General features: G+C 36.7%; 1 protein-coding gene across 2 annotated transcripts; it reads right to left on the bottom strand.

The window, feature by feature from the left end:
• Positions 1-24,492: 24,492 nt before the first annotated feature.
• On the bottom strand, positions 24,493-71,842 carry ARHGAP5 (Rho GTPase activating protein 5). 2 transcript variants are annotated; one of them, XM_058839236.1, is made up of 8 exons: positions 71,574-71,842; positions 64,589-64,695; positions 57,126-61,025; positions 47,482-47,629; positions 35,608-35,685; positions 34,499-34,630; positions 32,723-32,828; positions 24,493-28,410 (listed from the first exon to the last, which is right to left on the bottom strand). In XM_058839236.1, the coding sequence occupies exons 3-8, from the start codon at positions 60,846-60,848 to the stop codon at positions 28,080-28,082; spliced, it is 4,518 nt and encodes a 1,505-aa protein (XP_058695219.1). In that variant the 5' UTR covers positions 60,849-61,025; positions 64,589-64,695; positions 71,574-71,842; the 3' UTR covers positions 24,493-28,079. The 2 variants fall into 2 exon arrangements, with proteins under 2 accessions (XP_058695219.1, XP_058695229.1); XM_058839246.1 differs by lacking the exon at positions 32,723-32,828 and having other exon boundaries at positions 28,241-28,410.
• Positions 71,843-72,089: the final 247 nt, after the last annotated feature.

Genomic DNA, 72,089 nt, shown 5'->3' with positions numbered 1-72,089 from the left:
CTTCAAGCGCAGAATAAATTGAAATAACGCAGAAGCATTCAAAGACTTACCTTTCAGAAAATTGCTTCAGAACATGTAAAGCTGCCATTTTCATATGGAAATTTGTCTATTGCTATTTCAGGAAACAAGAAGATCCTACTACACAGTATGCCTATCCTCTCCATCACTAAACAACCTGTATAAAAGGATTCCTAACCTTATTAATAACTGCTAGTTATCACAGCAATTAGGAGTTTGAAGTGCTATAAATAGTTGCCAAATGTGTCCTAATTTCCTAGCACATGCAGTAGATAAGGTATGGTGCTCATTGATATCTGATGCTATAAATGTGCTAATTTCACTGGCAACTACAGAAACCATAAGCAAATAAATACATTACAGAAAAAATGTCCCAACACAAATGTTACAATCTCACCCTTCACGGGAAAAGCATCTGAAATCTGTTAATAACTTGAACTTTAGCTGTGTCTTAATAAGATGTAGACTTGATTCTTTTAGGAAGCAAGGCAGCAAATTCAAATGTTTCTAAAAATAGATATTGCAATCCATTGTAACCAAACTCTTTCTTGGCATTCAGTTCAAAAAATAGTACTAATGAAGCATGATAATCCTTAATGGTACAGGATGTGTACGCATCTAATTAATATTAGCAGGCAAAGATTAATCAACGGTAATAAAGAAAGTCGTTTAAGGTGGTCTAAGAGTGAGGAATCAAGCAACACTTGCTTAAAAACAAATCCTACCCTGATTGTCAATACTTGGGCATTAATAGGTATTAATTAATTAATTAATTGAGTGCATGTAGACAGGTTGTAGACTGGAAGTAGTTAATGGGGGGGAGGAAACTACTATATTATATATATATATATATATATATATATATATATATATACACAGTACTAGCCAATATTTTTTGAAAAACAAAAAATTTATTCACTGTTCAGTTATGTCAAAATTATAGAGTTTCTGACAAGGAAACTGCAATGATAAATAATATGGATTAACAGAACGCTCAAGGATTACTGAATCTAGGACTTTCTTCAATACAAAAATTTCTATCAGTCCTAGGGGGAAATGTGCACCTAAAAACACTTATTCTGAAGAGTCTTTGGCCCTTAGATTGGCACAGCTGATGGGAAGACCTGAGATTCTTAGGAAAGGATCTTTAATTATGAAGAGTAATCTACTCAGATAGATGGCATGTTCAGCGAAAGGACCATGTTTAACTGGACTAAATAAACAAGTGTTTTCAGTGCAAAAAAACATCCTTATATTAACAAAAAGATCCAGGGAAGTTAAAATAAATGGACATATTGTTGAGAATCACAAAATAGGTTACTTCCTGTAAAGCAGAAACATAGTGGTGAATGCAGCAGAGCCATTTTAATGTTCTCCAGGAGAGTAGGAAAAGATAAAGGTGTCTGATAGCATTCTTTATTAATGCCATGCTAAAGTAAGGAAAAGAGAGACTACAGGATGGATCCTGAGGTGAATAGACAGCACTGAAATACATTCATAGAAATAATCACCAGCCATTGCCTCACAGTTGACAAATATTATTTTAAAGCCCTGTGAAAACACTACTGAAGTCCTGTTTATTTCTGGTTGAGACAGTTGTTTTTATAAACTTTATAACCAAATAATCACTTTCTTTCAATAACAGCAAAGACAAGAAAAACTGACCTTGCATTGAAAAAAATTCATTTTATTCAGCACCTTGAATATAAATATAGAAATGCATACCTACATTTTTATATATAAATATATAATTCAATAATTACTAATGTTTGAAATTTTCTGTTTCTGTAGGGCCCACATGGGACATACTTAGTTGAACCTATTGGACAAGAAATTTTATGGACTTTAAAATAAAGTTGACACTTGGAATTTCTTTGCATCAGATGGGCATGTTTCCCATAAATTGTATGTGAGAGTCAAGGAAAGAAAAACCTTTAATGGTATTAACATACCAGACACAGCTACATAAACAGCAACAATTGCTAGGCTGAAAAAGAAAGAGAGGCCTGGGAAAAATGAAAGCCAAGCTGTCAGTCTCTCATGTCTTGTCTGTACAGCTCAGAGAGAAAAACTGATGGGATCCTGGCCAGTACTTAATCTGAAGGCAAACATCCATTTGCAGAGACCTTCAAATTGTGATGGTTTTTTGGAAAGTGCATCCCAGTGAGATTTTTCAAGGCCTGGATTTTCCTTCTGTATCCTGCTCTACTTTTGCTTCAGGTCCTGAATTCAGTTTGTTATACAGCCACCCTGTCTCACTGTATATGTGTTCTTAATAAGGCTTACACTTCTATCATACAAGGGTTTTTTTGTGAACCTTGGTCAGTTCATTAAACAACGTTCGTAATTCATTAAATGTTACTATCAACTACACTAGGAACCCTTTCCTTTGGCTGAGACAACTGTGTTTCTCTATAGCTTTTTCTCTTTAAAGAGAAAAAAGGAGACTTTTGCTCATCTTTTCCTGATCTTCTGTTTCAGCTGAGGCCTGTCTGGCACACATGGGCTATGGACAGTCTGCTTTAAAGGACCTTGGAGTTCTGATCAAAGAGGACATCAATTCATTGTCTGAAGAGAATAATCCTATGTTTAAATTTTGAGAACTCTGGTCATGAACATCCAATTCAGCACTGGGTCCAGGAAAGCAGACAAACAAACAAGGACTAGTTAAATCCTATTTACTGAAATAATCTCTCTCGGTATTTGGCAGTAAAAATGAAGGGTGTCCACCTGGCACCCAGTATGGATTTGCAATTACTGGAGTTGATTCTCAGATGATTTCCAGTGTATGATAAATGATGACTTCCCCAATTGCTACGGGGGAGAAGGACAATCTCTTCTCATGCTAGTGAAATTGCATTTTTTTATGAATTTCCAAGGATTTCACAAACATTCTCCAAGGCCACTGACAAACAGGTAAGGAGAGTGAGTCGTCTCTGTGATACCAGATGTTAAATGACTTTCACCATAAAAAACCCCTGTTATCCCTTTCCTTACGACACACCATTTCCTCTCTGACTTTTCATTATCCTAAATAAAGTGACCAGCTGGAATTAATGAGCACTTTAATAGACCATGTAAAACTACTACAAGTTTTTAAATATAAACCAAGGTTGTATTCTGTATTGAAAAGATATTCACCTATTGCATCTCTTTGAACAAATTTAATACAGAAGAAAAAAGACAAGAAAATAAAAACAGAGAAAATCATGCCTTGATATGAAGAGAAATTTAGGAAAAGGTTGTACTGTACCTCTGATAACCATGCAAAGAAGATAATGCAATCGTACCCAGACAGAAAAGAATACTCTTTTTTTACCCGAGGTGAGTAGTAGCATTCCCTTAACTTCTGCTTTTTTTTTTCAGCTGTTAGTACTCTGAAGTAATATTTGTACTCACAGCTGCTAGATAAGTAGTACTGATATTTCAGGTGTCTGCTGAGAGCTTGTGATATAACAAGTCATAAAGCACACTATGGGAACACAGGAAATATCAATTCCCATGTTTCAGAATAACCACTTCCAGGGCTCAAAAAGGTCAAGATGACATTTCCTGCATAGTACATAATTGCTCAGTTATTACATATTGCCCAATTAGTACAAAGATTTTCACCTAAAAAGCCCTTGTAAAACAAGAATAGACAAAGCAGTGATAAAATACTCAGTTGCAATAAAAAGGTCTTAGTTTTTCATTTTGAAAATTAGCACCATCAGACTTCTAAGAAATTTAGTTTTAGTTTTCTTTTTAAACTAAGTGAAAAGGAATTTTTTTTAAGTATTTTTACTATTACTGATTGATTTTGGTTAAGAATCTGAAACAGCCTTTTCTGTTAAAGGAAAAATTAATCCAAACATTTAAAATATTTTCAGAACAAAAAGGTTAAGAAGGCAGGCAAATATTGTTACTGACTCAGTTGACAAAAAGTTGACAAAAATGTCGTCTGGGAAAAATATTTCTACTAGAAAAGAAAACTGGAACAAAAGCGTTGGTCATAGACCTGAAAGAAGACAAATTTACAAAATGTTGCCAATTTTCAGCAAGGAAAAGATGAAATTAAATCCTCACAGCTGACCCAAAAAAAAAAAAAAAAAACAAACAAGCAAACCATGGTGTCAAAAAGATGTAAAAAAAAAAATAAAAAAAAAAAATAAAAAAAGATGTAATGATTATTATTACCATTATTATTAAGAAGAAGAAGACAAAGAAGAAATAAATGAGCACCTGCATATTCAAGAGAGCAAAACGGGATATTTCAGTTCATCTTCATCTTCTATTTCCTTGAAATATTATGTGTCTTTCATTTAAACACCATGGGCCTTTGTGATACCTCTGTGCGACACCAGCTGTCAAACAAGGTGAGGCTCAGAGGCTCCATCCATTAGCATTCCTTAACTTGGGGAGCTCAGCTGCAACATCCTGTGCTGAAATGCAAAACTCTATCTGCATTCTGATGTAATGAACAGACACAGTATGGAGGGTGCTTAGGATAAAAGTTTAGAGGAGGGTGTCTTAAAGCTGTGTTTTCCAGAGAACTGATTACAAAAGGCTGGCAAACCATAGAAGGTGTGAAAGCTTTCAAGAAAAAAGGTTCTTTTACAGATCGATCACAGCAGTTTGTTCTGGCAAACATTAAGGCTCATGTGCTTTGTCATGCACTTTTCAGTGCTAAACTCTTTCAGATATTTCAATAGCAACACCAGATGCAGTCAAATTCGATCACTACAAATCAGATTTGTGATCAGGAAAGTCAGTCACCCATATCAGCTACTCACTCTGCCACTACCATCTCTTTCGGTATCGTGGCAGCAGATGCTGTGTGCCACATTCTCCCATTATTCCCCCTGAGCAACTTTTCTGCAAAAAGTCTTGTTGACTTCACTGCATAGGGGAATTTTATTCTCACTGGCAGGGGATCTGATTGCAATCTTTATCATAGCTTTTCCCTAGCTTCTATCCTCTATCATTACCCATCAATCGATGATCTTTTTCTGAGAGCACTTACTATTGTTGGAAATATTAGTCAATACTTACATTTGGAAGAGATGCTTAGGAGCACCTGTGCTGTGCTGCAGAACAGATAACATCAGATAAAAAGTAAAAAAATGTGGTGAAAAAAAAAAAAAAGTTGTGAAAAATGAGCAGTTTCTCTAATAGTTGTTTCCTTTTGGAAAAAAAAAAAACTCTTCACGGCCTTGTTCCAGCTGTGCAACCTATGTTGCAAATAAAGAATCAAAGGATATTAGATTGTTTTTTTGAGCTAATTAAACTGTTTCTAGGAAAGAGAGAAATGTCAGAACGTTAGCCTATTGCATGTTTTTCTAAAATATGGTGCCAAGCGTGAGTGTGTGTATATATATATGTGTGTGTGTGTATATATATATATGTAAAAAAAAAAAAAAAGGAAGATTCACCATGTTCCTGTGTTTCTTTGAAACTCACTTGATTCATCTTCCAGTATTGAATATTTTTAATGTGAGATTCCAAGTTTCATGACTTTGTATTTCAATTGTAAAGGGATGAAAAGATGTGTTGACAAAAAAACAGGAGTGTACCACTAGAATTTGTCAGAATGAAAGTTTTATAGCTGAAGAAAAGGCAGGGGAAAAATGAGGTCCAGTTCCCTACTGAACTAAATGCTCTCACATCACCCTACACACTAGCATGAAGCAGATAACTTATTTGAAAACCTCTCTGCTCAGTCACATGAAAGTTTCTTTCTCCTCTTGCTGTTAAAGGCAAATGGAAGAAAAATTACGGTTAGATGGCAAGTGAGTTATGAAGGATTACAGGGAAATGAAGAAATAACTCACAAGCAAGACTCTTCTTTAAAACATTTGAGACATTAGAATCTTTTTTTTTTTTCCCCCCCTTAAATTTCAGTTGTCTGCTGAAGCATTTGCATACTGCAAATCAAAAACCAGCAGTAAGTGGACTCTGGCTCAAGATTCAACCTCTGACAAAGGAAATTGTAAGTAAAATGCAACAGTTTGATTTAAACAACCCGCTCAGGAACCTATGCCTGACTGCAGGCCATAATTTTGCAAACAAAAATATTTTTCATGGGCAGATATTACTGTTTATAGAACAGAAGATGGGGTGAAAACTGTATTTTCCTTCTTGGTTTTTGAGCTCACTCCTGTTACCACCCCCAGTCAAAAAAAACTGTATCCACTGAGTGCCAAGGGCTTTACCCAGTGGGATGAGTTCATGGGTGGCTAGTCTGCACCAAAGGGGTCTGGCTGAGTAAGCCTTCCAAGATTTGAGCCTTTGTGAGTGGCTTGCTCTTCTACATCCTCTCCAGCCACACAGCTGAAGGGAAGGGGAGAGAGAAAAGCAAAACTCCAGGAATAAGCCTGAGAGTAGCTGCAATTAAAATAGGCCTGGCCAAATGCCAGCCCCGAGTGCCTGTAGATACAATGGGTCCTAAACCTAAATTAGGCCAACTGCCAGGCTTGGGGATGCATGCACAACCATAATCTCCCAAGAGCAGACAGACAGCAAAGTTCAATTGAGTGTTCTCAGTTCACCAGTCAGTCAGAGAAATCCTCAGGCATGGCAACACTTGCCAAACGGTTTTCATGTACAACATGAATAAAAAAAAAAAAGAAATTAAAAATGTATTCAATTCCTATCACTTTGGAGAGAAAGCAGGAGAAAATTTGAGATCTGGGAAGAGAAATACTAAAATGCACATATGGGCAGAGCTACGAAAGAAGATTTTAAAGCTATTTTTTGACAAGGCCACATGCCTACACATGAATGACACTGATTTACCTTTCATTAACAAGCACAATTGCAAAAATGTTGGTGAAGAGGGAACAAATTAAATAAGAAAGCCACATGGCAATATAGTTTGGCTACAATTTATGTTTGTTGCATTCTCAGCTTGTACAAGACAGACTTCCAGTAATCCCCTCCTTGACACTAGCACCATGATCCAACTTATTCTCTTCATTAGGCTCAGTTATTGGCCATCTGTCTGTGCAAAAACTATAGTCTGAATATCATTTCTTCCTCATAATATGGAAACAATAATGAAACACATTACAGAAAAAGCAAGCTGGAATTAGGATACTTCCCAGTTCAAAAGAGAGAGAGCTGGAACCCATACTAAGGCTTCTGGACTCCAAGTCCTGCCACAGCCGCATACCAGGAGCCAACTGCAGGGACTGCCAGTGAGGAAAAAAGCATTAAATCACAGCCAGAACTACTTTGGGTCTGGAGTCTGATGAAAAGAGAGTTTTAGTTATTAATAATGCCACTGTAAAGAAAACAAACCCTGCAAACACACATATTCATAGCCCAAAGCAGTCCAGGGAAAGCAGCCCTGAGGGTGAGGTCAGTCCTCGCAGCCTTCTGCAGCACTGGGCTCTGCTCTCCTTCACAGTAGGCACAGCCAAGATGCTGTCTCAAGCTTTTGAGTATCAGGATTTAGCAATTTCCACCCATCCTCTCCTCCTTTCCACAGGAAAAAAAAAAAAAAAAAAAAGGCAGGGAAGTGTTGAGAGGCCATGGAGCGTGCTGTCGGGAAGCGCCCTGCGCAGGGTGTGTGGCTGATGGCAGGGACACGCAGAGGCAGGGCTGCAGGGACAGGCTGGGGCAGGGCACAGTCCTGCCAGGGACCTGCGAGGTAGCTCTGCAGCACAAGAAGGGAAAAGAAGCACAGCAGGTCAGTGAGGCAACAACATGGTTGGTCTTGGTGCCTAAAGAAGGCTGACCTAGAACAGAGACCAGACAGATAAAGAATAAAGTAGGTATTTATTGAAAGGCCTCAAAGGATACACCTTGGGCAGTACAAGAGCCTGGCCAGGGCTACACCAAGATGGACCCAAAATGGTCACAAAAAATGGACGGCTGGTCACAAGGTTTCACACTTTTAGAAGTTTTGGTCCATCTGCATATTGAGGTTAATTGTCCAATTACAGCTTCAGGTTATGAAGTTCCATCCTTCTTGTTTTCTCTCTTCAGTCCACCATTGTTTATGCTTTTGGGTCTGAAACCAAGGACTGTCCTTGGTACCAAGCTAGAAAAGCAATTGCTTTGTCTACCTCCTCTGTATGAAGAGAGCTCACTAACACTTACTATGAAGCTCAAAACTACACATTTAGGCAGCACAGAATATGAAAAATACAAAAGCTAAAACGTAAGACATCGGTCTGGGCCAAAAGGACAAACCAAGGAGCTGAGAACAGACACCCACCTGGGCCTGCTCGCTGCTCAGCCGTGGGCCAGCAGGGCTGGACACAGTGGTCAGGAGCAAGGATACAGGTGAGAGTGTAAGCCTTGCCACCAGGAGATACAGGATACTCCTTCTGTAGGTAAAAACTAGGGAACATTCTGGTAAACTTCATTCCCCTACAAATTCTGAAGACAGGGATATAATACTTGGGAAGATCCATAGCTCCCAGTAGTGAAACTGAAAAAGCTGGCCTAACTAGCCAAGATTTGCAGCAATGAGATTAGGTTTGCCCTAGTATTTACCTTTGTCAGTCTGAATCACTAATTGTATTTTTGCCTTTCTTTTGTACACAGTGTTTTGCAGAGATCCTCATAAATAAACCTGAGGATATTGAACTTCACCATCTAATAGATGTAAAATTAATTCTTATGCAATAGCCAAAAAATTGATTCTTATCTTACTGATCACTAACATTTCTAGGAAGTCAGAGATACCAAAAGGGAAAAAAAATATGCAATGATTTCTGTGTACCCTTTCTCCAAAATATATAACCACAAGGTATTCATTGTCTGTTGTGGTTTCTTTTTCCTTTTATGATTGACAGAAGTGAAGAAAGTCTCCCAAAGGAGTACATAAATAATTTAAATAGCACATACAGTGGCTGCCAGTACCCAGCCAAATTCTGCCTGGTTGTAATTCTGTTTGGCTCTCACATTCCATCTCCAAAGCAGATAAACCAAATGTGTAACAGAGATTTAAGAATGAATGAAAAACACCCTCTCTAGTAACAGTTATAATCTATCTTGATATACGTTTAAGATCTAGGATGCATTTTCAGAAATGTTACAAGGAAATTATGTGTTGAACTGCTCTGGGATCTTGGGATGGAGAACACTACATATATTCTAAATCTTTGTTAACTACCACAGCTTGCATACCATTACTTTGAACACAGCCAATCCAAAGGTAGTGTAAAAGGTGCTGTAGGAGTATTTTAAATCAGGGCATCAAGCCAGAGAATATTAAAGTATATAAGCTGCCTTCCTGCCTCTAGAGGTTTTAATACAACGAAGGCTTGAACTCCTGTTAGCCTTGTTACATGAATTATGATGTACTAACTGTTCATCTGAGCACAGCCAGTCCATTGTAAACCTAAGGAAAAGGGATACTACCCTCCAGTGAAAACTAAGCATTGTTTTCTCTGACTTTTTTTTCCTTGAAAAAAAAAAAAGGTTAAAATTTTCATTTCAACACTACAGAAATTTGTGTTTGCAAGACCACATGAAAATGGCTTCTTTAGTTTGTTTTTTTATATCATTAGGGAGTTAAGGTGTTCTTTTTCTTGTAAATATTCCAGAGAATTAAATGTGTGCATAAATTAATTTGGAAGCTGAAATAAATTTCATTACTTTAAGAAAAACATGATTTGCTACAGCAGCCCAAGGAAAATCCATGATCACTATTTTTGTATTTGAACTCCTTACCAGCTACAATTTGAAATAAACCTGTGCTGAGGGAAAGGAGAATAGATACAGTTTTTCCTATCAAAGTCAAAGCACAAAGCACAAGCATCATTAAACTTTTCATAATCTTTGTTAGAGGTAAAAATGGTCTCTCTGAGAGGAAAACCCAAAGAAAAAATGGAAACTTACCCTTGTTAAAATTCGTAATATGGGATTTTACCTTTTAAATCTGTTAGAGCTCCTTCCTAATCCACAGCTATAGAGGCATTTGAAGCAACAGCTCTCAAGAACTAAATGTTTTCTGGTTTATTCTATATACAGAATCATTTACTCAACAACCAAATTGCTTGTGATATAAAGAAATAATTGTATGACACTATCTTAGGTGTCAAGAAACCTCCTTTTCCCACATAAAAATACTGCAACTCATCCTGCACTGCTGTGGGTTTAGGAAGTCAGACAGATATAAGCATCATTACAGAACTTGAATTAACTGCACTGTACCCATTAACATGGCAGTCCACAGCCACGTGATCTATGGAAGGAGCTGCCTTTCAGAAAGTTCCGAAGAACAGACCTGCCTCTGAAGTAGCCACTGCCAATGGTGATGTTTCCCAAGGCTCCTTGGGGAGAGCAGTGTTCTTCCCACTCTGGTGCACCCACACCACTCTGTGAACTCCCCTGACATCAGCCTGCTGATCCTGCAGTAAGATCTTACCTGGTGCTCAATTGTGTTATTTGTGTCGTGTGTACTGCCTCAGTAGGTGTTCTCTCTGCTCTATCAATGCTCAAGCTCTTCGAATTTGTTCCTGTGTGTTTAAAATTCAAAAAAGGATCACAAGTGACATTCACTTTCTAAAAGTGTGGGGACACAAAACATGGGCCTAATACATGCATATGGCAAAAACTTATGTTTTTTAACAAAAAAAACCACTATGAAAAGTTAAATCTAGCATGGATAAAAATCACCAGGGATGTCAGTGTGAATTTTAACCCAGCAAACTCCTCAGAATTTGCTCCTTTTGAAAACCTTATAAAACAAATGTTAGATGAAACAGAAGTGATTTTACAGAATTCATAGAACCTGCTTTACAAGTAGAAAGAACGTGCACTACTTATCTGCATGTGTAAGTAATTAAAATTCAAAGCATTAACATGAATAGTAAGAAAAACAAGAACTTTAATGAGTCCCTGTGGAACATAGACCAAGCTAGTTTGTTTGGCTAAAATCTTTCATAAATATAACTGCAGTGGAATTGTGCACACAAGAACAACAAAGCAGAGTAACTGCCTGAAAAATAAAACCAAATAAAGGTGAATAAAGGAAAAAAGCATCAATAAATGCAACTTCAGGGTAGCAAACATAAATGAGAATTAGAGACAACTCTATCAGAATGTAGTGAGGAAGGCAGCTAAACAAGCGTTGCTGTCTCCCACCCACTGCCTTTATCTCCCACTTCATGCTTGTTTCATGTCACAAAATCAAGACAAAAGCAATAAAAGTGACTTGTGAAAAATAATACACGCATACCACAGCATCATACTGAAAGGTATGCAAAGACGAACCACTTTCACCAGATGACAACCGAGCAGTCAAAAGAAGTTTCTCTGCAGTCCACTTCTGATGCTGTGAATGGACCTGAGTTGGCTTGTTAGACAAGAGTGTGCATCAAAGCACACTGTCCTCCCCCAGAGGAGCATCTTTTAACAACCTCGTAAGTCTTTTGAGCGCCACTTTCCCAATATGCTCCAAGGACACAAAAGAAGTCAGTCACTCCAATCCCTGTTTTAACTGAAGGATTTGATTAACCATCCAGAACGTATTACCTTGGGGCACATGACAAGGTTACATCTCACTAACTCCATTGCATGGATTTTCAAACTGTTTGTGAAACAGCTCCCAGAGGGAGCTGTATTACAGTACAGCTTTAAAGCACACGGAAATGAGAGAGAGTTCTCTGCAAAATGTAACATAAGACATAGCTGCTGAATCATAACCAACTTGGACATGGACAGAACAGGGCAGAAAACCTGGAGAAGATAGAATGAACGTTGTCCCAGCACACGCCTTCCCTGCTTATTTTCAGAGGCCTGAGAATACCTTTTGTTAATCTGGCTGGATCCACAGCTGGCTCTCACAGCACCTAGCTTTCAGCACTTCAGAGTCTCGTACAACACATAGCTTTTAACTGGGACTTAGACTTCTCTTATGATGTGAGGAAAGGCATGATAAGTAAAAAGCGGATCTACAAAAAAACACAGTCCTGGAAGCAAAAAAAACGGACCAAACTGAGGAGTTGCATCTGCTTGGGAATCATGGTCTTGAGTCTGCTTCTGACATTCAGTGTCTCCAACAGCCATTGCTCATAAAACAAAACCAGGAGACCCAATGGTGGTTCTTTAGTTTCATCCTATCATTAAAAGTCATTTGAGATATGGAGGAGTTGTATCCAGATCCACCCTCCACTTGAGGAATTTTGAAATTTTTTCCTATGCAGGATGCTTTAATTGCTTTTTAAAAACTGGGCTTGAATGTCTCCACAATTAACATTTATGTATATACCATTCAGTAAAGAATGATCAGAAAGGAAAAAAAAAAAAAAGCAGTAAAAATGTTATTTTTACTTATTGCAAGTCAAAATATTAAAATAATTTCAACACCTAGTAAACATGTATGTGTAGACACATAGCCACAGCAGCAATGTCTGCACCAACAAAACAAAACCTAATAATATTAATTTCAGTTATCTGTAGTGAAATGCACCGAAGCAACACTGGAAATCTTCTAAATGGAAATAATGTGCTCAGACACATCACTTTATGATTCTCTTTTTAAACAGGTTTTTTTGCAATATTTACTTTTGTCAGCATCAGCTTGTCTACTAACACTTTTGAATTGCAGCAGGTTTCTGCAGTATAAGAGCCTGAAGAACAATTAAAAAATGGCTTCCTGATACAGGAGATTAGCCTCTAGCACAGACCACCTTTATTCTGGCTATAATACAATTCACATCTGGTTAAAAGAGATGTAATGCATAGAGAGGGTCTGTCTGTCATGCAGGCCTGATGCATTAAGTCTCTATTTTTCCTGTTTGCTGAGCTCCGAGGTTCAGCGGTGAATGTGAATGGAGATCTCACATACCTTTTCTTTTTTAGCTTAGAGGTCAAGCCTACTGCATGAACTACAGAAAAAAAAATAATCTTTTTTATTTTAAAACTAATCCACAAAAAGGATTATTATTCTTATGTATTCTGTCAAACAGGGATAGTTAGTTTTTACAGTAAGGTCATTACTAACACAGAGACATTTTAGTGATTTGCCTCAGTTGCATTCCTGATGAATAAAAGTAACAGTAGCAACAGCAAGATGACATTTGTTTTCACAAAGATAATTTTTTCAAGTTAGTAATGAGTATCTCACAGTGGTAGAGAAAGAGAAAAGCTGCTTTCTTAAGAGAACAGACTTGAAAAACTATACACACAATAAGGACATCTCAAAGTAACAGCCAACACAAAAACATGTATAAATGCCATGAGTTCTGTTTTACATCCTACTACACATGCTTACAACCACTAGACGTGCTTATTTTCAGACTATGAACAGGCTCAAACAAAAACTTTTTTTAATCAACAGGAAGGAGTAACTAATTTAGGAACATGAAAATACTTATTTATCTGTGCATATTTGTCAAATTCTTAGTAACAGTAAAGTTCTCATTAACTGAGTGAAAAGATTAAGGAACGTTTGGATATTGGCAGAAAAAAGACTTTTAGCCAGGAAAAATGCAAGCAAATCCATCTGTGAGAAAAGAAACTGAGACACAGTGATAAAATATGAGCACACGTTCAGTGGAGGCATGTGATCACAGGCAAACTGGGACAAAGCCGAGAAAGGAGCAGAGGTGCAGGAACTCTGCAGGGTCAGCTCTCCCGGGGCACGCTCGTGCTTTGCTCACAGGGCTGGCAGCATGCCAGCTCCCAGATGTTAACCTGGAGATCCCAGCCATGACATCAAACCTCTAAAGAAAAGCATCCAGTCCTCCTTTCTACACAACACAACTCGGGGCTGTGTGCCTCCTGGCCTTTAGCTACAAGGAACTTGTCTGCTGACTTAATGCACAGCTCTCTGCTGGGCCATGGAATCAGGCGTGTCCTGTCCCCTGGCAAACATTTTGGGACTGGAGGCCTGCAGCCAATACAAACCATCATCTCAACAGAGTGACAGCCAAGTGGCAGAGAGAGAAGGAATTCACGGGATGTTGCTCAACAGCTTCTGTGTGCATAAGGTCTGCAAGAGTTCTGCTTGATTTGCTGATCAGCTCTGCTGAGCAGAATCTCTTAGAAGGAGAGAAAGGAAGAAGCCATTCAGACTGAAAAGACAAGCATCACTCCTACATTTAATTCAGCCTGAGAAGACGTCAAACTGTCAATAAATGCTTTCAATCATGAATATCAAGTTGTGCAAATTGAGTTGTGTATGATTAAGAGAAGAAACCTGAAAACTGTCCACAATATTTTAATAAAATAGGAAAGTAAGTAGTTTTTTTTCAATTGTTCAAGCAGGTCTGATTTTTGAAAGTGATAAATACATTTTAAAATAAGCAACTTTCATAGAACAATTAGGTATTAATTTCTAAATAAATTAAAACTTAACACATTATTACTGAAAGCTTGTATAGTGAAATATTTCACAAATCCTATTGTGTTCCTGAAAGCATTATGGGATTTCATGGAGAACAGAAACATTTTGGGATTTGTTTTTTATCTGCCCAGTTCTGTGCTTTCTTTTGCCTGCTTCATTGTTAAAAGAAACATTCACTGAGCTCTGAAGTTCAGCTGAAGGCAGCTTACTTGTGGTCACAGCAGCAGGTCCATGGCTGGAATCCCCTGGCCACATCTCACCTTATCCTGCCTTCACGGGGACCACACCAACTCATGCCAACCATAAAATTTCACTGCTCAGGCCCAAGCAGTGGGCTGCTGCTTAGAATAAAATAACCACTTGTGGGCTAAATGAGTAATACTAAACTGAGCTAGCAAGCCATCAGATCCCCCAGACCACTGAAATGATGAGGGGAGCTTATCTAAACCACATTCACAGTAAAGCCTTTGCTAGCCAAAAGAATTCACGTGTCCCTGTTAAAGATATGCTTTTTCTATGCCTATTCAAAGCTGCACAATGAAAAATACACTTGAGTTCATTGGGGATCTTCTCCTTGCACTCCAAACTCAAAGACACATGATCTTCCATAACATGAGCACTACTCAGTGAGGCCTCTCGGTTCCCAGACACACATTTAAAAAGTTCCAGTTGTGTGACATAATTGGGGCATGGCAGTCCAGAAAGACCAGCAGGAAGTGCAGCTTGGATGGTCAAGCTCCCAGGGGGTTTGCTGGGTCCTGGTTCCTTGGGCTCTCCTCACCATATTGTCTTTTGTCTGGGCAGCACGTGGGCAGCACTGCTTTTGGGAGGCATTTCTTTTGTTCCCTGTGGTGATTGCCCTTCTGTAGGTAAAGCACTCTCTCTCTCTGAGATGCTTTTTGCTCTTGGTAGTGCTGTGGTTATTGTGATTTTAGTAAATTGTTATTCCTGTTCCTTCATTACCGGAAGGAGCACAGGGAGAAAGGGAGCCACTTTAGTGGGGTTGGATTTTCCAGCTGGGTTTTAAACCATCACAATGTACTAATGGTTTCTGAGTGGCTTTGCAATCAATTGGTCCTATGGTTATCCCACTCTTTTGTTAATAAAACCTTCACAGTCAAACCACAAATTATTGCAGAACAATATATAGTGCATTATCAGATCCTGTGTGCATAGTTGAATATAAATATATCATGAAAAACATTATAGAAATAATAGGATATTTTTCTTAAAGCAATCCTTTCATTTTATTACCTTTTACAGGTGTACAGTAAGTTGTTTGCCTTGCCATTTAAGAAACTGCTGCTTCAAGACTTTGGAATGCAGTGTCAACACTGAAGGGAGTGATATCGATATCACATTCCAAAACCAGGAGAAACTTGATTAATGGCCTCTATTTTAATGAGGAATCACACTGCAGTGCTATGGATTTACTTTCCTATGAATGCAAAGAAAATGAAAAGAATGAGAGGGATGTGTGTTTAAAAGGCCAGATCACGGACCTTCAGACAGTGGTATTTATTGCACAAATTAAAGTTTGTGGATTTGGGGGTGGGGGGACTGTTGCTTTTATCTAGCCCTGGAACTGATGAAGGGAGCCATAAACCTAATAGTCAATAACCTTATGGAAACAGGACATTGAGAATTAGCATGTACTAAATGAGATATTTATTACAGGATTCAGTGCCAAATATATTTGCATTGTTTGTAAAACATCACATATAATTTTGCAGGCAAAGCTAAGAACACTGTAAGAAATTTTTTCAATTTTAGAACCAGGAGTTATAAAATGTTGGTTAGGCACTCCGATAAATGGGAAGCATTTAAACATCTTGGATATATGTCATTCAGGTGAGAAGACATCTAACTTATATCACTCAACTGTATATCTCTCCTGAATGTTAGAAGCATCCAATAAAGAACAAACATTAATTCTTAAATCCTCACTGAACAAGGCAATTTTTATATTTCTCAGCAAGGCATCCATGATAATGGCATTTGCATTAAGTATACACGCTTTAAGAAGAGGCACATCTATTCTCATCACTCAATTCAGTAACCATTTTAAAAGGCTGCCTTCACTCTCACCCAGGCTTACCCTGTCTTTTGTGTTTTCTCTATCATCCTTCTCAATGACAGCGTTAGATCACAGAGCTGTAGCATGATTTAATGGGTAGTATTTCAGGAGCAACTAATAAGAAAGCCATCTGCCTCTCCACTTCTTTCAAAGGCAGAATGCCTCATCCCACATCCCCCTGTCACTCACATGCCCACTGAGGAGGTGCCTGTAGCACAGTGGTTCCATGTGAGCCTCTCCAGTGGACAGAAACAGCCACAAAATTGCAACAGAGGAACAAACTGGTCTCCCAGAATGAATAGTACTATTTTAAAAGGACACACTGGTAAGAAAATCAGGGTTTACAGTACATTAGCCAAGGGGTTAATCAGCCATACTTGTTATTTACAAGACACAGGAGGTATTAAACAGGTGTCATTTGTACTCATAGACTGGTCAGGACTGTGCCCAGTTTAGACCACCAATATACTTAAAAGAAAGGAAAAAAAAAAATACTAGTTTTAAACAAAACTACAAAAAAGCTACAGAGATTGTGCTACTTGGACAAAGGTAAGGGAGTCATGAAAAGCAGTGAGAGACAAATGGGCCACAGAAGTCTTCCAGCATCTAAAGATCACCATAAAGGTGACACTAATAAATATCCACCACACCTACTTGCAACGGAACTAAAAGAATTCCATTTATCTTGCAGTAAAGAAGATTTAGCTTGGCTACCTGGAGAATCTTTCTTCCCATAAGGCTACTGAATCACTAAAATAAGACACAGAGAAAACCATGGAATCTATTTCACAGGTTTAGAAGAAAAACATAGATGAATTTCCAAACAGTAAGAATTATTACAACCTACATTTGTATATTCAATGACAATACTTTTTTATAAAATCTCTGAAGTGTCAAGAATTGTTTCACCTCTATACAAGTGTAAATTTAAAAATCTAATGAGTGTATTGTATTGATTAATACTGATTAATGAGAGTAATGTATTGATTAAACAAGACAAATAGCTAGCAATAGTAAAAAAAATCCACTTGCATAGCATAGAGCTAGAGCCCTTATGTTAACATATGCAACCATTCCCCTGTTTCATGCAGCTTATTTTTGCATCTTTGCCATTATTAACAGCTACATTCTTCCCTGTTTAAAACCTTTGCCTTAACTCTAGTTCTTATCCATCTCCATATTCAGGTCCCTATTTTACAGCTTTTTAAAAATTATTATTAAATGTTAAATTATTGTTGAATGTTATGTAACTCCACCCGCCCTGCCCCCAACCACACATCTCTTAAACAATCTGTGCAGTCTCCTCAGCTTCCAGAATTTTATTAGCAGAAACAACCAAATGGCCATAGAGGTCTACCACCTAGCAAGGGAAAACAGAAAAAAAGTAGGTTGGGGGAAAAGAAAAAGTGAGTGAAGATAAAATCAAAGGCCTCTCAATTCTACATGCAGTTCCTATTGTATCCTTATTCTTTCTAAAAATATACACAAAGTAATTATCATTCTATTGGTATTGTATCCAATTAAATTTTGCCAATATGATTTACAAAACTCAGCATAATCTCAACTATTGTACATTTACTTTTTTTTCCTGTACAGGTGTGGTCCCAAGAAAGTGCCAAATACTCCACAGCATGAAAAGCTCCTAGTTCCAGAAACTTGTGATTTAAGCATAATACAGGAGAGGACAGCTGGCCATAATAAATGGGCAAGGCAAAAGAGTGTAACAGTGGGTGACATGAGTCAGACAAGGTCATTCTTTGCTCCTTGCTACCTGTTTCATTTGGGGAAGTAGGGAGGGCTGGAAAATTTTTAGCAGTAAGATTGCTAAAAATACCATTTGCAGTTCTTCCAATAAACCAAAGGGTGAGATCAGATCCTTAGATTTGAGAAGACCACCATATTTGTGCCCAGGCATTTTTACACACATCTTTACTATGTTTTAGAGTCAAAAACGAAAAGGACTTCAATTATTTCCTGCTCAGTATGTGCACATGAAGATGGCATGCATATATATGAACTTCTTTCTACCATTTACACAATTCATTATCTTCTACATCAGTTAAATCAGAAGGATGAGGGAAAGTTTGCAGTTGAGGAACAGAAAGTTCCTTTGAGCCTCTTGAGGAAAAGGGCAAAGACTCACATTGCAGATGTGAAACAAGAGGATAGTTTTCTAAATTTTATTTTCAAAATCGGAGAGAGCTTTTCCTCTGCAATATTTAAAGAGAACAGTACGCAGCCATTTACCAAAGGTTTCAAGGACACAACCGCATATGAAATGCCAATCTTTGAGGCTGTGCCCTGCCTAGAAACAAAATAATCAGCTACCCTGAGAGTGCCTGTAGAGAGAGAACAGGGGCAAATTCCCAATACAGAAACTCACAGATTTTTCTGAATTTCAGATTTTCTGAAATTCATTCACTTTTACATTCTTCTCTGCTTCCTAAATACCATGTATATTGATAAAGCATGGATGCTGTTCAGGAAGCAGAGAGACTAAAAATTTATGCACTTAGAGCAAATTTGAGTTCTCATTTCCAAGACAAGCTGGAAAACTTAACATGTTTTGCTATACATAGCTGAATCTGAGACATTTGGGGACAGAGTTCCCAGATTAATGAGCAAACAGCAGTGTCAGGGAGCCCTTGTCATAACCCTCCATGCACACATGCACGTACGTGAAACTCCACTGATCACGTCTGCAGAGGACTTCACAAGTAAACAAAAACTTTCATTCCCTCCTCACTAACTGAACCTACACCAAAGCAGAAATTCAGCATTTTCATCCCCACTTAGCTTCTGCTTCCCTTTTAAGACGAAGATCAGCACTTCAACAATAGCACATGACTTGCTCTACCTTTATCAGATTAACTCTAACCAAAGTGATGTGTTTTCTGACAACACTCACTAACCTTTTAATCTGAACTAATACTGCCATTGTGTTAGTATGATTTTGGGCATGTTGGAGACAGCATCTCTTTTAAAAAAAAGAAACAGGGTACAGTCAGAAATTAAAATATAATGAATGCAGGAACACAGGTATGCTAAGTATTTTTGAGAGATAGGTTAGAAAATATACGTCTGGCGTTTATATTCAGACAGATTATGTCCTAAAACTATAAAACAGATCATGACAGTCATTCTTGTAGTGAAATTTCCAGTAAGGAAAAAATTAAGACATGCTTTCATCTGGTCTACCTAAACTTCTCTCTCTGGAAGTTATTCTCACAGAATGGTTCTCTTTCCTTTGTACATGGGTGCTCCAGATACTGCAATTGCACTATTGCCAGCTGCAGTTGAAAGCAAACTTCCGCCAATCCAGGCAAAAAAAGGTCACCCTAGTTGTTCTTTAACAATAAAGAATGTTAGCTGTCTCCTTTTTATATTCTCAGGAAGAAATCTGGACCTCTTTCACTCACAATCAGAATAATGAATAATCCAGGGCCTCCTGTATGCAGCTACTTCAACACAGAAACTACCACATGCAACTGTAGTTTAAAAATGTCATTAATATCCCTGCAAATAAAACACATTTTAAAAAGAATCTAGTTGCTAGTCAGAAAATAATGAGGTCACTAGAAAAACTAATCAAATATTATTGCCTTTAATTTTAATACTCTACTGGTATTTCTAGAAGGTTACTTAGCTAATTCTAATCCTTTCTTTTAATAGTAAATTCCAAAATCTCTAAAAAAAAAAAAAAAAATTAAAAAAGGCTAACCAGTCAAGAAAAAGAACCCATAGAAAATGTTGAGATTGTGGTTTTTGCCAACAACCCGTATTCCTGAGAATTTTGTCAAGGTGGGAAACTCCCTTATCCTACATGAAACCTTTTCAAGCTCTTGGGTGTTACATTTAAAGGGAAAAGGCTGATGCAAACTGCCCTCAGCACTTCCTCATCAAGCACACAGCTTGATGTTACTTAAGAGCATTGCAGTGCTGGGAATGGAAGTGTCAGAACATGTTCTCATGTTATAAACACAGATAGAAGCCACTGAAAACTGTAGAATGGGAAGAACACCCACCATACACATTTCCTTCCAGTCAGTTTAAAACTTCTCAGCTCTTAAAATCCTCACTCTATCTTGGTTTCCTTCTGATGAGCTAAGCTATTTGCACATCCTATTTGTTCCTATTTAGCACACTGTCTATTAGTCCTTAAGGCAGAGATGCAATATAACTGCAAGAAGGCAATTGCTTACATTTATTTTTGCTAGACAATTCTGAATATAGATATTTATCATCCAGATGAATTCAGGAACATACTTCTTACTACTATTCACTTTAAGAATAGCTGTAGGTTTCCTTAAGGAGTATATCAGAAGGAAGAAGACTCAGAAGTTTAAAGCTATTCTTTTCCTTACATTTCAGAAGAAATTTTGCCATCCTACGGCTCTGGGCATGTGTCCCATAAATTAATGCACAAAAACAAATAAATGCCTGTAGACATTCACTGTGGCCCACTCATCCTCACCAACTTTAGGGAGGAGAAAAAAACTGTTTGTAGCAAGTCCAGAAGTTAACAAATTCTTACAGTGCAAAGGAAGAGGGCCAAGATCTAAAGCCAAGTACTTTCAAATAATAAAGCCCTGCAGCCTGCAGGAGAATCCTTTCTTCATACTGACAGAACTCTAGCTGAGAGCTCTGCTGTTTTAGGGACAAGCAGGAGGTGTATTGGGAGAGAAAGAAAATAAAGAAAAATGTATGGTGGGAAAGGATAGCATTTCAGGATGTCAGACTCAATCTATTTACAGATCAGTACCTAAAAAACACATTTATTACAGGCAATGTTTTAAGTAAAATAATGTATATGGGACAGCAGTCAAAATCCAAAGGGAGCTAAGAGACCCTTCCCTTCATTAAAAGCACGTGCTCTTGAGAAAAACAAAAGCATCCAGTTCCTCCCAATACTCTGAATACTATGACAGGACAGAGACATCTGCATTGCCTTTCAGAGTTGTTTAGTGTCAAATTTTTTGCTCATTTCCCAGTGGGGTCAGAGCTCAGCTTTGACAATCACATTACATGCACATCAGTTTATCCCCATATTGAAGAACAAACAAAACAAAGTATTCCATTTCCTTCAAAGAGGAACTATAGCCATGACTGAGAATTTGTTCTACAGTTCACTTATTCTGCCATAGACAGTCTTCCAAAAGATTCCAGCAGGATTCACATCTTCAATGCCTTCACTGAATGACCTGGGCATTTACCTCATGGTGTCACTATCATGCTATAAAAAACACCTCTGAAAGATAACAGTTCAGTCCTCTGATTTTCTTAGAAACTGCTTTCTTTGAAAAGAAGAGAGAAAACAAAATAATACTTGATAGTACGGTGCACAATCCCAAGGAGAATAGAGCTTGATTTCTACTTCCTCAGAAGTATTTCAGGTCAGAGAATCTTTGTATCCTCTAAAGAACACTTGCACCTGCAGATTGTGTTGGTAATAGCACTCAAAACTATTTTAAAGTAAAAAGCAACAAAACTCTCAGGGCAGCATGCTTCAGGAGCAGGGATGCTGATGAACAATTTAAGGCTCATATGTATGTCCTCGCTGCTTTGGTGTCCCAAGTTCAGTCAAAGACCATATGCTAATGCATGATTCTGTGGGGCCAAAATTCCACACTGAACATAGAGAACTTTGTGCCCCAAACTCTGTAAGAATAAGACTCACCCCTGAGGTTATGGACAAGGGCATATAGGAGTTTTCCATCTCCTCCTCCCTATTCCACTATCAGTGGAAGGCTTAAAAGCAGCCTACACACAAAATTCTAGCACAAGAAAGGAAGCCCAGTTGAGATGAGCATCTTCACCTCACTGATGTACTGAGAGCTTGTATTTATCCTTCACCATTTTTAAATGGTTTCCTTGCTGGTCCTTCCAAGCACTCTTTTATAAAAAGCAAGTTAGGATACAGAAAGGGACCACCCTTATATCTACCTGCTAGCAATCAGAAATCGCCAGACACAAAGCCGTGCATCCCCAAAACTGCACTGCACATGTAAAAGTGCAGACAAAAGGAGTTGAAAAGAGTATTGTCAGATTTTTATAAACCTTACGTGGGACCTGGTCTGTTTTATAGGAGACAAGTAGTATGATCATGTTATAAATTTCAAGTTTTGGCTTTAAATCAAAAGAAGAGTAAAGAAAGAAGTTATCTGTGAAAAGAAACTTTCCAACTCTTAACAGTTACATAAAGGACATAAAATTTGGCATATTTGTGTGACCACAAGATAATAGGGTAACAAAATTAAACTAACATTAGAGCTAGACAATTCATGAATACAATATCAAAATGAGATACAACTGTTGACATTCATTTTTTTAAAACTTTACATCTGAGTTGTAACCAATATTTACCTGTAGCAGGCTGCCCACCTTTACTATGTTAAAATCCCTGCATCGACATCCACTTCTTTACTAAGTTAAAAAAAGAATGCTTATATACATACGTATGTCAATATATATTTCAATAATCAACCATGGACATCTCATTTCCCATATTTATTTACTACACTCTATGTTTAGTAATTTCATCTAAATATTTTCAGAGTCAGCTGTTCAAAGTTGTTTGGTTTTCTTTTTAAGTTACTTGATCTCTTCTTCCTTCCCAACTTGCACAGGATCCATGTGACCAAGGGCTGTTACTGCAGAAAATCAGGTCACACTCTCAAGTACTGAGTGGAGCCTTCAAGGAGACACCATAACACCTGCACATTGATAGTGCAACTTAAATTTTTTCTATATGCTTCATCAATTGATTGCACTCAGTGTCTGTTAACTTTACTTCCGTAAAGCACTGCAAGAGCAACTCAGGAGTCCCCCGACAATTCTCACCAGTGACAAAGCTGAAAATTGCAGGAACTGATGAGACCAGCCACTCTGCCCTCTCTTCATGAGTTGTAAAGCAGAAAGATCTGCAAGAACAGACAGATCGTGATACCATAATTTTGGGGAAAATATAAGCTACAGCTACACTGCAAAAATCAGTCAGTCACATAAGCAGACAGAGTTACTCTGCAAGTCAGCACATCTAACCCTGAAGCACTAATATGCAGTTGTTAGCTAGACTCACTACAGGATTTCCTTTACACCCTTTCTCAAACTCAAACAGCTTCTAAGTAGAAGTAACAACAGTCTTTTGTTGTTACCCCACTGTAAAACTGAAAAAACCACAGCTGCTGCAGTGCAGGCATTCAGTGACACAATTTTCCATTTTCTAAATCACACCAAACAAAAATCAGAAAGGGTCAAATTATTACTAATCAAGTATACTAAACCCTATTCTGCAACATATAAGCACTATGTTGTCAGCTGGGCATCAATGACACTCAGTTCAGCAACAAAATTTCAGTTCTAAACACATATTGTACTCTATAAGGAAGATGAGAACCATGGGAAACAGCCATAAGATGCACTAGCTACACGCTTGGGAAAGAATTCATCAGTAAGGAAAGGCAGGAAGTGTTCAGTTCACTCATGATGACAGATTAACTTCATCCCTTTCTGATTCCATGGAAACCATGAATTAGTTGAAGGACCGAATCTGACACAAGTGATCACTGACGTTGCACTCTGGGACAGTTACTCATCAGAAACTTGACTCTGAACAGTGCATTATATTTCAGCCAGATTCGGTAGAGCTGTTTTGATAAAGCAATCTAAATAACTGATTTGCATACTGAGTAAATTACATATAAGATGAATCCTATTTGAGATTAAAGTACTCCGTTATATGAACGTGTTATGTGTGTATGTGTGTGTGTGTGTATGTGTAAGTATATAATAAAACCTGAATAGTGCTCAGATTTGAAAATCGTCAGGAAGGTTTTGCAGTTATTTCTGCACCAGCCATATGACTCAAGGTGTTCTGAAAAAACTAAGTACAAACATAAACATGAGAACTACAATCACTACTACTATCAAAGCTGTGTTTATCCCATATCCTTAGCAGAATTATGACCAGTAATGTACAACTCTGATGACTTAAAGCTGACATTACAAGCCCAGTTTTTATTTCAGGTTTAAAAATTCCACAGGAAAAACAAACTTAGGAGACCCACGAGAGACAGCCTCCCACCCAAGAAAAACTTAAACACACACTGCACTCTTACTTTAGCAAGATTTACTGCTAAATTTCATTTCTGTGTCTGTGAAAGATAGGGTGCTTTTGCCTTTAAAAATTTAGCAGGCAACTAAACTGAACATTATACACAGTAAGCATCTTAGTATTTTATTCGTTGCATCTTTTATACAGAATAAGCTTCACTGATATTTAATTCACTGCAGTATTTTCTTGATGTAGCAATAAAAGATTACACTATAAACAAAGAACAAAATTTTTACTTGAAATTTTTTTTAAATGTGTGCAATTTTTGCAGTTGACAAACAGCATCACAATTACTGAAAAAAAAAAATGAAAGAAGCACAAACTACGGCCTGGTTTTTTGATCTCCAATTGATAATTTTTCTATGTTCATCATAAATATGGGAAGCTAAACTCCAGCAACTAAAAATAAACATACCTATAAATTCCTAGCAACCAGGATTCAAATAAAGGAGAAAACATATAATAACAACAAAGTTTCTTTTCATTTAAGTTGACATCTGCGATCTATTTACACTATATGAGTTTAAATTCCACAAGATCATGAAGGGTAAGGATTTTTGAAATAACCTGTTAAGCATTACTTAAAATGGCACTTTTGTAACTCAGGTCTGGGATTTCAGAATTGCTAAAACAGTGAAAGACAATACACTGCAGTATGTCTATACCATTATAACATAAAAAAAGAAACTACTCCATAAAGTGCCACTGAGATGGCTCAATCAAAGTAATATACATTTGTATCTTTATCAAGATAGATATTACAGTAAAAATGCTCACATTAAAAAATATAGTTATTATTGTTTGGATTTTCATTAAAACTAGAAGGGTCTACATGAGCCAAAGTATGAGGAATTTGGATATAATAACATGCTTCCTCATTTTATAGCACTAATAAAAATAATAATAGAGAAAGCTCTATTAAAAATCTTTAATAACCACAGTTTAATTTCCTAGTATATTTTAAAAACTTTACTATGTGGGTGTATGTGCATGCATGTCTGCATAAACACACAAACAGATAAAAGAACTCAAAGTGTATATATTACACATACACACATATCCACATTCCTGCATACAACACTTCCATAATGCAAACAGTATGCAGGGACTCTTCCATGTGACAACCAGATGCCACATGCCATGCTTTCTTATTTCTCTGTTTATCCAGTAAATGTAATAAACCTTTTGTATTTGGCTGAATGGAAGTGTTAAGATTTTCAAAAATAATGGTGATTTAGCCATTTAGCCACAACATCACACACAAAGAAATGGTACTGCAAATACTGCTGATCAAAAGCTCAACATGAAAGTTTGTCATGAAATGGAATGTAAATTATTCTAAAAATTAGTATCCAAAGATTAGTTAAATATTATGGCAAAAAACTTGGAATTTATAGAAAGTTTAAAATGTAATTCACATTACAAAGACTGGAGATATTTTATAGATGGAATTTTTAAATATGGATATGACTGGCATTTATTTTTAAGCTTACTTCTATTAGAAATAGACTTGATTCCTGTACAGGTGATGCTTTGTCTATGCCATATAAGTAGAAAAATAAATTCTTTAGCAACCTAGAAATAGTTTATAAAACTCCTGAAGTTTCATTTTCTTTGCTAAACATGCCAAGATTAGATTGAAAACTATAAATAAAAGCTGTATAGACAACAGGTAAAGTAGAACAAGTTAGGAATACTACAATTTACAGGACAGACTTTATTGTACTATTAGTTCCTGTGTGCTTTGCAATAGGAATAGGGTTGACTTTTCTTTTTTGTTTATGTTTTCTTAAAAAAGATAATTACTTGCAAGAATATAACACAATATCAAGATAATTTATAATATACATGTACTTCAAACAGCAGCCAGGTTTATGGTATTTTAGTAATCTAGAATGATAATCCAAGTCATTAGAAGTACAATACCTAGGACATAAGTGGGAAAGGAAAGTTTTATTTTGGGAAAATGGAGCAAATCAATCTCTTAATAAAAGCCTTAATTCTCAAAATCATCTATTTACTATAATACATACAAGACGATCTTAAATCTTGCTATAATGAAGATTACAACAGTGACCATCATAAAGCTTTTTTTTTTAAACTACACAAAACATTCTAGCAGCTGAATGAGCCAAAACTTTCTTTTTTGCAGACCTAAAAAGGTACATTTTGAGCATGAAAGAAAAAAAGCTGCTATGAAAGTCTCACAGGTAGTGTATATCTATGGTCTCCCCTTTGCTACAATTTGTAACCTTCTAATTTTTACCACTATCAAAATATTTAACCAAAGGATTTGTTTAAATTAAGCAGCATTCTTTTACAGCAAAATTGGTACCAATATAAAAGTAAAATAAATGAAAAAAAAAAAAAAAAGATAATTTAAAAATACGATGAAGAAAAAAAAAGTCATTTGAAATTTTAGTACAACATACCACAGGAAAAAAATATGAATACAAGTTTATGTGATTTTATATATACACACTCCAAAGAGGTTAATTGTCAGTACCCAAAGTATTTATTGCCATGTATTAGCAATGCATTTTTGTATATCTTTAGAGGGTCACATAAAAATAGATTTAAAGAATAGATTAATTGAAGTCCTAGATTAAAACATTGTTTGGTTTAGAGAATTTTACTACAACAAAAGTCATGTTTATGTATGAAAAGTTATATAACCTTATATGAAAATGTCATGAACTATTTTCTAAACACTACATGTATTCCCAAGTGGGAAAAATTAAAATATCTAAAATATATTAGATTAAGTTTACAAGACCATCAATGATCTTTTAAACATGCAGCTGTTTACAGAATTAACAGTTTTACAAAATGTTTAGTTCGGTAATGGAACATAAAGAAATAAGTAGGCAACATCAAAATTTTTGTACAATATTTGAAACTCACTTTTACAACAAGCATGTCCTTGGTATTGTGCTGTAAGAAATAATAAGCAAGTTCACCCACCCTTAAACTGTCCACAGGTTTACTTATAAGTAAAGATGGATGGTGAGGGATCGTAAAATTCTCAACAGTGCATTTTGCATTCTTCCATAAACCACCCTAAGCATAAAGTCACATAAGTAGCCAGGAGATTACAAAATAAACTATAGCTGGGCTTTAGTTGTTTACACAGAATGCTTGAATGTGAAGAAAATTGCCAAAAATAGCATGTTAAATAACAAAAACCAGCCATAAAGCAGGCTGTAAGCATTGAATGTTTCATAAATGTAATTTTTTTTAAATCATTTAATTTCTATAGAAAAATTTTATTCACAATATATTGTGACAAACCGTCACAGGAATGATATAGTGATTGCAATAAGGTATCATGCAGCAGCAGCTTTGTACTTTATAGCTATTTTTGCTTTTAAAAATTAAACCTCTCCAGTCATGCTTATCACACAGTTTTTATCTGCAGCGTGTACAAATGAGGAACACAGTACGGGATATAACAAAAAGATGTCCAATCAGCTGGATGGGAATTATTTTTCATAAATATGAAGTACATTACTGTATCCTGAAACATGCATGTCTATAGCTTGTCTCTACTGTCCACCAGCACCAGGCTGCCTGCAATCATCTTCTGGCTATATAATACCAAGAGGGTCTGCTGGTAGCTGCGACTGTATCAGCTGAGGCTGCAGCGGGGGTGGCAGCTGCAGGGGTACCATGGGTTCCACCATCTGCACCGGGTTGGAGGGCGGTGGCTGACAAGCCACTGGGTTGGGTGCTTCTATGATCTCCCCGTTGTAAAAGAAAAACTGACATTGTTGAATGAAGGTCTCTATAACTGATTGGTGGATTTTGGTGGTAGAAAGAAACTCTCTGTTTTCAAAATCGGGTCTCATCAAAGTAGGCCAGAAACAAATCGATAAGTTATCAGCAGTCATAAAGTTGGTCTTATATTGCTGACTAACCCTGAAATGAGAATGATATGCACAGAGTGAATTAAAAACAGTACGGGATCAACTAGAAATATTCTCAAAGCGCTCTAACTGTAGGCATTATTACTAAACAATCTTGAGATTTTTGCTCCTTTCCTCCAGCAATCCATTAAAACAATTGTCCTTGAATATTTTATGCGATTATGCAGAAGAAAATTTAGAAACCATGTCATTTCCAAATTTGGATAGTTACCTAATATAAATCTGATTAAGCTTTTAATCAAGAAAGATATTCAACATTCCACCAGCACTTTGAACGACAATAATAAACAAACTGAAACAGAGTCTTCACTTATTATCTACATTCATTATTGCATTACTATTACCAAACAAAAAAAACCTCCCAAGAATAACAAACCATCCTGTTACCAATTTATCATCTATAAGTAAATATCTATTCAGAAAAATAAAAATGCCTTTCCCAGCAATAGGCAAACTGGCATCATAATTTTATCTAGAAGTAATTACTGAAAGATACATGAAAAATCATGTGTTAATACATGTGATAAACACCTAAGATATGCATTCAGCTGGGAATATGCATTTTCTATATTACAGTAGATATTACAAAGGTAGCAGAGACACAATTGTCCTGTAGAAATAGACAGAAAATAAAACTTCAGAAATTTGTCAGTTACAATTTTGATGATTAACAAGAGCAGCCCACAAGAATTTCTGACAGCTGGCTGTAGTCCATAGATTCAAGAGCTGTGAAAGCCATAGTAAACACTAGAATTAACACTATAAGAAAATACTTCCAGTCATTTACAATGCATATATAATGGTAATGATAAAGCATAAAAAACAGTGTGAAGGTACACAAATACTGCCTCTTGATCTGTTTTGAGTAACTTTGGATACCATTTCTGAGTAGCAGTAAAATTCATAATCTCTTTGTTAAAAAATTACATTTAAAATTCATTTACAGGTCAAAGAATAAATATAAGCTACATTTTCCTTAGAATTATTATTAACATGCTGTACCCTCACAATCATTAGACTCAATAAATGAAGCAATGGGAACCTATGGCTAGAGGTGAGAAAAAAAAAGAAAGGCATTCCACCTTTTCCCCAACAACAGCTCACAACCAGATTAAACAAAATGAACAATCAACCACATTCCCTCCTGTGCTTCAACTTTACCTTTGTACTTTCTAAGAGTAAACAAAATCCTACCAAACCTGTATGTTGCTCTCCTCTCAAACTTGCTTTAACTACTTCAGAATCTTCAAAGTGCTCAGCAAATGCCCATTTACCTTCTTCTATGCTCACTCAAAATGAAAAGTGACGTGTCTCTCTTGATCCTGCCCACTTCCTCCACTGCCAAGTCTCAGGAATTTCAGACTGTAAACCCACCCTGATCGGACTTTAAAAGCTGTACACTGACTTCAGAAGCGTATCACGCCATTATTAGTCCTTATGTATGAATGGTCTTGATACCAAGGAATGTGTATAAAACACAACTACTATCAAAAAAGCCAATGTCAATCCAACACTATCCTGTTTTAAGAGCTCATTCTTACAGTTAATCAACACAATTACCTGAAATGCTCAGAAAGGTGCTTATAACACTAATGAAAAATTCATCTCACTGTTGCCATTTATTAAATTCTCATGGTTACTGGTCTCATACAATGTGGATAATACTTGTATCTTTTGTTTCAACAATCAGGTCCTGTGGTTGTGGACACACCAAAATATTATCAATCACCAATCATTACTAACTATACAATAGCACATATTTTACTGTAATGATTTAGGATGTAAAAACAAAGCATCTATAACATTAGCTTGTGATGAGAGCTCTTTCATCATGTAGAAGACTGCTTTACTTCATTAAATGAACAATTAATTTGGCAAACAACATTTCCATTTTAATTATATATCAGCATTAACTCACTATGAATTAATCTCTTAAAAATAAATACAGATTGACAAAAATTTAGCTAAAAGTTGCCTTTAAGATCCTGTACACAACTGTAACCACCTCTTTCTATATATGCAATTGCTTACATCTAAGCAGATTTCTTGTTGAATGGAATGCAACTACCTGACACTGCAAATGAGACAAAACATGACAGCCTTTCTTTAAGAAAAAGCAGTAAAGTTTGTTACCATCAACCCGCAATCACTTATCATTAATAGAGGACCAGACCAGAAAGCAAAGGCCAATGTACATCACTGATGTTCTCCAGTAAATTCAATGAATTAATATGTTTCATTTGTTTGTAGATATGCACACATTAGAATCTACTCAGGAATTTTTAAAATTATGTTTAGCTCTTTTACTTGCAGCAATCCAGGTACTTAACATTGTACATTCAGCTGTGCTTTACCAACAAGTGACCAGACAAAGACTTCTGACAGTTCCAAGACTGCCACTCTTCCACGAAAATATCTATCAGGTTAATTAAGAGTTAACATTTCAGATAACTAGTAACTGTGTCAAGACTGAGATCTTCAGTTGTACTTTAGATACTTGCAAGCGCATCTTGAAATTCTGTAATATGGGCATTTGTTCATTGATATGGTTTTATCTGTTTTAGAACTGAATTTGTATTGGACAAGAGTACAATGGAAAAATTGTTCCATTTCCCTGAGAAGGAAAATGGACAACTTTATAAAAGTTAAACAAGTTGCATATGTGATAGAGAGAAGTGCAAAAGCAGGCACTTAAATCCCAGAATCTTACACATTCTATGAGAAGTGTAAAAATAGAGAGTACCTACATTCTCCCTGATGACTAAGTAGGAAAGTTAAAGGTTCTTATTTCTACCCCTGTACTACAAAGCTCAGTTAGATCATTACAAATACCTGCAGAAACAGAAACACACGGACAGTAGTCCAGAACAATTAAATATCATGTAAAGGTTGCATATGTGTCTATACACAAAACTGTCTGGCTCAAAAGTAACACTGCACAGAGAGAGACAAGAAAGTCCTGACGGACAACAAACTGAGCAGAAGTCAGCCAGGTGGCAAAGGCAGCCAACAGCACCCTAGGCTGCATTAGGAGCCTGCCAGCAGGTTTCGGGAGCTGATCTTTCCCCTCTAGCCAGCACTGCAAAGGTCATATCTAGAGTCTGGGATCCAGCTCTGGACTCTCCAGCACAACAGACATATGAACACACTGGAGTGAGCCCAATGAAGGGACATTAGGAAGAAGATTATTAAGAGATCAAAGGTCCCTCAGATGAGAAAAAGCTGAGAATGTAAAGATTGCTTAGCCTAGAAAATCTCAAAGTCTTATCACTGGTTTTAAATATCTGATAGGAGGGTGTGAAGAAGATGAATTGAGACTCTTCTGAGTGGTGTTCAGTGACAAGACAAAAGGCAACAGGCACAAACACCCACAGGAAAGTCTCTTAGCATAAGAAAACACTTTTTACTGTGAGGGTGACTGAGCACTGAAACAGGCTGTTCTGAGACTGGAGTCTCACTTCTTGGAGATACTGATAACCTAACTAGACACCATCCTGGGCCGTCTGTTGTAATTGACTGTCAAAGCAATGGGGTTGAACAAAACAATCTCCAAAGATCCCTTATAACCTCAACAATAATACAGTTAATCTCATTCTATGGATTTCAGAGAATAATTTCATTTTAGCTGAATAAGAAGCACGAGTAAGTTGGTCTTTTTCGGCTTTTTATGACAATATTGTACACGTAAAGGCTCAAGATCATGATGTGATATCTATTAGCACTATTTTAGTAATATGGAAATAACTTTTAAATATAAAAACATTAAATTTCCATGCAAGAGGCAAAATTTAAGAAGAAAGTGTAACCAATTTACTGTTACTTAGAGCTTTGTTTTACATTTTACTATTGAGCACAGGATTTGGGCTCTATATTCTATATATACATTTTGATTGAAGCTAGCCCTGTTTTGGCAGGAGGGGGGAAGGGGGAGAGAGGGAAGATGATGTTTAGGCCAAATGATTCAAATTCCTTAAAACCTAGATTAGTCTATAATTTTAATAGCTATTATTTCCTGGGGGGAGGATCTGTAATAGTTATAATTAGGTGCATAGTTAATATTAATTAGGTGAAGTTATTCTTCCAAGCTTTTGTTATGTACAACATTCTTATAACTTTATAGTAGCAATGATGCCAGATAAATATATGTCAATAATATGTGAGAAACAAATCTCTAAGGCTTTATTAATCAACTGTAACTCCTAATTTCTTTTTTCACATTTTCAATTCTAGTAGATAATTCATTGTTAAAAACACAATCTTTTTTGCAACTATTACAACTTAAATAAAATTGAAAAATACTAAACCTGTTTAGATGTGTTATTATGTATCTGAAGACATCATAGTTCACTGGATGGAATTTCTTCACAATCTCTTTTAACTCGTGTAGCCGTTCTGTCTTATCCATGATTTCTATAGAAATAAGTGACATTTTCTGACACATCTAGAAAGACATACTGAATAAAGTGTTGCTAAGTCTTTTTCCTAGTATAATGGTATAGGTAAGATACCCACAGAGAAATATCAAGTGAGAAAATATTTAATAAAATTCCTATTTTCACAGAGTAACTTTTTTATTACAGAGTTTGTCCTGGTTATTCTAAGCACATGAAGTACACCCACTGCAAGTTTAACTCAGCACAAAAATATTTTTCTGAATTTAAGTAGAATTGTCTGTGTTCAGCAAATAATTACTTGACTAGCTTACTGTTAACCTGTAGAATAACAATGTGACAGGGTCATTTCCTGTTGGAGTTCTCTCTACTTGCAAAATGTTATGACAGAAAGACATTCACATGAGCCTAGAATACTCTTAAACTTCACTGTTATTCAAATAATAAAAAAATCACGAATAGGGCTAGTGCAGCTATTTTAAATATGCTGCGTAAAGAGGTACAAGGATTCTTCACAGGCCCAAAGGGCATTCATTGTTCATGCTTCAAACAGGAAATAATCAACATGTAGGAAAGGAATAGAAAATAGAGTAACAATTTTATTTAAAAAAACCCAGCAACTAATGCTGTGGGGATCCATATATTCTGCAGAATACACTTCTAATCAATGATGATTCATACCATAAAAAGGAATACAAGTTCCTCACTATTACTTGACTGCATTGCTAAAAACAACTTTGATCTACTATAATATCATAGAAAAAAATGTTAAATACAGTCCAGAATATCCCAAATATAAATTTAAAGCAGTATTAATGGCATTTTAAAACACTAATTATACTTATATTCTAAGCTATTTTAAGTTTTGACTGGAATTTAACTGTTATACTTTTAAGAAAAAATAAAACCAAAGTAACTACATTAAACAAGTAACATGCCTTAAAAAGTACAGGAAAAATACTAGAAATAGCTATTTACAGATATAATCAGAAAATACAAAAATTTCTAATGGCTATATATTAATCAAGTCCAGGCCCAAGCCTTAGGCTTACACTAATGCTTCCATGTTTTGAGCAAAATATACTTTGGAATACTGTACGTCACAGTCGTACTCTGTAAAAAGTGCGGTGGTCGCTCTGTGGAACAGCTTGCTGCCAATACGAGACACTCATTTAAAAAAAGACAGGAATACTATGAAATAGTATTATAGTATAGTAGATGAGAGTACTAACTCTTCATCTTAGAAGAGTTCAAAAAGAACTTGAAAAAAAACTAAGAATTAGAGAATTACCATAATATCCCATAGATGTGTCTGATTTTTAAAGTCTACTTTGAATGTAAGACTTCATAAATTCAAGGGGGTTTTCCTATTAACAACTGCAAAGCTGCTCCATGAGCTTTCATAATTTTTATCACTTAAAAAATGGAAATAAGTAGCTGTCTCCCAATTGAATTTTCTAGGAAAAGGAGAAATAAGCTACAAACTTATTTTGAAAAATAAATGTATTACATTCATCTCATCATATATAGTTGTTCTAATTTTAAAGGATATTAAAAATATATAAGTGTCTAAGGAATTAAAAAAATATCCAGTGAAGATAGTCCTTTCAACTTACAATGAAGTAAAAATAGAAATAAGGACAATGGAAATAACACAGTTAAATCAAGAAAATGTTGCTTGTTACTTACTTGATGTTTCTAACAACTCTTGATGCAATGAGTAAGGAACTAATGGATCTGGCAGATCTGCAAAAAAAGCTTTCAGAGCCCCAGCCACAGCATTCACTGTTACTCCCATTGATTCTAGACTGATATTATGATCTGAAAAACAAAATTTTAAAAGTAGTAGTTTAAGTAAAACCTACTGTTATCATTCCTTATAATAATTTATGAAAACAAGAATTTATTCAAAACACTGTTAACTAAAATTTTGCCAAATGATTATTAAATAAGGAAGGAAAAGGTGAACTTATTGATAACCTATCACACCAACCTACAAGAAATCAAATATAAGAAAATCTGACAGTATTTAAAAACAGTAGAAAATCAGAAAAATAAAGTTGTCTAATTCTCCATGAAGTTTTGAATGATTTTGTATTTGTCATTAACTGGCTTCTGATTAACCAATTTTGCCTAGTAAGAAGTTATAAATTCTATTTCCCAAAATGCTGCTGAACAGGAAAGCAAGGCATAATAAAGAAATAGCACTTCTACTTTCTTTAACATCTAGAAGACATTTTACTCTTTTTCACAGACTCAACTTCATTATTAACATACAAGAATTTTCAATAAATGTTTTCATTTTAAAATATAAACGCATCAAAGTGAGCAGCTTAAACTACCAATCACATTTCATTACATTCTACAATGACAAAAAAATTTATGTTAGAAATTATTCAGACTTCATTGTTAATGCGTATTATTCAAGAAAGTTTTTATTAAAGTATCAAGAATTACTATTTGTGGGGCATAAGAAGAAGAAGGGAATGCCTTAATGCCTAGGACTGATGAACTGTTAACACAAGGAGCAGCTAAAACTGCACTTAAACTCTTTCAAACCTTCAAATGCCACTTAGATAATATTATAAGAGTGGTTAAGCCAGCTGCAACAAGATTCCCCTCTCACCCTTGGAGCTTCACTGGTAATAACCTGGACTATACCAAAACAACCCACCAGAGCACTAAGGACACAGTGCTATGGAAGTTGGTTTGAAAGTGCAATCCTTTTATATTGCACTGTGATAAATCTACAGAGAATCCATGTTGTATTTTGGCTTTAAATAACAAAATCTAATTACCTTGATCAAACTGTTTTTGAATGTTGTCTTGATCTGTTTTATTCCCACTAACACGGTACAGGCCTTCAGTACATAATCCTTAGAAGAGGAGGAAAAATAAGTATTAAAAAACAAGCTTATATACTATAAAGCAAAGCAGAACCAGTTATAACTACTAATTCAGAAATGAAAACTAGGAATACATTTCTTAAGTGCCTAAAAAGTTAACACATTAACCATTACAACAATATAGGACTAGCAAAACACAAAATGTCAGTTGTCTATTGAGTCCACTATTCCATTTAACATCAATCAGAGGAAATGACATTGTAGGATAACAAGACTCTGAGGCAGATATTTGTTGAATAATTCTCTTACTGATTTCTATTAAGACTGTTGTGATTTTTAATAATCAAAAACCTAAATTCTGTGGTACCCACATTTATGTTTTTAAAAACTGTCTTCACAGTTTGGGCTTAACTTATTATGGCAAACAACAACACACTAAAAATACTCTGCAGGGAAAAAAAAAACCAACAAAACAAGCATTTGTAATAACAGAATCCTCATCTTTTTATTTCACTGTGTAACACAATTCTGTATATGATAATAACTTAATCTTTAACAATTTATATTTTATAATCTTTGAATCCATTTCTCCTCACTTCTTACCTATAGTATATTATCACATCATTTACAAGTCTTTCTTTAAGGGATGGGGGAAAAGGGAGAAAAAAGGTGTTAGGAAGCAACATTCCTCAAGCTTCTCATTATTACTTTGTTTTACCACGTTACAGTCATCGTAATTCCATCAGCATTTCAAGGCGAACGTTGAACAGTACACCTTAATTATCACATACACGCACTTGCACACTCCATTCCAGTGATCATGCTTCCTACCACTCTGCTATCATTTTCTGCCCACAGCTACTCATTGAATGAAAAGTCCATCCTAATAATCACACCATTACCCAAGGTATTTTCCGTCTTTAATTTAGAACCTATTAAGGAATATAAACAATTTATAGATCCTTAATTCTTCAAGTTACCTTTATGGGTGCAAAATTATCTATATATTAGATGTCTGTAACACTACATGGGTTTATTAAAAATTTCCAGGTTTCACAGCTTGATGAAATCTCTTGGCCTTTTGCCATCATAGGTCAATAACTGAATGTATTTTAGATCATCATATCAATACTTAACTGCTCTGTCACACTATTATCCACCAAATGTGTCCTTTAAGTTACCAAGAAACATTAAGAATCCTATTACAGCGTTCAAAGCACAGAAAGCACTTGACTGGTTCAGAAGGATTATTTCCTTCTTAATGTCTCAACAACAAAACATGTCTCTTTACTGGCTGCATCAAGGATATTTTAATAAGCATTTCTTCAATAAATTTTCATGTCCATCATTTAGCTTTCCAATTCCATAGCCAAGAGTTTTCCTCTTGTAAATATACACCTGAACAGTCCCTTCAAAAAAACCTGAGCCTTGTCCACTGTTATCGCTGAACACCACAAGGAGGTAAAATTTGGTGGGCACAGGGCAAAAAGCGGTTTCAATGATTCAGTGATTTCCACACCTTGAAAGGAGTTTCAAACCTGCCTTCAAAAAAAATACCCCAAATGTGTTACATGTGATCACAGCCAGAAACACTTTATATTCCTCTTCCAGAAGCTGTAAATAAATACAAAAGACCACTGGTAGATAAGAACAAGCTAGATCAAGATTCTCTTTGTCTAGTATGAGAGAATTCTCTGCTGGAGACCCTACAGCCCCAGGATAGTCTTTGTTTTATCCAATTACTATTCAATGTCTTTCTGCACAAAGGAAACTGCATGTGCTGCTACAGCAGTTTCTGAGAAGTCTTACCCAGTCACTGTTTAGTAGGAGTGTATAAACCTTGAATACTTGAACTGGCTGCTCTGGAGACATATGCTCTAGTGTGGTATCTACGCTACAGCTCTAAGAAACAAAGAAAGACAACTTATAGTACTTCTGAAAATTTCCAGGTTAAAGAAGGAAATGCCTAATTAATTTAGGCATCTTCAAGAAATAGTGAAGTGCTGCACTTCTGTATTAGGCTAACTAAATTTGTCTCCTGAATTCCTCAACAAAATTTTTCTTGTTTGTGTATATTCTAGAAAGTCATGCTTCATGATACGGCCAATTGTCATTACACTTTCTCTAAGGCACAGAAGGAGACAAGTTTAATCTGTTTGTGAGTATACAAACAGCTAGAAGTCTGCAAGAATTCTTTATGTAATGCTCCAATTCTCTGTTGCTTTTTCTTATGCAACCAGGTCTCTCTGATGCTTCTTACATCAAGACCTTCTATCAAATATCAGACACTGTAGTTCACTACAGTACCTGTGGTTCACTAGTTTTAGCTTTTAAACTTCTTGCATATGTATAATATGTATCTCTAAGAAAAGAGGGAGAGATAGAGAGCACTCAACATTTCTTTTTTCGGACAGCTTTTTAAAGTGGTTTAAAGGGATGTGGTTCCCCCATCAGCAAGGCTCTTGATTTTTCAGAACTTTTTTTAATGTTCTTACTCTCCTTGCATTCTGGTCCAGTTGTAATTTTCAACATATCCTTACCGAACACAACCACTGCTGTAATATTATATGTTAGAATCATATTATTTATTTGCTTCTCTGTCCTGCTAGCCTTACAACACCTCTAGGTTTAAATAACTAGATCCTCTTTACGTCACATCACCATAATCTGTACTTATTTGAAGGCAGTGCACATCCCCTTTGCCTAGACGACTCTTTTCTCAAAGTACCTCCTAGAGCCTAATAGAGCCTCTTGCACATTCTTTTGTGCTGACAGCTGGGACCAAGGCTCCATCCCATCTAACTGGAACTTCACCACATGGGGTTCAAAGAATTTCAGAGAAAGTGAGCAAGGTGGATCTGCACCTATATGCACCTATAATCAGTCTGTAGGACACTTCCATTCTTAGGCTCCAAGAGATTTTCACAATTCTTGGTTCTTCCATGGAACATACTAACTTCAGCAGAAGGGAAGACCAAAATTTACCTGCTATAATATCCATTTTCCATACCACATACTACACTATCTAGTATATGCTTGAGGAGAGATATAGAAAGGACAGGAGAGAAAAAAACCAAAACCTACAAACAATCTTTTTGTGGTACATCCTCCCAGCTTTCTGCAGAGGGTGGCTGACATAGGCTTTTGCATAAGGTGTTGTAATAGCCATATGGGGATTGATCCTTCACTAATTCACCCAAACCCCTTCAAGTAATTTACTTGTATTCTTTACATCATGGTGAATGCAGTTTTGTCATTCCAGAATGTACATTAGCAAGCACACTGAGTTTATGCTCAGTATTTGAAGTTTGCATAATTTTGTTTCTCAACAAGAACTAACTTCTCTACATTTTCCCAGCGCCAGTTTTTTAAATTTATGTCATTTTTCTTCCTCAGAAATGTTCTAAGCTAATCAGTTTGGTGTATCTTTATCCAAGAGTTACTATTACTCCCGTATGTATTATATTTTCCAATTCTTTCTATTCTGAGAAAGACTGAACCAAATTGCTACCAGTATCAAAATGGTGCGTATAGCATGGCATTATGTAATAGCATGAATTTTCTTCCTCCATAACACTTTTTTTTTTTTTGCTTGCTTGATAGCAACAGAGTTTAAGTTTTCAGAGAGCTGTCTATGATGATTTCAAAACCTTTTCCCAAGTGACAACAGCTATACTAACATTTAGACTGCTGAAAAGCCACAGAGTGTCTGCTAACAACATCCACAGCCAGACTCTGCTATCATCTTCTGTCTGTGTTTCTAAATAAGTGCCACGATTACAGCAAGTATGTCTCTCCCAGTTCAATTCCTTCTTCTACAGTGGCCGATGGAACTTTTCAGGACTCATTCTCCACTACAATAGCTGAGACTATCATTCCCACACTTAATCTTTGTAAATTTGGTGATCTGTATATTTCTCTATTTTTATTCCATGGATTCATCTGGCGTAACTCTTTTCAACCCCTCCTCTATAACATAAGACTTAATGAACCACCAATTTGCTGGTCCAAACTAGTAATTTCTATGTACACCTAGAATGCATATAATTACTGAGCAAAGAAGTCAAACTCTAAGTAAGAATCTCACACCAACTTTACTTACATAAAACATATTTAATGTGTCCTTATTAACACTGACATTTAAAGTTCCATGACATTCAATTCATGCACTGAAAACCAGAACCAAAAATAAGTGTCTTACTGCTTCTTGTAATAAAATGATTTATAGCATATTGAAATGTTCAATAAACATTGAGCGGTGTAAGGAAACAAGCAGTACTTTTAGAAAGACCCTTATAATAGGAAGCACTCCAAAGCTGAATTAACATTTCTATAATTTCACTAACTGATTATTAAACAAGGTCTCAGTCATTTTATGAAGTGCCACTCAAGCCCATATTTTATGGCCTACCCATTTCAAAAAAATAATACAAAACTACAATTAATATGACATTATGAACATGCCTGGGAAGAGGTAGGTGCATTCTTTGCTTTATTAAAAACAGGAGACAACTGAAGCATTATAGTTTTCCAGGCATATAGCTGTTTCGTCACTTTAGGTCTGGAGAATGCTGAGGGAGTAAGTGAAGCAGCAGAACTATCATACCCTGGCATCTTGGTCCTATCTGTGTTGTTTAGGAATTCTTTATATTTTTCCCATGATGCTTCCTTTGAAGAGATACCTCATTAGCAATACAACTCAAGTGCACAACATGTGTTTTATGAGTATTTCAAAACATATTTTTTCACAGTTTTCAGTGATTCTCACACACTTCTAAATTAATGCATGAGCTCCTCCCCTGTCTGGTAGTCAGTCTTCCATTAGGAGCAATGATGCCTGTTTTACCCTCTTGAGCTTGCTTCCTTTCTGTTGATTAATTCCAAAGTAACAAGACACAAACTGGTGTACAGTTTCCTAACTACTGAAACCTATTCTATGTCAATTTTGAAGTGATCACAGAAAGAATTCTCAGGAGATCACCTAGTGCAACCTTCTGCTAAAACAACAGTCAACACTGAAATCAGATTTGGGTGCTTATCTAAATATCCCTTTAATATCTCACATACCCCACAATCTTGCTAATCTGAACCAGCGCTTTAATAACCTTCAGAGCAAAAGTATTCCCCTTCTTTCTAAATCAGAACCTCCTATGTTAATGACAATGTACTTCAGTTCTTTAGCCTGGCTGCACCTGGTCAGTAACCTCCTCATAGGTATGGGAAGCTGCCTCTGGGTACCTCCTCAGCCTCTTTCTCTCAAAGGTGAATAAACCAACATATTAGGAACTCCAGCCCCTGATTCTCTTTTGCTAGACTCAAGTTTGTCAACACCTTTTATGTCCAACAAGTGTAGAGCAAAAATTAGTAACCACTTTTGCTGCTGTAGTGTCTGCCCCTTCTACTGAGACAGTCCAATACAGAGGGCATGATCAGCCTATTCCCCACCACGACCACAAGATCCTTTTGATCAGCACTGATACGGACCCAGTCAAGTGCTCAGCGTGTACTACTGCAGGGGTTTAGTCCTTGCAATTCTAGCTGAAAGGCCTGGCATTTGTCCTCACTGAATTACTTCAGGTTCCTACTATCCCATTCCTCCAGCTTGGCTACGTTCCCTTGAGCAGAAACCCTGGTCTTAAATCCATTAACCACACCACCCACTCTAGAATCACTCAGATACAAAATACGTTGTAGAGTTATTTAAACCAGAATCAAGAGTAACAGTCATGGCCTGTGTGCATTTTTTGCTGAACATAAAGCTTCATGGCCAGTTGAGTCAACTTAACTGAACAATGACTGAAAATGATGGTTTCACTCCCTGCCTCACCAATCACTACTTCTGTCCTCCCCTTGCTCCTGCTCCCTGCCTTGCACTTGTTTTAGCACACATGACTCTTAACTAACCAGCTGTAATACTACACAGCAGGACTTCTACCATTTTTGCTGATACTGCTTTTCTAAACAGTGAACTCCACTGATTCAGAGACATCTGACAAATATCCAAAATGAAGTGACAGAACCATATACATCAGGTCAAGGGGGTGTCCGGTTCTGTTCTCTCTGACCAACACAACAAGTTCCTAAAACCTTCTAGCTCTCCCAAGCCCCTTGAATAAAAGGGGAGGTAATCAATCTTGAATTTCTGCAGTTTTCAGCCACTAGGAATATATTTCAATGATTTACCTAACTTTTTTACCACAACAAGCACTACTGACTCATTTTCTTTGTCTATTTCTACTAAACCTCATTCTCTGGAGACAAACTTTGCTTTATCTATATACTGTCAACGTAAAAATCCAGACTCACAGCAGATTCAGCATGTAAGACGATGGTGTAAGCTAGGTTTGAAGGAAATTTGAAGGCGGCAATATTCTTTTACTTTAATTAGCTCCAAAACTGTAAATTTAGCAACATTACAAAAATGTTAATTATTAATATTAAAAGCAGTAATTATTGTACATATACCAAATACACAATTTTTAATTTCTCTTATAGCTCTCCATAGGAACCATGAGAGATAATGACATTTAGCTCTGTCAAAATCTTTCTTCTGCCTTTATTCCATTCCCCGTCTCGCATAAACTGAGTAACTAAATTACTAAAACACAAATTATTCTAATAAGCTTCTCTTTGCTAAATTATTTTATCTACAATTAACACTCTATTAATGTTATCAGTTTTTATGAAGTATGGAATCTGAAATTTATACTCTGGTCAATGAAGTACATGGATAGCAATATTCTATTACAAATGAAAAACATTTGAAAGCTCAGAGAAAAAAACACATTAAAATACTGATATTAAAGTTGAATATCATCAAGAACTACATGTACTCAATGGCAAAACTGCTCGAATTTGTAATGTTAATTTGATGTCTCCCTCCTTGGTAAAACAAAATTAAATGTAACCTATAGCAAACTTTTCACCAATGCATGAACGAATATAAAAAGTAAACCCAAAACGCAAAAAAATACTGAAATATTAAAAAACCATCAAATGCTAATAGTATCAGTAAGCCCAAGTCATCTTGCCTGAATTATTTGAAGTTTGGGAAAACTTAAAAATCAACAACAGTAGGTTACTGAATACTCCATGAAATAGTTCATCACTGAATTTGAGGTGTGTATAACCACATAAAAATATTACCAACGAAACACTCAAGCGACAACGTTGGCATAAATATGTACACTTTTTACACTTCCAATTGGACATTCAATAAATATTTTTCCATTATACTGAAATACAAAACTCAAACCATATCAACATTTTGTTGAAGACATTAAATTAGCCTTCAGAAATACATTCCTATCTCCCAGAATATTGAATATCTGCCTTATTCTCTCCATACAACTCTCAGAGAAACACAGAATTCATGCCATTCATACAGCTAAACAGTTTCGTTTCAAAAAGTATTTCAAGACTGCATCCTGTATTTCAAAAAAAATTAGTTGTACTAAAAAAGGTAATGGTGTACATTGGATTTTTTTATTTAAAAATAGCAGGTAATCTTTTTTCTACCATATCTTAGCATAGCACCATTACTTCTATACAAAAACAGCCACTACAATTCTCTTGAAAATCAAAACTCTGGTTTCCCGGCTAAATACATTACCATAAATCTAGTTTACAGAAAACCAGAACACTTTAAAAGTTCATTTCAAATGGTGCAACAAAATGAAGTTCTCTTCAGTCTATCAGGAGAAAGCAAAAAACAGACCAGAACAACTGTATCATCAGAATACTCTTTCGGAAGCACATAACCAAAAATAGCTACCAATGACAGTCAATTGGAATAGCTGCTCTCACGGGCAAGTTACAAAGCAATTTGCAAAGGATGTGACAGAGGTAAAAGCACAAAAATATCATACATGTTACTAGTGACGGGAAAGTATCCATATAGTCTGTAAAAGGTTACAGATAAGATCACAATATCTTTACCAAAAATCAGTTTCCTTGAAAAAATTATATATTTATACCAAGATGTTTAGTGGAAAACTTGGTAATTCACTATTGGCAAGTTACTTACCTGGAAAAAAATAAAAATCTTTTGATCATCTTGTTCAGTGAACCAAGAAAGAGCTCTGACAACCAAACAAAATATTACTCATCCTGCTATAATTACAATTAATTCAAAAATTAAAGGCTTGGATAGAAAAAAGGCTTTCCTATAATCATGGACAATGTAGAAACACAGAAGCAAAGTTGTTTACAGTATTTAGTAAATCCTTCCTCCTTTCTTATTCAGAAGTGACAGTGGTATAAAATTTAAGATGTTCTCACATGGTATTATAATTTGTTTTTAATCAATAAATTTCAATAAAACCAAGTATTATGTGCTATTGCTGATTCATACTCTCAGTACCAGTGACAGTGCAGACAGCTGTGAAATGGAGGTTCTAACACATATTTACACCTTACCAGCTTTAGATCTACTCAGGTATTAGCCTGAGTTAATTGCCCCTCAGTTTCTGCTTCCAATACTATCAAAAAGATTACAAGGAGATTCAAGCTCTGTATTGAATTTCAAAAATTGGTTGGCTTCATAAAGCTAAGCCAGTTTAGAATAAAGCTTTTTGCTGAAAAATACTAAAGAGGAACACAGAGACAATAACCTTCTCCTATAGGCACAGACTTAGGATCCCTTATCTTTACCAGATTAACCTTTACCTTGACAGAAACAATATGGCTTCTTCAGAACAAAAAAAATCTGTTGATTTATAAAAGGCTAGAACTTTTAAGCTCCTGAATTTACTTTAGTTTTTCCAAACTGCCTCTCTTCTACTGATACACACTTTTTTTTTTGGTGAGGATATTCCAGAACATTATGGTAAAACAGAAGTCTGATGGTATTTTATGCCTATGCTCAATTCTTTACAGTTTATGGTGGACTGAGAATCTTCAAAGACACTTTAAGGTACTATTGTCTCATTTAGGTATCTGAAATAGAGAAAACTGTTTTTCACACTGTGTGCTTTCTAGCCTCAGTCAAAATTTAGATGAGTGGGTACAAAGCATTGCCTTGTATAATTTCATGAGACAGAAAGAGGAAACATTAAAAATTAAGATTCTCCCTTCAAATCGAGATTAATCACATCTTCACAAATTCAACCACAATCCAAATTACATAGGAAGGAGCTGAACACCATGAAAGTACCTGAAGAGGAAAAGCTAAAGAATTATATGCTCTGTAAGAGATATATACAGATTAGCTGGGTTGGAAAAGACTGCACTTCTTGATTAAAAAGACAATGATAATGAACACTGGTATTCAGTGCAGTTCAAACTGACAGCAGGCTTACTTGCTAAGAGACAGATGAGTACTGAATGACTCCCCAGGGCCAAGCAGATTTATCATATAGGAATGGTACTATCCTGAACTCCAGACTGGAGCCAATAGGCCCTGACTTGCCTTGTGCAGACTGATAATCTCCAAAACTGCATTTGTGGAATTTTCTCAAACAGTCCCAAAGTCAATGATGCAAGTCTATCTCAGCACAGGATTTGAAGGCAATGCAAGTGAACATTCTTTTCTCTCAAAGGCAATAAATATCAGAACCCTGCTTGAAACTCAAATACCTACAGCATGTTAATACAATATAAAAATAATACACACTAGAAATAAAACTCCCACAGCCAAGTATGGAAGCTGAAAACAACACCAAAGCTACTTACATAGAATCCAGAATAGGAGAAAGAAAATTTTAATACAGCTCAAAAGCAGAGGTTTTGTTCTAAATGCTTAACCAAACTAGGAAGACACCTAGTGTCTTCACAGTCACAAACAATACAGATGGCACAATGTTTATCCAGCTTACATTTATGGCCAGAATTAAAATTCTCCATTTGCACAGTAGCATTCCAGGATGAACTAACATATGCGCAGCTAAAAGGAAAGTTGTGCCTTCTAAGTCAGCACTTTTGTGGAGACCCTACATTTTGAGCACATAGCAGCTTAACCCAACATCTTATTTTTCCAAGACAGGTCATGAGAAGAGATGTGCTAAGCTGGTCACATGGCTTGACAATTACAAGGGGAAAAAAGACAACAAATAATGTTCCCACACTATTATAGTTCTCTCTCACTCCACAAGCTGGTGAAAACTCTTTGAGAGAAATACCTTTTTTTTGAAAGTTTACCACAAAGACAACAATACTTATAAGCAAATAGAACTTTTAGAACTGGACTTACAAATTTGTTGCTTGAAAGTATTCTTAGAAAGTGACACATGCTCAAATTAAGTTATTGCTAGATTCTACAAACTCTTGAAATTGGTCTTCAATACTAGTTAATATTTGTTTTATATAGCTATGCATAGCAGCTGTATGTAGACACTCTTAAATAACACCAAGGACAGTGACTCACCTATAAATTACATGGTTTGTTTTGGGTTGGGTTTTTTTTTGCTACAGAAAACAGCAAACACAACATATATATTGAACTGCCTAGACTGCTATTATTCCTTGCCCTTCTTCTTTCTTTCCCATTTTTAACGGGGTAAGGTGGAAAAAGCAAAAGCAAGAGGGCAGAAAATACAGCTCTTACCTTTAATCCATGGAAAGTAAAGGTTAAAGACCGATCTATACTAATATCTCAGACTACAAAAAGATCAGGGCCTGAGGTTTCACCTAATTTTTTTACTGCAATAATGCAGTATGTAAGTCATCAAAAACAGCTATGAGGCTTACCACCTGTGGTAATTATTTTGGAAACACTGTTCTTACAGATGGCAGCAAAACTGAATTTTACTATAAGAAAGAAAATCCTTCAGCGTTACTCTTGCTACAACTGCTACTATCACCTTACAACCAAAATTGTATCAGAGATTTTAGCAATTTAGAAAAATGATACTGTTTTACTTTGCACTAAACAACATCCCATAGCAGACACACATCAAAAGATGGTCCCGCATATGTTTCAGCTCAGTCACACTGTCATCTACTTCAAATAGAGCAATATATCATTTACAAAACTTCAGAGCAAACAGGATCTACACACTAACTGAAAACTAGTGCTCACACTCTTTAAAAACAAACAAAAAAATTCCCCAAAAACTCCAAACAAAACCCAACCACAGATCACTTCCAAACCTCAAAACAAATCCCCACTCCTAATGTAGTCTTCTGTTTGACCAGCAAAATCATCCTACTTGCCTCATGGTCACACAGTAAATAGGTTGAAAGTGGGAACAAACACAGAACCAGGAAGCCAGGGAGAGAGAGAGAAAACCATACTCTGAAATTTAACTCTAGTGTAAACATATATATGTTAATATTTTACATCAAACTGCGAAACTACATCTTAAATAGCTTAACCTTTTTCATGGAGAATTACAGAATATTTAGAAAATAAGTGTTTCTGTCTCTGAAAAAAGCTGGTTTACCTTCAAAATCAAGAAAGCAAGCTGACTAATCATACCAAGACAGAAGCCATTTCAAATTTTTGTATTCTATAATTGGAAAAGGTGGATTTCAGAGCTTTTAAACACATGAAATAAAACGCAATAGTGAAACATGTAAGACTGGCCTGCCACTGGGTTACACGTCATTTGGCATTAGAAAGTGATACAAGTTTTTTAAATTACAGGGAACATGTTAAACTTCAGACATATGTCAAAAAGTAATTAAGTATTTGTATAAATGAAGTCAAAAAATCATCACATATTAAGCATAAAATTCAGAAAATACATTCTAATTTTTAAATGTGCCACGCCCACAATTACTTATTTCTATGATAAAATTCTAAAAGTAATTTAAAACAGGAAATGAAAGGCTTTACTCATTATACAAAATGGGAAAGTCTTTCCTCTAACAGTCCTCCTATCTTACCTGTATCTTCAATGAATTGCACACATTTTTCAACAAACAGAGGTATTGGTTTCTCAGGTGTAACCAAATCTTGTAGGGGCATCCCAAAGTAATTACTTTCCCAGTTTCTACGGATTGGAGGATTGAATGTCTTAGTTTTCTTTTTCGGCTACAACAAAACAGAGTTATTTAAGTAATATTCAAGCAACATTTTAACCAATTAATATTTCAATCATTCAGTAAACACAACTGCATCATGCATCTATCAGACATTAAAATTCCTCTCCAGCAAATTGAATGAATAAAAATTAAATGTACTTTTAAAATGATAAAAGTATTATTAGATAAAAACCCCTCAACTTCTAAAAGTTTTGATCCTTTTTGTATTATGTTAGGAACAGGATTACCCAATATAACGGTAATTGAAAGACCACAGGAACAGAAGTAAAACCACCACTTGTTTAGAGCGCTGTGATTTGTATAGAGATTTTCAGCACTGCTCACACAAACCACATCTGAACCACACTTCTTTAGAAATTGTCAGGATAGAACTGTGGTGTCATATCACCAGAGTTGGTGTCCTCTGCATATATTTAAAGATACTAAATAATCTTTATAATGCAATTGTGTAAGAAACATGATGATGCAGAATGACTAACAAGCAATCAAATCTTGAAGTTACAGTTGCAGGCACTCATACCAAGTATGAATCCTTTGTTACTGGCACAGGATCTTAGCCAAAAGGAGGTTTGCACACAATCAAATCAAAGATGGTTTCATATGGAATTTTCCTGGGTTTTTTTTTGTTTGTTTTTACTGAGAAGGACTTTTATCAGTGGAACTGATAAATCAGCCTTGGATGATTACAAGAATTATAATGTATCAGATACCATAATTCATAATTCATCTCTGAATACTGATGAAAACATAAATTACATCAAAAATATTTATTTAGGCAACATCCAGTTCAGCTGAGCAACAGCTGAAAGGGCCAAGCTGAAGCTAAACAATATATAAAGTCAGTGAAAACATCTTTGTCAAATGTCAAACGAAAGATCATTTTAGATACATATATTAAGGCAGTAAAGAAAGGAAAAAAAAATTCCATTTTTTTTTCCACAAGGTGTTCAGTACACATCTCCACCATCACAGAATAAATGAAGCAAGATATACTCAAGACTGTGTATTTAAGATCATAAAGACAGAAAAAGTCTCTGTGTCTCTCTTGGAAAGCAGACAGGTATATGGAATAATAAACTAGGACTCTACAGAAATTTTATGAAAATTGCAAATATTATCTGTGTAGAATACCTGGACATAGTATGAAGTATCAGACATAGCTACAAAATTGGAGTAAAGAATGCTCTTTTCTAATAATTGTCCTGCTTTTAGAAGACAGGTTGCAAGGGGCTGCCATATCACATCTGATATTATGCACACAGAAATGCAGAAAGGTTTCTTAGATAAACTCTACCTGAAAACAATTTAATCCCCTATTTGGAGAGTGAGAATTTGTCTAAAAAATTTAATGGAGCATAAAGAATAAAAGAATAAAGAGAAAAAGGAAAGAGAAAAGCCCAACTCTGAAGTCCTTTGCAAACTAACCTGAAGGCAGAGTAGAAGAGATGATCACTGCAAGACTATTCCATAAACATGAAATTACAATTTCACAATACAGTTACAACAATAAGTTTATTATGTATTTCTCATTATGTATAATGTATTTTGCATCTCTCCTGTCCACTATTTATTAAAATACCTCTCTCATTATTTTCCTTTTTTTTGGGGTATGTGAGTGCATAAACTCTCCACTGACAGCTTAAATCAAATCCTTCTGCAAGTAACACTATCTACATGGTCTTTACAAAAAATACTCCTGTATATTGAAAACAAAACTTTAAGGCTTTAAGAAAAACCAACATGCTATTTCCTGATTTTAGACTTCCATATTTTCATGAAGTTGTTGGTCTAGATTTTGTAAGTGAAGAACTTGTTCTGAACAAAAAGGTGTTCTATGCGAAAGACCCAATCTTTGCCAAAAGACCAACTGACTTCAGGGAAAAAAATATGGGTCTTATTTCTAACAAAAGTAAGTCTTAATGAAAGCTTTTCTTTAATTGCTGCTTCCCACTCTGAGAAAACAGCATTTTTTTCTGATACATCACACAGAGAATAGAACTTTTATATTTGCTAGTCAAGGCAAAGACTACCATATTTTTTGCATGTAAAATTAACTTCTAAAATATCTCTAATGAAACACTAAAGAAACTGTTAAACATTAAATTATTAATTTAGTTAAACAGCATCTGAGAAAAGTGAACCATTTCAAAATTCCTAGATTTTGGCAGAGCAATTATGATTTTGCCCCAGATATTTTTAGTTCAGTCATTCTCCCCAATACACCTATGCCCCACAATACAGCAGTCATATAGTACTGCATGCAGCAAGTACTAATCTAGCCACAGCCAAAACCAATTTTGTATGTTTCTCCTACATCATCATAAAAAAGAACAAATACAGTTAAAGAAGACAAGAACCAGCACAAAAGTTTTGTTACTTAAGCTGAGCAAAACGCTCATTGTTCACATACCACTGTTTTCATTTTAGTAATTAAAACACAAGCCCAAGACCATAACGTTGAAATCCTTAAGTTTTCCTAGAGATCTGTGGGCCTTTGTATAATTGATTGCTGCACTTATGTTGAGCTTTCAGCATGGGTTTCACCACTTGCTTCTTGCCAAAGACAACTTCTCCTCATACCCTAACAGAGGTTAATGCCAAACCTCCAACTGTTCCTTATATATTTTGGCAGGAAAGCATTTTAACTCTGAGAATTCCAAACTTGCCTTGCATTGACTTGCAAAATTGCTTTATTTTGCAGTACTTCAATCACCAAAATACACGTTGCAAAAGATTAGCTGAAGTCCTCAACAAAAAACAAGGTAAACATAAAAACATATACTCTAGCATGGTAAAGTATCTAAGTCTTGATTTCAAAACCAGAAGTATTATTACAAATAAACATTAACTTTAAAAATATAGATGTAAAGAATACTCAAGCTTAACCCTCTTGACTACAGGTACCAGGGAATGAGCCAAGCAGCACTCATCATCTAGAGAGAAACTAGACTAAGACTTCAGCTAGCTGAGAGTCTTGAGAGTACAATGCACTTAAAGACAACCTTTTAAAATTAACTGAGAAAACTAAAAACTGCCAAAATCCTATCAAGTCCCTTTATGGATGGGCTGTTTACCTTAGGAAGCCTTCTGTTCAAGACAGGCCTTTTTTTCCTCTTATTCCCATCCCACCAGAACTATGATTAGTAATTTACTTAATAAAGAAGAAATTCAGCCACTTCTCTACTTCCAAAAGACTTCGCTAATACTTTTTATGCCAAGAAAATTTTCTGCCTGCTTTGTCTGCAGTCAGCCCTAGGGTCATGGAGGGCAAAGTCAGTGTTTTCAGGACTTATTTTCAGGACTAGTAAAATATAAAAAAACATGCACCGTGAACAGCATTCATTTTACAGGCTTAATAAAAGTATTTCTAATCTCTAATTCATAGCTAGCTCTTCAGAAACTGTATATGAATAATGCAGATCCTTGTCCCTAACAGGCTCTTCCTTCCCTTCATGCCTTCTGCTATTCTTAGAATTCCAGTTTGTTACACTGTTTTAAACTACAAAGGCTCAAGAAGGCATATGGCTCTAAATATGCATATTAAGAGTGCTAAATTTGAACAGACAAAACCTGAAAGTATAGATTCTGATATTTCCTATCCTCCTCAGGAGAAAAAAAAAAAATTACTGCACATTCCAGTCTGAAGTATTTTGCTAAATTAACCACTGAATTTACACAAGAACAGCTAACTAAAAATACAAGTTGATCTCCCATTGCTCACATGTTTACCATAGTCTTACTAAAACTGAGATCAAAACACATGGGTTCTATGGTTCCTCACACAATTTCCATAATAGTTTTAACATAAAATTTCATTTTGAAATTATAATGGCAGCAAGCAAGTTTAAGCATAGAAAAATAGATGACAAACACACTGCTTCATGTTCCAGAAAGAGTAAAAGATATGAGAATTCATCAAGATGCTAGTGGATTTTTCTTGCCGAAATACTGAGAAAAGTTTTCAGATTAAATTAAAGTAAAAAGCTTCTTACAACAATATTGGTATAAAGGATGGCATAAAAATGGAAAGAAGTCATTCACAAACATCTTTGGAAGCAGGGAGTGCTGTCTGCAAACAGGGTTACAAGGCAGAATGTTTTACAACACTGTTTCTCAGATTTAATTTAGCAATATAGATGGAAACTCCATTCACAAAAAAAAAAAAAAAATCAGACCTTGAATAATCAAACTATTGACTATTGGCCAAGGAACCTAAACAATGGCATGCCAAAGGATTATAAATAAACAGTTAATTTACTATATTGTTCTCGAGATCTCTCTAGTTAGGATTTGTTTTCAGAAGTACTTAAAAAATTCAAGATAAGGCTCTGCCTTTCCCACTGCAAACACTAACTCAGAATATTTGCTGTTCTTGATGTGTTGTGGAGAATAAAAACCTAAACAACTATACTTTGTCTATAAGAGGTGAAAAAAAATGCAGCCTAAATTAGACACTGAACATATCTCAAAGTGCTTGCAAAGATAAGAGTTCTAAAGTAGGTGGGTAAAGTTTTAATACTCATTAATTCCATTGTAAAAACAAATAGTAAGGTTATTAATTGTCACTGTATGGAATAGCTACAGGCTTCCACATCAGGTAGTCTTCCTGCTGAAAAAGGAATTACTAAATTATAACAAAGGTCAAAAATAACTTGCTATTATTTCATGCTAATAATAATAAAACCAATAATAATTGACAAATAGTTTTTAAAAATATTTATATTGGGCTTGTTTACACAGTGAGAACAATGGAAAGCCAAGGACTACTGCGGTTTGGGCTTTATATTAATGCATAAAATGCATTAGTTGCAGCTTTAAGGTTATTGAAGTGGTTCCTCCTATCTAAGATATTAGAAGGCTTCCTTCAGCAAGATCCCCTTCCTCTAGCAATCTTCACACCCTTTCCTGACCTGAAATTTTCTGCAGTTTCTGTTGTTTTTATCTCCCAACTCATGAAATTAAACTGAAGACAAAAATAATTTATGATACAGCATGCAAGGCTGCTGCTTTTCATGTACACCAACACCAATAATGTTTACACTAGACCTTAGCATTAAAAATTCTGATTGAGACAAGCATCTACTTGTAATTCCCCTTTCCAGTTTTTGATAAAGACATGGAGATGAATGAGCACACATCTCAGCTGGAGAGGACTTGGCAAAAAAGAAACAGCTGAGGCAAAGACATATTTTAACATTTTAGTCCATGCTTAGTTCCTCTAAGTTTGTGAACACCATCAAGGAAATAATCAAACCTAGGAAGTATGCAAACATAGGGAAGAATTTACTCTGTAAACCACATTTTTTTGCTATTTTGTTTAACAGCAGAAAGGACAAGGTGCTTTTTTCCTAAGAGAAACTTCACAGAAGAAGTTCTGCAGGTGAAGAAAATAGGCCACTACAGTTCAACAAGTATTAGCACACAACATGCACTTGAAATATCGAACAACATGCACTTGAAATATTTCAAGTTCAGTGTGCACACACAACTACACATGAATGTGGCCAAAAAGTCCTGTGTTTCAAGCCAGTCTGCTTGCTTTCTTCTCCTCCTCCTTCTTACTTGTCCTCATATTTATCCCCACCAGAAAAAGTTCAACAGTTCACTTGTTAATAGCACATGCAAGGTCATATCATAAATTTTTTAGAACATTTAGACATGTGCTAATAAAGTAAAATAGGATAAAGGTGGGTGTATCACAAATTAGACTATACTGATTCAGCCTTTCCCACTTCTTCTTTTCTAGAGGCAAAGATAGAACTACCATCTGTTGGTTTTACCAATCTGGACTTTAGTAAGGCACTCGGTGATGACATATAGGAAACTACAGTGACAACTGAAGGAACAGAAAAAAGATGATATTCAGCAACAAAAAGGACAGTCATAGAGTAATGGAAAAATCCTGCACTGCAATGCACAACTAATAAAACTCATGTGCTGTAATGTGCCTGTAGCACATGCTGTAATGTTCAGGTACTATACATGTGTGTATGTACAATAAACCACCTGTGCTGTGCAGTGTGGAGTCACTACCTGGAAATTATCAAGGACAAGAGCAGGCCAAAGGCACCTAAGGTGACAGCAACTGCAGTTAAGCAAAATTTGGATGCAATCACACAATTGTGTCGGGCAGTAATTTCTAGTAGATCTCAGCACACACTAAGATTACATGATGTACTGTTATGACATTCCTTGCAATAATATGCACTGTTTCAGTCATCCTCATTCAAAAACATAGGTTCAGAGGAAGATTTCATTTTTTTTTTAAATCTTTGAAAACTCAGGCCAAGAAGTAGCCATTTTCTCTTCACCATTTTGGAGGTGACTGGCCAGAAAAAGAAACATTTCAGGAGAAAGGTTACAATAAGGAAGGGTGAAAACTAGGAATTGCAAGATTCTTTACCAATACAGAGGAAATAGAAGCTCTGGATGAGTTTTTCAGAGTAGTAAGAATGGGGGGATAAAAGTTTTCAGAGGAACTATTTTTGTGATAATTGAAAGAAGAGCTCAAGGATGATTCTCTTCCAGTTCTGACTACCAGTATACTGAAACTAGGTCTAAGAACACTAGCACAGTGTTATGGACAAAAATAATGGGCAAATAATTCAGACCAAAGCACACTTGCTTAACTGGTCTGAATTTTAAATTGTTTCATTTGGTAATAAGAAACATTACATGACCTTGCAATTAATGTTACCTGCTTGCCAGAGGTTTGTCATTGCTATACTTTCCACACTAAAATGTTTTAATTTATGCTTCCAAACAGCATCAAGTAGTACAATTCTGAGTATTTACTTCTGCTTTTAATAACACCTGTCCACAACACATTTCTAAAGTTTGATATGCATGTGTTATCCAAACTACACCAGTTCATGCTCCTGCTCTACTGTTTGTCAGTTCTTGCTTCCTCCTTCCTACTCACCCAATTCTTGCCTTTATCCTTTCAGTTGTTTTACCTGAACCCCACAATTACTCTACATCCATTCTCTGCCTCCCTGTATCTGTCCTAGTACCATATTTTTATGTGATTTTATCCTGAGTCAGATAAAACTGGGGACCTGAAAAGGTCAGGACAGAATGAGCAACCTTCAGCACAGTCATGTCTCCCCTGCAACACCCTACAATAAACCCACCCAGAAACACCACATCTCAAACCAACAAAAATGCAAGGAGTATCAGGAATGTTACATCCTACTTGGGCTTTAAAAAAACAATCAATATTTAAAAAAGACAATTAGGAATTCAGTCTTTAAAATCCAAGTTTTTCCAAACAAATTAATTTTGTTCATAAGACTTCTGCATTTCAGAATCACTAGAATTAAAGCAAGTACATAGGATACACATGTATCCTATTTTCCCTTTACACAGAGCTGAACAATTCAGAAAAAGTAACAATAGGAGACCTAAGAAATAGTCAGAAAGAAGTACACAAGTTCTATTTACCTCTTTTACATTTAAAGAGTCAAAATTCTAAAAAAAACTCAGCAATCTGGAAATAGTGGCAGACCAAAATAACTACCAAAATAACCAAACAACTGAAAAGGACAATATAATTTGAATAATTTTTGCATTTCTGTAATAAAAGACTTCTAGTTGCTCATCCAAAACTACTCAGGAAAACATGCAGAAAACGTTCCAAAACTAAAAAAATTGCATGTTTTGTGAAATAAAATTAACTGTTAAAAAACACAAACAGATAATGAACTAGAATGACTCACTTGAACTGGAACTACTCTCACTTCAACTTCATGCAAGTCAATACACAGAAAAGTCACTACTTATCTTACCCAAAATACTTAGAAAACTTGCAAACATTTGAGCTATCAAGTCAATTTGTTTCCTCACAATAATTTCCATGATGGTTAAAAGTTTTCACTAATTTAACAGTAGCACCTTTGCTACATGTGAGTAAAATACAACTCCCCCCCACACACAAAAAAACACCCACATAACCAGCAAATCACAAACCAAAGCAAAACCAACCAACCAAAACTTAAAACAATTCTACTCTTCAAGAAACCTATCCACTATAAAAATCAAAACAGCTTGAAACTTCCAATTTAGGCTTCTTCTCAACAGGCGAAAACCAAAAGTGGAAGCTTTGGTAGACCCATCAGGGGGTCTCCTGACAATTTCAGGAAGAGAAGACCCCACTGTAGAAGATCTACCCAGTTTAACACAAATATTCAACTCAGAGTAACTTGCTCTCAACTCAACACTGCTGGGACAGTAGGAAGATTATGCAACTACACTTCAATTTCTATGTAGAAAGATTATTTCAAGCAAAAGGAGTCCAGAAGTCGGACTCAATGATCTTTATGGGTTCCTTCAACTCAGGATATTCAATGATTCTATGAAAAGTATATAAATGATTGTTTTTTAAAAAATTCAAGTTTCTCCAAAAGAGTAACTTCAAAGTATTTTTAACCATATGATTTTATACCCGCAAGACATCATTATCCATGCTTATGAGTAAGCCTTAAGAAAGTTTAGTGGCCTTTAAATCAGTCATGTGTAATTCAAATCACAGCTGCATACCAGGAAGAATTTTATCTATTAGTTAAATTTAACTATGCTCTATTTTAACAAAACTTATTTTTGCTATTTAAGTACCATCAGATTTAAGCTAAAAAAGTGACATTTCAAAAATGCTAAAAAAGATAGTATTAAAAAGGTCAGATTACCTTGAGACAAGATAGAAAATATTTAACTCATCAGCAACACTTCTGATTTCATGTCAAACCTATACCTAACACAATGATTGCTGGCCTAAAATTAAAATCTAAACTATAAAGAATGTACATCTAGAACCCACAACACTACCTTGATGATACAACTTTTCAGAGAGCCAGTCAAAAAATAAGTAACTCTCAGTCACGAAGATGAAACATTTTCAAGTAAACTGCAACATTATTATCTTCCCTTTATCTCCCTATTTTGTTCCTTTTATTCTGCTTGTGTAGAGATCTGTAAAGTAGTACAACTTTCACCTTGATTATCTGTTTGCCCACACTAGGAAAATGCAGCTACCATATAGTTTCCTTTTTATGCATTTGTTCTAGTGCTCTAGGAAGACAGCTAAGAATTAAAAAGAAATTGCTCCTTTCATTCACCAGCCCTAAACCACATTCCAACAGCAAAAACTGCAACAACTGAAAGAACCGGTTCTACTCAAGAGCTCGCAAAGCAGCTTTTTTCTTAAAAAAACCACACGACCTTACTCAAATGGAAGGAAGCCTCCACATGTAAGTAGAGACGAAAATAACTTATTGAAGAGCTGACAAGGTAGACAAACCACCTCATTCCATAATGTTTGCTAGTTCCAAGCAACTTAATAGGAACTTAAGACATAAAAATCCAACAAATACAGTTTGAAAATTTTAAAGCACCTGTTTCAAAATAGGGTACAAATCTTGCATATTTTGTCTCTTCCCATTTTACAATGCACCACAAGTTGTAAATAAAATTTAAATTAACTGACTTACCTTCTTATCTTCTTTTACTTTGTGGGGTTTCTTTTTCATTTTTTTGTCATCTAATTCTTGATCCGATGTAATGGCAGGATTATCTATGCCACCCTTCCATGTTTCAACAGGTGAAAGAAGTGGGTCTTCTTCACTTCCACGATGTCTTCCTTTCCATTTAGTTTTAGAAGTGGTAAAAGCCTCATCATCACTTGCATCTGAATGTGTTCTCCTATAGTAAGACTTGGCTTTGCTGAACAGTGTCTTAGACTTGTACTTGTATTTTGAAGGCCTTCTTTCCCCATGACTTTTGGAAACTCTATCAGAAAACCCATTTTCTTCCTCACCTTGGGTATTTATAACAATTGAGTTTTGAACTTTAATAATACGATTCTGACTATCCTCTGGAACCGCATAGATATCATCTGCAAAGCCTTTATGCTTGTAAATCGTGTCAATAGGTTCAGCATAGTTGTCAGATGGGTCTGTATCTTCTGGTGGTGCTGCAGGCACTCGAGAAGGCTGTTTCCTGGGGTTTTTGCCAATACCTGCCTCAATTGTTTTCAGGAGGTTGGGATCCAGTTTTTTGACATTTGTTCTTGGAACAAGTGGTTTCGGTTTTATCGGAGGAGGCACTTTATGGTTGCGTTCATGGTCATGACAATTGATCGGTGTACTGTGAACAGGATACTCATTTCCTTCCAAATCCAGTCGGTACTTGGAACGATCACTAGGTGCTGGAAGTAACCTTACATCATCACCAATTGGACTGTAAGGCGGTGGTCCTTCGGCATCATCCTCTGAATCTGGGTAATTATAGTCAAGGGAACCTCCTCTCGGAGATCTTGGAAAAACATCTTCACTTGTGTGCGTTGATTCCCTTGTGCTGTCTGACATGTAGGAACTTTCAATCATGTTTTTCTTCTCTAATACATCACTGAAGAACAACGTGAAAACCTCAGTTTGACGATGATATTGAGATAATGAATATAAAGCTGTAAACTTAGCAGTAATTTCTGTTGCTATGTGCTCTCCTTCAGTCATGAGTTCCTTGATTGCTTCATTCTCAAAGAAGTCTGCCTGGCTATCAGTAACAGCCACCAACTGGACAGGAATCGTATCCTGAACTTCAGAAAGAAATGCCCGAAGCATTCCCATGGATGCCTTTCGCTTTGCAGAATAGACCAGTATATATCCATGAACAAGTTCATCTTTCCTTACACCAATTGAAGAATGATATGATAATATAGTTATCTGTATTCGACGTCTCTTTTCTCCTATTATTTTGTCTAGCATCAAAGAATTATTCTGGCCAGCCTGAGCAGCGCTACAGGAGTGAGAATCAAGGAAAGGGGAAAGAATAAGATCCACACTGAAAGGATCGCCACACATGGCACACATGACAATCCTTAAGTCAGCTTCTGACAGATCTTTAATGGTGGGAACTGGACTTACAACATCAAAATTGTGTTTAACTGCTTCCAGTACTCCCCTCAGAGCTTGTTTTATTTGGGCCTCATTAAATTTGCGTGGGTATGTGCCAGCAGGCACATCTACAAAAGGACATTGTAACTTGTTAGCCAATTGCTGTCCCTGATGCCTCAGAATAGGTAGATTCTTGCTAACACTGTCCCTCTGGTTAGCCAATATTAATGTAAATGAAAGATTAGCCATATACTTGTCTCTCCTTATCTGAGATGCTTCAGCCCTTATTTTAGCAATGCACTCCCCAATAAAAGTCAGTGATTCAATAGAATTAAACACGCAGAAACAACCATGTGGTTTGAAGGCTGAGGTCCACAACTGAGTCAGCAAGTACGGGGATTTGGCATCAACTGGCCTAAGATCTAGTTCATATATTTTTCCATCTAATGCATATTCATCATCAGTGGATTGTGTCCGAATTTCATTTGCCAATTCTTGTGCAAGGCCATCTTTGCCCAAAATGAAAAGATTGATTTTATCAATGTTGGCACTATCATGGTATAAATTTGAACGTCCATGGTCTAGTTGCAGAAGACTGTTGGCAAGCAACTCTTCTACTTTTATGTCCATACAATTTTGGCCACTGAGACAAGTTTCTTTAGTTGGGTGATAAACAAATCCTATGTGTTTGAGCAGAAGAGATTCTCTATCAGGTGCAAGTTTCTGTAAAGCTTTGTATCTAGGTTCTTCACTCAGAACTGCATGAATTTCACTCATTTTATCTGTACTTGGTGTTGCATTAAGATCCAGATCATAAAATAGCTCTGAATGTTCAAAAAGCATTTCCTGAAACTCCTCTTTGGCTTTTTCAACAATCTCCCTCTGATGCCTACCATACACTTCCTTACTATCTGCATCAGTGATGTATTTGAATGCTTCATCCTCTACCACAAAACATATAACTTCTTCCCATGGCTGTCCGGGTGAAATGAATTGGATTTTCTCAAGAGTTTTTTTGAATTTCTCTTTCATTTCAACCCTCCTTTTTTCAGATATAAGATGCTGCACATGGTTTTGATAAACTTTTTCTGCCTCTAGGGTACTGAGAAGGTCAAACGGAATCCTTCTGTCATTCACTTTATCTATGTGGTCAGTTTCATCCCAGGGTATTTTTTCAAGCACTACAAAATAGGACTGGAAGTCAGGCCTTTTCTCCATTACCTTCAAGGCTTCTGACCAGCTCAAAAGTTCAATCTCATCAAGATTTGATAGAAGAGTATTAAGAGCTCTTGGCAATGCGTTAATGTATTCTTCTTTTCTCTTTCTAATATGTTCCTGTTTAAGTTGCTCTATGTGTTTTGAAAATGTATTTTTGGCCTTTTTTGTTCCTTCCAAATTTATATACTCCTCATAATCAGGGTGGTTTTTCAGTTTGTTACTAACAGTTTTCCAAGTTGCATGATAGTCTCTCACAGTTTGGACAAGTTTTTCAAACTTATCTGTTGCCGTAACAACTAACTGTCTTTGAGTTTTATAGGCATCCAGATAGGGGATTATTTTAGGTTTACCACGAGTTTTATCCATCATTTGTACCAGTGCAGTAAAACATGTTTCAACATTGACGTTGAATCTTGCTGATGTTTCCACGACCACAAGGTTCTTCTTATTTGAAGCAAAGGCCTGAACCTCTCGCAGATAATGATCCACACATTCATCACATTTTGTTGCCGCTATTATTATGGGTTTTTTAGATTTTGAGAGCTGGATATAAAGATTATTCACAAATTTAAGTTGATCATCAAACTTCCTATTGCATCCTTGGCTTACATCAATGCACAATAAAAACCCATCTATGTTTAATTTCCCTTCAGGCATTTGTTTTTGCTCAAAGTCTTGCTCCAAGCCTAGCTGATCTGTGCAAATGTACATTAGTTTTTCTGCGGACTGCAGTTTGGAGGCAGCTGCACGTTTTATGTACGGTTGTAAATTTGTACTCCGATGAGGCAAGAAAGTCTGATCATCAATGAACTCAGTCTGCTCAATTACATGAATTCTGCACTCAATTCCATCCTCACCACTTTGTGTTACGTCACCCCAGTACAAAAAGTGATCATTGTTAACAACTCTTCCTCCAAAGTCAATTGTGCTAAGCACAGAGGTATGCTCAGGATAATATTCATCTGCTTTTGAACGAACGAATCTATTGCACAAACATGACTTTCCGACTCCACAATTACCTTTATCCTTTTCAGTTCCAGACAGTCCAACAACACTAACAGCATAAGATGGGGGGCGTGGCTCTTTGTTTTTTGCCATCATAACTTTCCTCTCATCTTTTTGCAATTATCAAGGTAACTGTATGTGGTTTTCATTCTGGAAAAAGTTCCTACAAATTTGAATTGTATATCCAGGGCTCCAGAAATTGCCTTCAGTTGTTCCTGCTTCAGCTTGTGATTAAGAGAACCTCAGATAACCTGGACAAGGAGCATCATCTTCCTAAAAAATACAAAGGAAAAAAAATTTCAAGATTGCAGGTATTTCTTTATAATATTCATGAGGAAAAAGAGATTTTAAGAAGCGCTTTTGCTTGATCACCCTGATTTCCTGTGGATATGAAAATTCTGCAACTGCTTTGAATGAGATCAAAAATTCATAATTCAGTAACGCTAATGCTATTTATACTACAAATTTTAAAATAAACAGATTTTAGGCACAATTTAGTAGTAGTTTTTCAGCTCTTTTAATAGCTCATCAGCATACTTCTGAAAAAAATAAAACCCACACTCAAAGCCCCAAATTATTGTCCTCCTCATTAGCTTACAAATCCTGGGCACTAAAAAGCAAAAATACAACATAAAAACACTAAACCCGACCCCATATTCATGCTTTTCTATTCACACATTTTCACTAGATATCATGCACATCTGCATGAAAAACATTACTTTAATGTGCATTTGCAGGTTTGAGGTTAGGTTGCAGTAAAGAAAATTTCAAAACAAGTAGCTGTAAAAGCAGGCAGTTGGCCACGTGCCTCAGCTGCTACCTATCTGCAGAAGCAGACTACTTGATTTGTATACTAACAGCAAACAGCTTTTAAGGAAATGTTTCGAACCTGAATTCTACAGAAAAACACAAACATCATACAAATACTAAGAGTAGAACTTATGTATAGATTTTAAGACTCCAGTGTTGTTACATTCCTTCTGTCTATGAAAAAAAAAGCAAACTTTTATTAACGGAAAACAAAAACTACTATATCTATACTCAGAGTTTCACAGAGTTACTACAAGGTTCCCGTGGCTTTATTGAAGCTGTCACCAAGTATAAAAATTACCACTAACTCTCAGTCATTAATCAGAAGACTCTGCTTGCATGCATACTGCAAATGGAAATGCATTTGCTGGTTTTGAATCAATTACATTATGAGAAAGACAGAAAAAATTGAATACCCAAATAACTGGCTCCAGCAGACTGCGACGAGTGGCATGAAATCTACTTGGGGGCCAGTAACCAGCACTGCACTCCACAGGCCAGTACTGGGTCCAACACTGCTCAGTATCTTCATTAATAACTTGGATGATGGGGCAGAATGTATCCTAAGCAAGTTTGCTAATGACAGAATTAGGAGAAACAAATGATACAGTCCTGGATGCAGGGAGGAATAACTCCATGTACCGTATGATGGAGCCAGCTGCCTGAAGAGCAGCTGTCCAGGGGGGCACCTGGGCATCCCAGAGGACATGAACACCACCCAGCAATGTGCACCTGTGGCAAACAAGGCTGAGAGTACCCTGGGCAGCATTAGACAAAGTACTGCTAGCAGGACAAGGCAGGTGAACCTTCCCCTCTTTGCAGCCCTGTAAAGCCACACCTGATGCACTGTGTCCAGTTCCACAGTACAGGAGAGATACAGAACTACTGGAGAAAGCAGCAAGGGCTTAAAGCACCACTGCATCTCTCATTTAATGAAAGGCTAGAAGAGCTAGGACTGTTCAACCTGGCAAAGAGAAGACTTGGGGAAGATCTCATCAAAGTGTCCAAATATTTGGAAGAAAGCTGCAAAGAAAGCAGAGCCAGACTCTTTTCAGTGGTGCCCAGGGACAGGACAGGAGGCAATAGGCACAGACTGAAATACAGATGATGCCATATGAACATCAGGAAACCCTTTTTTTAATTGTGAGGGTGGCTGAGCACTGACCTGGTTTGCCCAGAGAAGTTGTAAAGGCTGCTGCACTAAAGGTATTCAAAAGACACCTGGACACAGACCTGGGCAACCTGCCCTAGCTGAGCCTGCTTGAGCAGGGAGGCTGGACTAGATGACATTCAGAGCTCTCTTCCAACCTACACTGCTCTATCCCCTCTGAAAATATTTTTATAAAAATACTTCTCATTTTCATGGTAAAAAGCCAACTATTACATGGCACTATAAATGAAAGGTAGATACTCTTGTACTTGACATATTTGCTTTTACATTTGTAGAGTACAAAGTAACAACACAAATGTACTTAAACAGACCTATAAATAGCCCTTATAAGAATAAAAGTATAACAAGTGTCAATACTGAAATTTTAGTGTTATATACTTTGTCCTTCTTAGCAACAATTAACTAACCAAAACATAAAATACAAACTACATATATAAAACCAGCTGTTAGTCATAGAAATCATAGCAAAGTTATAGAGTCATAGCAAAGGAAAGTACTTTTTCTGAAGAAAGTATCAACTTCATTACAAAAGGAAGAGGGACACCTAATTTTTATACTCAAGAGCTTTTAGACTGCAAAACCCAAAATTTTTATGCCAGATTTTAGAATTCTTTTTTGGTTAAATTAGATTACTCTAAGACCCATTCAGAAAGAAAACTCATATTTAAAATTTTCCTTTTCACTGTTTCCACTGTGTTTATTATGTTCTTAAAACACAGAACTTGGACCTAACAGAAAATGGCTCCAGGAATAAAAATACTTAATAAAAATAACATCCTTTACCACCAGTATTTATATTACTACAAATAAACCCAGTGTCTTCTTTCTAAAGGAAAGCTTATCATAGTAGCATCATTCAAACTGTCAGAATGAGAAATTTAGTCAGCACTTTCACTATAAAATGTTTTCTGTTTGCCACAGCACAATACAGATTTCATGTGGACTAAACTAGAACACAAAAAACTTCATCCACAGGATTACTTCATTTCATCAGGAAGACACTGTCAATTTGCAATTAGTTTATAAGAAACAATCAATACTTTCAGATACTCTACATCTTCTGTAGCAAAGGTTGTTCCTCATCCATCTACAAAGTGTTTTGTTAAATCGATACATTTTTAAGCAAGTAAATACAAAGAATAAGGTGAAAGGGGACACTGACAAAGGGAGAACAAACACATCAGTCTCTCATTAAAGTTCTGACATGAATGATTTTAACCATAACAGAAGCTGAATCACTAAAGATATTTAAAACCAGTAAGGGTTTTTTGGGCTTTTTTTTCTGAAGACAGTTCCTACTTTGCACTGATTGTACAAAATCACAGAACGAAATCTATGTTAATTAAGTAATAAAACTGGTAAAAATCTGACATTATAATGGCTTCACATTTAATATGTAATCATCATTAAATTGTTCTCCAAATGGAAGATCATCCATTTCACTATATCACTAATGTAAACTTACTTAATCATTTTGTACTGTTTTAAACCATGCACACTGGAAATTCATTGTAAGTTAGTCCCACTATCTTAGTTCAATCTGCCTAATTCAATAACAAATTCTGAAGGCTATGATTCATCTAAACCCCCCCCCCACCACCTATTTTACAGATTCAAAAGAGGGGTTGTTTGATTTCCCCAACTAATTTCAATCTTAGGATTGAAAATAATACGAAGTGTCTGACATCACTGCAGGAAGAACCTCTCTGACCATCTACAGATGCACTGTAGGACCTTGTCTCTACAGACTTTTAGATTTCCAAGAGTAGTCATAAAGAAAATAAGGTAGCAGCTTGTACTTATTTACCCACCTTCACCCTTAAACACATTATAAAGGTCTAAAGCCCAAACTTACCCTTAGGAAAAAGAGGTGCAAAGCAAGATGACTATCCTGCTGTGATCTTCCTGCAGTAATGTCACACATTTAAACAGTGCCCTTCAGTAAGTCCTTCCCTGAGGAATCTGAAACCAAAAAATAAGAGCCATTAAAATTTCAAGTTTATGAAGGAAGAAGCAGCAATCAGAGAAGGTACAACACTTCACCTACACATGAGGATTGTTTTCCTTATTTTAAACCCATAAACAAAACTCAAGCTGGACTTTGTCTAAATTGGGAGGGTTTAAATCCTGTAAGCACACCCATTAATATTTGAGAGAGGGCAGAGTTCTTAAGTGATTGTGATTTGAATTTCAACTTGATACTTCAACAATACCTAGGTTGCAGAAGCCTGTTATGAAAAAAATAATGTAGTTTCTCAGTTAACATGTAAAATGTAAGCTATAAAAATCACTAATCACTTCTAGAATAACTTGGAATTATAAAGTATTTAGAACACAGCTTTGCAAGATGAAGTTGTTATAGGCCTAAGTACAAAATACAGGAAACAAATATATGTCTGTGTACATACATTCTATTAATAGGAAAAAGGTACAGTCTGCCTCAAAACCCTTTACCTGCAGGACACCACTTCTAAATTAAAAGGACTTACAAACTGTCACAAATTAGAAATTGAAAGTATAATTAGATTTGAAGATTTCGAAGCCTCAACTAGGGTACAAATTATTAATATAACCCTTTTAAGTGCTGAGCTCACCACAGGGATGCTAATATAAAGTAATCAAAAACTGAACTCTCTTCCATTGTTCTTCCCTTTGCATCCACACAAAACCCAGACTTTGCCAGGCCAGTGATCCACACATTATGATGCAGAACAAGAAAGGAAATTGAGGTACTTGCACTGGAATATTATGTAAGCCATTTTTAACGCAGGAAAGGTGTCACTGTTAAGCAAGATGCAGCACAAGCTGCATATGTGCTAAATACATCAAAACAACAGAGTTTTCTCTTGTTTTGCCATTTACAATTATAGTCTTAATAATTTCACTTTGCTTTAGAATTAATATTCACTTTGCTGTAGTAAATTTTCTTTCAGATAAAAAAGGTTTGGCAATACTGATAAACAATATACCAATACAACTACACTAACTAATCTTGTGGTACCAAACAACACCAAAATCAATAGGCAGCAATCTTTCAGTCATGCAATAAGCCTGGCTGAGCTTCAGTGCTAAATTCTATCCCTTGATAGAGAAGATAGATGGCGAGTTCTGTTCCCTGCCCTTACCTCCAAGCTGTGGCACACCTCTACATCCACAGCTAGCTGAGCAGAGCAGGTACTTGCTCATGAGGAAAAAGACAATGGGCCTCTGAAGAACTCAGAGTATGTGGAAGAGCAGAGAAAAGTGTCTCCATTTGCAAGAATGCATCTGAGGCTTGAGGGACAATGCCACAAGAGAAAGCTCAAAGAACAGGCCCTCACAACACCAGTCAGAAACCTTAAGAGACCAGAAAAGACCCTATTTACAAACACATTTCCCAAAGACTCCAAGCAAAATTCTAAACACTAAAATAAAATGCCATTTTATTAGCAAGGAATAAACACTTGAAGAGTTAATCATCTATCATTATTAAGTAATTGTGGCTGCACAGCAACTTGTAGATGAGTCCACAGTCAAGAAAATCACTTACAGATAAATACCCTTGAGTATTTCTCAATACCCTCCAAAATTGTTTTCTGAACCAAAAACTGTTTTAGACCTAACATGGCTGGAGCAAAAATGTTTCCTGAAAGAGTCCACAGAATTGCTTATGACCATCAACTATTTAAGCAGCTGCCAATAGGGAAAAATAAACAGTATTTTCTCCAAGTCCTTTACTCACTCTGTAGTGTTGTCTAGAACAACAGTTTATGGATTAGTATTTTCTGGGGTTAGTTTCAATTAGCATAGTCTTGCAAGTGTGTTCGTAAATTACCTGGCCAAGCAAAGAGAAGCACATGTGAATAAAAGGCCCCTCACAGCCTAGTCTGCTTTACAAGGTATACAAATACACCCGCAGAAACTTACTGTGACCTCTATAGCAGATGACCAAGTCATCTCACCTCACTTCATACTTTTTGAGAACCAAAACTTGGCTTGGAAAAAATTTACTACAGTACCCAACATCCAAGATCTATCAGCACAACAGTAGCTATAGCCCTACACAAAACAATAAGAATTCAACAGTTTTCCCTTCTAACAACCAGTAAAAAAAAAAAAAAAAAAAAAAAGTTGAGGTACCTTAACGTAATGTTGTCATTCCTCAGTCAGTTTTACCAAGAGTTCTCTTTTTTCACTCAAGCAAGCCTAAGAAATCTTCCCTTCAAGAAAATCTTTTTAGAAACGAAACCAGAATATACCAATGTAACCTTAACAATTTCAAATCACTTAAGTCTGCTGCAGTCCTAACACTTAATGTGTCCTGTCTACTTTACAAACACACCGATACTCTTGCCTAAGTGCAGGTAAACTTAATTAACCATACTTTAAATCTTATTTATAACTAATGGTAAATACAACAATTACCCAAGTATCAGCCAACATGAGAAAAAACATTATTCAGACTGCTTATCAGAAAGTAAGCTCAACCAAACAACAGCAAGACAGTAAGGGACAACAGTGATCCTCTTATGAAAAGAAATTCAGCTGAAGTGGTATGTTGATTAATCATGCTAGGGAAATGAAGGATGAGAATGGATGACTCCAACTGCTGTTCACTTCAGATTTGGTTAGTATGACAGCAAGCTATAATCCCTAAAGGAGTTCCATAGCCCAGATAATTCTCTCCACGAAAAAGCAAAGTAATCAATGTATGAAAAAATTTTTAAAAAAAGAGAGAAACCCCAACTGCCCAACTTCATATTATAAAAGCAATGAAAAACTGTTTTTAAAAACAGAAGTTCAAAGCTCTTAGCCCCAACTAAGCTCAATAAATGTCATCTATTAATAATAATACACTGAGGACTGCCTGTGTATTACTCAAAATTAAATCAGAGACTAAATATTATTTCTGAATTCAAAACATCATTCTTTAGGTGGAATCTAGCAGTCCCAGGGCATCTATTATCATTATTGCTCTCCTCAAAAAAAAAAAAAAAACAAACAAAGAAGAGAAAAACCAAACCAACTTACACAATTTAAATCAAGGTACAATAAAAAAGTAAACTGCAAAGGTTCAAATTACCAGCACAGCAGTATTCTGAACTTAGGCCTCTCAAGTTACTTATCTTCAGATTTTTGAATATCTGAAAACATTCAATATAGTTTCAAAGCCTGCCTTTTATCAGGGAAGGAAAGTGCAAGTTTACAGAAGCAATAAATTCTTAATTCTTTTTCCATAGGATAAGCTCCAACCAAAAACATGCAGAGTGGTCAGAGAAGTTTCTCAGGGCAAGTCTCCCGATCAGGCTTATTTACGGAGGTACTCAGGAAAAACACAGAAGAACTAATGGAGAAATTTTACAAAGGGGATCCATAAAAAAACTTACAGAAGAAAGAAAAGGAAGCAGACAAAGAAAGAGGGATCAAAGAAAGGACAGAAAAAGGGCTAAAAAGCATTCCCTGGAAGAAAAAAACAAGAAAAATGTACATCCTGGTATGGGCAGCTACAACTAATTTCACTGATCCACAGATCTGGATCATTTCATATTATACTGCTTCATGAGCAACTGCAGTGTAGAATCCAGGACTCAACATCATAAAGCTTAGTTTGTTGTTTGACCTTGTACAAGCCATATGTGTCATTTTTACCTGTGTAAAACAATACAGGTTATCCCCTTTTTAAAATTACGAAATGAGAAAGAGAAATGGCATATATAAGCAGCAAATAATATTCTGCATAAAAATTATCCAACTTAAATAAATACCAAAAGCAACTATATACACTTGTTCAAAAATTGTGCATGCAGGTATTAGTTTTGCTTTTTTAAATGCAAGCATTCTTCTGTCATGTTTGAATGCCAACTGATGCAGAACTGCAAAAATGCGTGGGAATTTTAACTCAGAGCCAAAGAAACAACTCTTATTTACCACAAAATGTAACGTGCAGAACTAGCCACAGATTAATTATTTTGTTTTCCAATTGATGTGACTAGAAAAACACAGTTAACATGCAGATTCAAAATAACCTCACAATTGTTTCTTGCGAGGAATTATGAATTCGTTTTTCTTTATGTATTTCACCAAATTTGTAAATACAAGGGAGTGATGAGATGGCTCAAACAATAATCTGTAAAATCTTCTAGCTCACTTACACTGACCTTTAGGCTAAAAATCCTCAGAATAAAAAAGAAAAAAAGAACCAACCGACCAAAGAGCGATGAAAGAGTGATTAAGTATTTTGTGCGCCCATTAGGAGAGACGCAGCGCGGACGCAGGGGAGGAAGAAGCGGCGGGAGCGGCACTGCGGCGCTCCGGGGCGAGCGGGACCCCCGAAGCGCGCGGCGCTCCCGCGGGCCGGGAGGGCGGGGCCGCGCGCGGCCAAAGCCCCCTGGCGGCAGAGCCCGCCGGGCCCGGCCAGCATTCCTGCCTTATCAGCCAGCAGGAATGCACCGCGGGCCCGCTCGCACGGCTACGTCATGGCCACCGACCCGGCCGTCCGCAGCTCGCACGACGGAACCCTGCCAGCAGAACTTCGCCACGGGCGTTCGCCTTCCAAAGTGCCACTCTCTCGGAGAAGGTCACGGAGTGTCACCCCCAAGAACGCCTTCCGCACAGAATCCTAAGGGAGCACCGGGAGCAGCCTACTAAACGGAGTGATGAGGAGCGCTTTGTGAAGTTTTATGCGAAATATTCCTGAAGGATAGGATGCCAGTACATGGGATTTGTCTTGTGTCAAGAAAGTACTTTTGGAAGCCTTAAAATAGCGTCAGCATCCTTTTAGTATATTTATTAAAACATCGTGGAATTATTTTTGCGCTATCTACTCAAATAACAAGTCCCAACACGGAAACTTACACAGAACAGTCTATTATTATGATCAGTGCTTTTCTTTTCTACAAAGTCTGCAAGAGGAAAAAAACACCTACAGCTTTAGGAGAGCACATAGCTTGAAAAACATGTGGAGCATTTGGTTCTGTTAGTGCTAAATATAGCATTTTAAAACAATTTAGTCTGAGCCTAAAGTATTTAATTGGATTATGTTACACATGCAACACCTTAGGTAAAGTAAAGTCCAATACCAGGGAGCGGTAGGCATTTGGTTGCAATTATTTACAATTTTACAACAATGGCAGCTGCTTTAGATAGGGATACTTTAGAGGAAAAAAATGTTATTTGGCTCAGTATGTTCCCAGCTAACAAGCAACTTATACTAAAACACGTTAGTGACACTGTAACAAATGCTTAAAAAATTTCCCATACTTGAAGTACTGCAGACTTAAAAAAAAACCTAAACCTTTACATTTCCATCATACTTTCTGAGCTCTAATAACACTGAGTTTTAGTACAGCACTATAAATAGAATGTTACAAATTTTAGCACTTCTTAAAAATAATTTTAAAGGCAGCACAGCAATGAAAGTAAGTCCTTACAAAAATGCACCTGGATGAATATGTGTAATACCCTTACTTTAGATAAGTACTATAAGTATGGGTTTTATCAGGAGGCATTTAACTCTGGTCACTGATGTCACTGCTGAAAACAACTATCATGCGGAAGACTCTTCAGAAGGTAAGACAGCACAACTGACAAAAAAGCCACTTATAAATTCCTCATTCTTTATGAAGTAAGTATACAAGCATCAGTGCTGCAACTGGCTTCAATGCACAGGTTTAAAATGGACGTCCAATTGACCAGCTAACGCTGTTCTCTCTTTACTGCTTTTACTCTGCAGTGTAGAGTTTTCAAATTTCTGTCAAGGATCTTTATTAAGAAAAAAAACAATCCTTCAGTTTATCTGCATGACACTAAACTAAAGAATACACACATACCCCCACAGGCCTATTTTGGTCTAGATTAAAAACGGTCCCCTCCTACTTATTAAGGAAACATTCCACGCTGATATCAAAAGCGATACTGGAGAGAGCAAAAGAGGGGTGTACAGAGGGGTGGGGTGTATTATAGGGAGAAGGTGACAAGTATGTCTTCCGTTTATAACTATATAGTCCTGCTCCTTTTTTAAATTAAAGCAGTGCTCCATACTCCTTATGTCTTATAGCTACAACACCATGGCATTACATCTGTATGTCTCTGGTGATTCCCTTGGGTGGAGAGAGTCTAAAGGTTATGCTGGTTGAAGGGATTCAAAACGCTTGAAAGCTGCAACACTGCAACTGGCTACCCTATTCCAAAGCCTTAAAATCCACCTGGTGGAAAAACAGAAATGCACACACATCATTAGGAGAGTGAAGTTTTCTGAAATTTAATATCGAGCAATATTTGAAGGTGAAAGGAAGGAGGAGGGGAGTGGACAACTGTTCAAATTTAGAAGAGGAAGAAAAGAACAGAGAAGGCGTGAATGAGTATTAGGGGGTAATGAAGAGGAAAATAAGTACCGAGAAAGGGGGAAAAGGGGGGGAAAGGCAGTGGAAATAGAAGAAGGGAGGAAGCTGAAGGAGTAGGCAGAAGGGAATGAGGAAGGAAGAAGAGAGGAGCAGGGAAGCTCCCCTTCCTGCCTTCCTCCCTCCCTCGAGAGCCGTGACCAGCTGGCAGCCTCGTACAGCAGGCTCAGACCCTCCCATCGCTCAGGCCTTCATCACCTGTCTGGGACCAGGCACTCCGCTCCCTGCCCTTCCCGCCTGCCCTCCGCGGCGCAGCGGAGCCGAGGGGGCCGGCCGGGGGGCGCGGGGCCGCTGCCCGCTCCCCACGCGGCCCCAACCCTCCGAACTGGTTACAGCCAGCGGCCGCCGCGCCGGCTCGCCGGGCTGCAGCCGCCTCCTCCCCCCGCTCCCCTTCCGCCTGCCGGGCCGGCCGCCCCGCTTCAGGCCGGGCCGGCTCCCACGGGACCGCATTCCTCCCCTCACCTCGCGCCGTCGGGATCCGGCTCCTCGGCGGCGGCGGGAGCGGCAGCATTCCCGGGACGCTCTCTCCACGCCGGCGCCCCCGGCGGCTTCCCCTCCCCGCGGGGCTCTCTCCGCTCTCCGGCCCGCAGCTCCCGAGCGCTCCCGGCCGCCGCAGCCCCGTCCCGCCTCTCCGCTCTCTCCCCGGCGCTCAGTAATGGCGGCCGCCGAGCCTCCCCGGCTCTCGCTTCGCTGACGGAGTCTCTCTCTCCCCCTAACTTTACCTCAGCAGCTTCCCTCCCCTCCCCCCTCCCTCCCGCCGCCGCGGCTCAGCGCGCGCCCGCCCGGCCAGCTGCGCGTGCGCGGGAAGGCGCCTCTTCCTGCTGCCGCTGGATTCCCTGGGAAGCCTGGGAGGGCGCGCGCGGCCGGCACCCAGCTGCGCGCGCACGCGCGCCGCCCCGCCTCCCCCGTCCTCCCTGGCCCGTGCGGGGGCGCGCGCGGCGCGCGCCCGCTCGTGCTCTAGTGGCCGAACGAGCAGCG

The sequence above is a fragment of the Poecile atricapillus genome, chromosome 1 (assembly GCF_030490865.1).
Source record: "Poecile atricapillus isolate bPoeAtr1 chromosome 1, bPoeAtr1.hap1, whole genome shotgun sequence".
NCBI classification, from domain to species: Eukaryota; Metazoa; Chordata; class Aves; order Passeriformes; family Paridae; genus Poecile; species Poecile atricapillus.
The sequence above is the reverse complement of the archived record's forward strand: the minus strand, read 5'-3'. Positions and strand labels throughout refer to the sequence as shown.

What these genes read in the sequence shown, in the direction of transcription:
- ARHGAP5 (XM_058839236.1), bottom strand. Translation starts at nt 60,848, where the DNA reads ATGATGGCAAAAAACAAAGAGCCACGCCCCCCATCTTATGCTGTTAGT. An exon ending in AAGTAAAAGAAGATAAGAAG is followed by an intron (nt 47,630 to 57,125) that starts GTAAGTCAGTTA and finishes GTTTTGTTGTAG; the next exon opens with CCGAAAAAGAAAACTAAGAC. An exon ending in GCAATTCATTGAAGATACAG is followed by an intron (nt 35,686 to 47,481) that starts GTAAGATAGGAG and finishes TCCTCTTCTAAG; the next exon opens with GATTATGTACTGAAGGCCTG.